The 72,089-nt window shown below is 38.4% G+C and overlaps 3 protein-coding genes across 3 annotated transcripts in view; all 3 read right to left on the minus strand.

The window, feature by feature from the left end:
* Positions 1-51: 51 nt before the first annotated feature.
* LOC149802435 (uncharacterized) lies at positions 52-5,832 on the minus strand. Its single transcript, XM_089951655.1, has 3 exons — positions 5,677-5,832; positions 1,772-2,059; positions 52-1,026 (listed from the first exon to the last, which is right to left on the minus strand). Exons 2-3 carry the CDS (start codon positions 1,983-1,985, stop codon positions 191-193), a joined length of 1,050 nt encoding a protein of 349 aa, XP_089807781.1. The 5' UTR covers positions 1,986-2,059; positions 5,677-5,832; the 3' UTR covers positions 52-190.
* A 17,747-nt stretch (positions 5,833-23,579) lies between these two features.
* On the minus strand, positions 23,580-39,887 carry LOC149802436 (PHD finger-like domain-containing protein 5A). The gene is made up of 4 exons (XM_089951657.1): positions 39,757-39,887; positions 36,019-36,042; positions 28,521-28,687; positions 23,580-24,123 (listed from the first exon to the last, which is right to left on the minus strand). The coding sequence occupies exons 1-4, from the start codon at positions 39,806-39,808 to the stop codon at positions 24,034-24,036; spliced, it is 333 nt and encodes a 110-aa protein (XP_089807783.1). The 5' UTR covers positions 39,809-39,887; the 3' UTR covers positions 23,580-24,033.
* A 31,455-nt stretch (positions 39,888-71,342) lies between these two features.
* Positions 71,343-72,089, minus strand: part of LOC149802437 (beta-1,3-galactosyltransferase 5-like) — a 4,971-nt gene continuing 4,224 nt past the window's right edge. The window contains exon 2 of the mRNA XM_089951658.1: positions 71,343-72,089. This exon is cut by the window's right edge and continues 1,848 nt beyond it. The gene's annotated coding sequence lies outside the window, so the exon portion shown is untranslated.

Below are 72,089 nucleotides of genomic sequence, written 5' to 3' on the forward strand. Positions count from 1 at the left end.
AGTTCTTTGGGTCTATGACCATTAGAGCTAATAAAAAACAAACACCTAACAAAAAGGTTCCCAGTTTTAATCAGCACACAAATCAAACCAAAAAAAACAGTTCATGGTAGGAGGGGAGCAAGATGAATAAATTACATGTGTAGTAGAACAATAAAATGAACATGCAGAAACTATGTACAAGTTAATGAGACTATTTTTTAAAGCCCTTTGCTTTGTAAATCTCTGCCATCAAGTCCTTCATATAAATGATTTCTCTCTGCAAAGATTCCACTTTTTCTTTCAAGTTTTTGTTCTTCTCCACCAATTTTGACTCGTCACTTTGCAATGCCTCTTTCTCTGCCCTCTTTTTTAAACGATACCGTGTAGCAGCATTTTTATTTTGCACCTTTTTCTTTTCTTTCCTACCAACATGGCCATTTTCAATACAATACGGTTCCTGTCTAGACCTTTTTGATTTTGACACTTTATATTCAAAGGACGACCCAGGAGAGACTACTGATTCAGTATCCATTTCCATGTATTCATCATTACATGAAGAGTCTCCAGTTCTTAGAAAATCTGAGGGAGAGGTTGGAGGGGACGATGAGAGAATAGAGTCTATATCCTCCGGACTGAGTGGTGAGATTAGAATTGAAATGCCCTCACTTCCATTTTCTACACCACAAGAATCCAGCACAAAGGCAACATTATCAGTACTTGCATCTGTCAAGCTGGTATCATCAATGGACAAGATGGAGAGTTCGGGTTGTTCGACCACAGCTACTGCCTCTGGAACAGGACTCGGCATTGGTGAGATGGACAACACGCATGGCTCTAGAGAAGGGGGGCTAGGTGTCACTGGTGAAGTTTTTGTGAGAAGGATTTTCAAGAGATTGGACTTGTGTCCATTTGCTTCAGGCTGCACTTCCTGAACAGGCTGCACAGTCTGTGGAGGGAGACTGGGGTTAGAGATTACATCACCACAAACGTCGTATGCCAAAAGGTCGCTCAGGTCAAGTGTTTCCATCCATTCCTGGCTCAGTGGATCTGAAAAATAAGGAAATTTAGCATCAACATGTACCACTACCCCACTGTTCTGGATTTTAAAAATATGCATATTCCCACATTCCGATTCTTGGAATTGGAATTCAAGTTTGACCAACTTTGATCCTGTTGTTACTTCTAACACCTATAAAAAAAAATCCAGAATCTGACAACCTGCCCGATTACAACAGTAATGTGATAAATGTATGACACGTTTGACATTATGTTAGAAAGCTTGTTTTTTTGCATTGTGCCCCGACGTATCAAATGCCCTCAAAAATTTAAAACATCTTGTTCAATGACATAACAATTAAACTATACAACTCTCACCTAATTTTAACCTAATAAACATGTAATCAACTAGTTTCTAATCCTCTATATCAGGCTAGTACATCATCATATCAAGTTGGTAACTTTGTTAACATGCCTAGCTACCTGTGCTCAACCGAAAAAGCATAAAATTTTACTGCAAAATTTTAATTACGTCATTATCTGCATGCTCATTAAATTTGTAGCTCTACAAAATCCAGATTGTCATTTTTTTTTATTTACCTCGTCACTTACTTTAATTACTAAATTACCATCTGCATGATCAACATGTGCGGAAATTTCATTCATTCAAGCAACTTCTCTCCATTAACACTCAATATAAAATATGAAGACACCCGAGGTAAGATTTTAATATTTGTGCAAGTGAAATGAAAAGAAGCATTCTACTAATTAATATAGAAAATGAAATTGTACCAACCAATATCTGCTGGAGACAAGAACGTGTCCAGAAGATCTGGGGTGTCTATCTCCAATGACTTGATCGACCCTTTGGGGCCGGACATCTTGAAACCCATCAGGCTCCCCTCGAGCCCCTCATCGTCCAAAATCCCCTCGAACAGGCCAAACCTGTCCAATGGATCTACCTGTGACAAGTAGTCCTGCACAGTCTCCGAACCATTGATGGAAAACATATTTGAAGTTGTGCGCTTTGTTAAAATTAATTATCTGTGTAAATTTTGCCGAAGCAAGGTAGGTATGTGGGAACCTGTAAAAAGAAAAGAAATGTTGCATCAAAATATCACAAGTCCAAAGTCTTTACACATTTTCCATTAAACAATATAAAAAACTGCCGAATCCATTTTGACAACCAAGACAGAAAATCAATAGTGGCAAATTTAATGTGATGTAAATTCGGACATTGAACAAGTTACAAGTCATGGGTGGCAAACTATTAAACCAATTGAAAAGATACCATCTATGAACATTAAGTTTTTTCTTTCATGCATTAAACCGAAATTGATTAAATGTGCAAGTGTAAACACTGTCCATTGGCAGGAATGAAGTTAATACTACTTTTGTAATTACACCCCACCCTGGACAGTTCAAAAAGATTTGTAGATTTTTATAAAAGCATGAAGAACAATCATTTTTTTTAAATGCATAAAACTGGGACATTCATCTATTCACCATTTCTAACTCTGATCATCATCACAGGCATTCTGCTTGCATTTCCAACCAAATGAAAATTTTTCCACTAGTTCAGCCTCTATATCTGGGGGAGGGGAAATGACTAGTAACCCCATGACACAACTGTCCCCAAACACTCTTGGTTACCCAGTACACATGTATACAATTAAAATCAAGCCCAACAAAACAAAAGACACTGATCAGTAAAATTCTAGTATAAAACAGAGCAACTTCTGTAGCCCCCCCCCCCCACTGGCATTCTCCAAATTAAAGCCCGTCAAGACTGTCCAATATACATTTTAGGAGGAATTGTAATTTTGTAATCTTGACTGAACTGATAGATTTTAGAATATAAACTGACAACCACATATCAGCGTTCATGCCACAAATTTAGAAAAAGATTTAAGACCTTTTCCAGACCAAAACCTAAAAATGTCCAGACCTAATGATGTGACAATTTTTTGACCGGCATAGCCAACATGATGCCTCTCCCACAATATCCAGACATTCTTTAAATATCGGGTCCACACGGGCACACAAAAGATTGGTCCAAGAATATCAAATGAAATAAAATCCAATGAAATTAATATGAATACTCACTAGCACAGAATTTAATTCATGAAATAATCCATGAAACTGGGTTAAAATATACAGATCAGGAGAGCTGAAATTCAACAACTTTTCAATGAACAGTTTTCAACGACTACTCATGGTACCGAGCTTTCTGCTTCAGTTACCAATTTAAATAAGAAACAAATACAAAACCAATACAGAAATAAATGCAATATGAAAGGTTAATGATATTTAAAAAGAAAGTCATTGTGACCCAGATGTTAACCATTGCCCTTTAGCTTCTATACCTTCTCCAGCTGCCAACACCAGTGGTTTCACTTCATAGATGCTGCCACGATTTTACCTTGGGGGGGATCTTTACTTGTTATTAAAATAACAAGGGAGTAGAACAAAATGGAGGGAGGGAGGAGGAAATGGCCACAGTTCACTATATACCGAACAGTACAATATCCATTCTGTATCTTTCCTCCAGCTACATTTTGTTCCTAATAATATCAAAATCTTTAAAAGATGTTAATTCTAGTTGTATACGCATTAAACTTGATTTTGACAAGTTAATCTCTTCATCAACAGCGTATGAATATTGTTCTATGCTGAAATGCCCCTACTGATGGGGCATATACTAACCTAGTTTAGCCAGCTGGATGAAGTTTGGAAACTGTTCCTCAAGTTTATTATGTACAATTACTTTAGCTCCAAATTAAGATTTTCAACAGAATTGCTCTGCTTACATTTCACTTTCTGAAGTCACTTGTTGTGACGGTGGTATTTTGATCAAATAAATATATTTACTTCACAATTTTTAGATTTACTGAATTGATCTGAACACTTAAAAGCCCATATGTAGTTATGATCAAGGTATTCTTAATCGTGTATTAAGGAGAACATTTTGAGATTTACCCTTATTACAGATGCATGTTTTTGTTTTGTTTTTCCACTCATAAGCCTCAAGATATTACACCAAAAACTGATAAAAATTTTTAATCAAAATTCTCTAGACTTGGGTTATTTGCAAACATGTTATAGAAATAAACACTTTTTACTATATGGCCTGTTTTACTCCAGAGATTTTTCTATTCATCAAGCCATCATGGACTTTTCTGCGTTGTACCAAACTGAAGTTATGGGCTCCAAAACATGGCATTTTTGTAAATTTTGTCTTCTGGACAAGTGCGTGCACATATGAAACCAGTGAAGAGAGCTACATGTACCATGTCTGCGTCTCTACGATGCATCCCTTCTTGAATACAGAACAGTGGTCGATGCAAAAGTTTTTACTTACCATTAACTCGATTCAACCTTAGGAATCCCATTCCATGCAAGAATAAGACATTGTCTTCTTCACTGCACATGCATCATATACCTGCATCTCTATTTTCAAAATAGGCAAACTATGCGGCACACACGTCAACGCCGAAATATGATTGGCTCAAAAGGTTATACTTGTTATCATAGGAGCACGAACTTGTCTCAGCAGTAAAACTTTGTGAAAATGCAATGTTTCAGAGCCCGTTACTTCAGTTTGGTACAACGCAGAAAAGTCACTGATGGCTTGAAGAATAAAAAAATATCTGGAGTAAAACAAGCCATATAGTATGGTCGTGTGCCTTTAATAACGGAAACAGCAGAAGGAAATTAAGGGTCATGGGTGGAACAAAGTATATGGAAGTTCCGTACCTTCTCTCTTATATGATAGAAAGGGTCCCATGTCATTAGGAGTCATGTGGGTGATCTAGGCTATTTTTGTCACTATGATTTTTTTCCTTTAGATTATTGTTTATTTTTCTCAATATAAAGCTCGCGTCGAGCACCTGTCTCTCAGACTACACAAATCAGCTCATAAGGTACTTGACCCACCATTTTTTATACAAGTTCTGTAATATTCAACTTTTCAACGAACGTCTACTTTGTAATATAAATACAGGGTATCAATTACAGTCATTGTATTATGTTTGTATTAGGTCAAGAGTTAAATATAATTTTTAAAAGTTATGCAGAGACAAAGCAAGCATTTCTAGTTTTTTATCTTTGCCCTGTGGATGGACATCTCGTGAGGAGGCTTGAAGTGATTACATTCATCAACATTCGAACCAATGATGATATCGACAGATAACATCCAAATCAAACTACCTGCAAAGCTACGATGAATAAACAGGTTTTTCACGAGATGCTTAAATGCCAAAGCAACAATCTGTTCCTGCTCAAACACTTAAATGTTGTGGCTTTTGTTTCAGTTATTTTTTTGTAAGTTACCGCAAAATTTAAAATATAAATAACACAAGAATTGAATAATATGTTTTAAACACGTTTATAATTTTCTACGATTACTGGTGAATAATGAAGCAAAAAAGGCGCGCTAAACAAAAATAAAGTGTACGTGTTCTTGCTTTTACATTTGTCTTCTGTAGCGAACTAAGAACTAAATATACAAGGCAAAAATGTAGTAAAATAAAAAAGAATTATTTTGCCCGCCTTTGTAAAAAACAATGCTCTGGCAACTAAGGGGGCAGATCAATGCACGTGGCACTTTCCAAAAATTAACAAAATTCTGCAATAAACTTGGACAAATTTACGCAAAAAAAAACAACATACAAAATGAAATAGAAGACACAATATACTTACGCCATTTTTTATATTTCTTTTGCCCGGGCTGAAGCCCTAAACGATTGACTGTTTTGCCAACTAGGCTGCCATATTGTCAGTTCGATGCTTGTCGCTCAACTAAAGGCATGTCCTGTATCTAGACACACAAAAAAAAACCTGCCTTGTCTTGTATTCATTCGCAATTGCATGAACATAAATAGAAAAGGTAGCTTTTAAAAAGACATTTACTCAATAAGAAATCTTAGAAGTGCAAAAGCAAATGGCCATATCAAGATTGATAAAAGTTATGATTTCAACAGAAACTTGCAATTTAAATATGGATCTATATTTCATAGTTGCAAACTTTAGGAGAGCATCGGTCAGAATTGCATCAGCCAAAATCTTGGCGGTTTTCCAAAGTAGGTGTGCTAGATAGTAACCTTCCTTATACATTGGGCGTTTGGGGGTTTTGATTGGCTACACGTGCCTCTCCTCAATATACGTCATCACTATGTTTAGAATCCACCTTGGGCGATTGCCAATGAACTATTATAATAAGGAACAGGCATACGTCATGCGACGTCAAGACATAGGAATGCTATTCACGATGAAATGTAAAACGTGATACACAAAATACATTTTTTTCCAGGTGCTTGGATGAGGCGTGGAGCGGTAGATGGCATAATTTTAAAAATCAGTTAGTTGAACAGTTAGACCGTTCACATGTTATGTTACTGGTTTCTTGTTTTATTGTAGGGTTTTGGTTTCTTTCTTTCTTTCTTTTTTTTTGGGGTGGGGCAACGGTCATGATATATATATATATATATATATATATATATATATATATATATATATATATATATATATATATATATATATATAACTTTTTATTTTAATGGTCAGTGCAGCTGTGTATGATTTTGAGTATTCGTTTAAATTACAAGTCATACAGTTCTATTCCAGTAATGAGTGTGCTCTTCTAGAATTTTAACACATATACCTTTAAATTGCGATTATTAAATTATTTTTTTTAGAACAGTTAATATTTAACTTAATCTGAGCACATGCACCTACATGACCATGTTGGCATATGCTTTAAATGAGATTCTTTAGTCCTATACGATAGAATAAACGATAACGGACATGAAGTGTTACTTCGTGAAGATGGTGGTGGTGGAGTAGTATAAGAGTGGGAGTTTTGCGGCCTCTGGCCTCTTTGGTGGTACTGCGAACCGTCCAATGCCGGATTACCCATTAAGCACACGAAACACATCGTGCTTAGGGCACCAGCCCGACAGGAGCAAGATTTGGTTGCATAGGATACCGATAGATACTACCCAGGCAACTCACATTGGCAGCTGCAGTTTCGATCAATAAACTAGTTCTCTGTGTGAATTTTTTTTTTCTTTTTACTCAGCTTCGAACCTTCGCAATCTGACTAAAATCAGATATCTACTGACCTACGGGAAGATCTGACAGCGACCGCTAGGCGGTCATATTATGGTGACCTTTGAATTAACCAGTGGAAATGCATCTTTCGGAAATTTGAAAGTAAATGAAATCTTTTGGCACACACTGATACTTCGCGCTGCGCCACAGTCGTTAAATAAGCGACTCTCCGCTCTGGCGATGTAATATCTAATTCTGGATATTATCCCTACGCCGACCAACTCTGAGATCACGTCTGTATGTTATGAGCAACAAATTAGCTCCAAGCACGTGACCCCATTACTTTGTTCATTTTCATGACTTACTGAAGTCAATCTAATACATCTCATTGGAAGTAATTTTAAGCTAAGCACAATTCCTTCAAAAAGTGTGTTAATATGTGATTTTGCAAAGCGAAATATTGCCGACGCTTATTGGAACATTTCCCTTATCAAATCTTCATTGTCGGAGGTGCATGGTTTTGTACGTTGTAAAGCTCTTGAAGTTGGGAGGTAAGTAAACATTACTTGTGGTTTGCAATCCCATAATGCCTAAATATAAATTTTCGGTTTGATTTTTAAAAAATAAAAAAGACATCCGAACTTGTGAAGTTTGACTGATGCTCACCTTCATCAGTCTTCTGTCCGTAAATGCATTATACGTTGTTGTTGTGTTTTTTTTTTCTTCTCTTTTTCTTCTAAATTCCTGATCACCGGTAGCTTGTTTCTTTCCAGTAAACTCCCTGAATACCATTTTAGTACCTTCCTTATCCATGTATTTATCACGTGTCGTTGATGCCATTTTCATCATGTACGCTTTCCAGTTGGTGGTCTGTTAAGAGTAATAAATACATGATTTTTGAAATCGCCTCACTAACTTCTTCGTTAAAGAACTGAGGTTGTGTTGGCAACTGCGTCTCGTACACAGGTGGTACATCTGGTATCCTGGCAATTGCCTCTCTAACGTATTGATCAAGTATACGGGTGCCCTTTGCTAGTACACCAACGGTTTATGAAATGTCACCAACGCCTTCTTTGACTTCTTCAGTCGCCTGTGGAAAACGCGTAATCGTCTACGCAGTTTCTCGTTTGGCTTTTGTGATATCCTTGGTACGTTTGGCTATTTGGACGGTTTAGGTGTTGCATGTGTAGAAAAATCAAAAACGGAAAAAAGTTATTTTTACCAATAGCATCTGTGAATTTTATTTCACGTAACGCCCTTGAATAATAGAGTATTTATTAGTTCAGTCATGTTTCACATTGTATATAATATCACGCAAAAACACGTACGCAAATCCACCTCGAGTTCAAACACATAATGGACGGGCAGAGATTACTGGAACTTGTACTCGATGTAGAGCAATGTAGTTTGCTTTTATTAAACCTTCCAGTTATATTTATGGAACTAAATGTTCCGGTTAATAAACAGTTGGCGGCGGCGGTGAATTACAAAGTTACCAGGGACCCATCAAACATCCGGGTGAAAAACGCCTTCCTGGATACAATTACTGTGGGTCTGGCACACGGTTAGATATATAACTTGATTCAAACAACCGTCCAAAGCCCGATGAAGCACTTACTAACCACGCTGATGCTTATAAAGCATCCAATAATATCTGTTTACGTCAATGCGCCGACGTGGATCTGGTTAATGACTTAAATGGGATTAATCCAACACTGGTAGAACAACTCGCAGGATGGGTAATCATAGGAGGAATGAAAGCCAAGATTGCACTTAGATGCACTCATTAAAACAAAAATGAAATTATTATACAGATAAACAAACAATTTACACACACAAATCCGTAAATTAATCAAAATATACTACAGTCTGCGTGGGAATTAGAGAGACGAAGCCGTCGTGGAACAGTTAGCAAGTGCGACAAAGGTCACTCGTGGGATTGTTCGAGCATGGTAGGCTAAACAAGAACTGTGGCAAATGTATTTACCAGCACCAATAAAGATTTCGCTGAGTTTGTTAGATGTTCAAACACCAAATGAAGTTCATTAGGCTGACTTGTTATTTCTTCCACAAGGTAAATTACACATATACAAGTATGTGCTAACCAGTGTTGATGTGGCCAGTAGAAAAAGAAGGTGAACCGTTGACGTAAAAAAGATTCTGTAAGTGTCGCAGATGCACACGAGCGTATTTATGAACGCGGGCCACGCACATGGCCACGATTGTTAAAAGTGGATCATGGCAAAGAATTTCTCGTATCTGTGGCAGTGATGGTGACCAAACACCATGTGTTAATACGTGTTGGACATGTCAATGTACAACGTGACCAAACTATTGTGGAACGATTTAATCGCACACTTGCAGAGCAGTTATTCGGTTATCAGGACGCGCAGTTATTGTTCATGAGGCCAAAGCGGATTCAGGATTGGGTAACACGACTGTCACTGGTCATAGCAGCATTGAACAGTGAATTCACGCGCACGCATGGCTGAATTAAAAGAAGGCAATACGATTCAACAAAAACCATTACTACTACTGATAAAATGATTTCACAGCCAGCACCATTACAAATGCATGGAGTCAAATTTGTTCAGTATTTATGTGCACTGGGAGAGTTAGAAGGTGGACAACAACGCCGTGCAAATGACCCAGTATCGTCCCTCGACGTATTCACGATTTTGGAACGGATTGATACTCCAAGACAACCAACACGTTACCGACTGAGGCCATCATCACCTGGCGGATCAAAGCCTCACAGCTGTGTTTTTGTGTGAGAGGAATTGCAGGTCGTTCCAGCAAATATCGATCTGCCACCAGGATTTGTGTTGACACGTTAACAAGTATCAGCCGCAACAGCACGATGACTGAAGACTTAAGTGTTTATTTCATTGGGGAGTAACCATTGCTTGGTAGCGGGGATAAACTCACTTCAGTGCATCGATATACAACTGTCTGAATGTACGGGTCCATCCAAGCGTGCCGACGAAATACAAGCATTCGATGGATTTTGGTTACACGCATACCCAATCGCATGTACAATTGCAGATTTCGCACTTGCAGTACATAGTTGTGTTTTGTCCGAAAACTTAATACCAGTTTGGTGCATTCAGTGTATTTGCGTCCGAACCCATCGACGATCGAGCCAATATTTCTTTGTTTCGGATCTGTGAATTTCATTGGATGCAGAGGCAAGCCGACGCATCCAATCAATGTTAAGTTGTTCAAATTTGATTACTGTTCCTACATGATCCAGACAAATGTAGCACACAACTTGAATGGACTGATAAATAAGCAATCTTCCATTGCCAGACGGTGTTTGTACAAATACATTTCACTCAAATAGACCTGTAATGGCTTCCCAGTGGTATATAGTCATACTTTCCATGTTAAACTTACAAAGTATCCTTTTTAGATCAATTACTTCCAACATTTTAGGCCGAGGTTGGTTGGCATTACAAACTAAGAGAGGCACTTGATAAAATCCAACAGATGTCGCAAGGACAAAGCGCCAACATATGTGTTCGATCCGCCAAGGTGTAGATAGGGTTGTCATATCGGAACCTTGGCTAGGGAAGATGACTGATACAGGGTTAACTATGAAGCGGGCATCGATAGCGTGTCTGGTGTCAGAAGATAATTGTATTAACCTCGTGTAAATGCCCAGGATATTTCGAATCAACTTCAAAGAAGTATCCATGGTTACTGTTGAAGTGATTTTGCGTGTTTTTTTAGATTAATGTGCACAGGAGAGATCAACTACAATTCACCAAAAGAAAATGATTACATCATTGCCGATCATAAAGGTTATTTGCACTAGATACATGATGTTACTGTTGGGGTCAGCGGGGTCATACTCGTTCACATTTGAATTGTTGGCAATGGCTTATCTGTGACTTGACATCGATATTCCGCCACTAAGTAATCTCCGGATAAAGAGATGCTGATCTGTGTTATTGAGTAATTCCAGCTCGATGTTCGTTTTGGGCAGCAAGGCATCCCTAGCCGTAATCAGTGATAAAATGTAATGCACTGGACCTAGCTTGTATACGTGCATTGCAGTATCACACAATTTCTCAAATATACCAGCGATCACGAACGCATTAGTGAGTAGATACAGATCGTGATAGTCGCCAAGGTTTTGCACTTGAATGCGGTCTAAACTTTGCGTGTTCGTAATCATTTTCTCAAATACCTTCATGTGACATCGAGGAATAAAACACTTCGATCGGTGGCAATTGATTTTCTTGATGTACTTGTATGGATACACACCTTTTTTGTGTCAGTAGTTCTGTATTGGTTGGACAGTATCGACGAATGCTTTTGAAGTTTTCCGCCGTCAGATATTTCGCTAACTTGTCCAAGGACAAATTCATAAACTTTTTTCATTTTTTTTATTGACATATAGGTAAATAATACATAAATATAATACATGTATCTAGGTATATTATTTCAAACACAACACAAGCAAGGGGGAGATAAAAGGAAATAATGTCATAAAGAAGAAACTAATGAATTGAAATTGAACTAGTTTGCATTAATAATTTCAATATATTAACATATATGAAAATATTAGCATTTGTACAAAAATAACAGTGAGAGCATGTGTATACAGTCATACTCATGTACAAAGAATAATATTCATATACGCATACACATATTTATATATACACACATACATATGCATATATCTGTTTACCTAAACTGTATACACGTAAGAGATCTCAGAGTCAACACTTCATTCAGTGATCACGTTATTCTACTTTCATAGCCACTACACTATTCCCTAAAAGAAACAAAAAAAATTTCATGATTCTTTTTGGTAAATAAGTTTTTTACTTTTGGATCTCCCTCGTCATACTTGTTAGCTTAAAATTTAACATGAAATATCAAATTAAAAGTTTGTTTGTTGGGTGGGTGGGTTGAAATTTCGATCTAAATATTATATAGTTTGCAAGTAATAATACTAGATTTGCAACATTTGAATAGCAAGACTCATTTAAATCTCCAAATAAAAAAAAGAATTTAAGAAATCTCGAAATTCACACCAATCTCAGTTATACAAAAATGTACAACCCAACCCCTCCCCCCCAAAAAATATTTCACAACAGTACAGTTGAGGAATAATTATTTCATCGTTTCCTCCTCACTATCAAAGAAAGAACATCGTTTATCGGCTACAAAACAAATTCTGAATAAATAAAATCCCCATTTGAAGTCAATAAGTTATGGTTAATTCTGAACTGGAGCCACCTTAATAATTTGGTACCCAAAGTAATTTTTATACGGAATCGAATATATCTTATTCCACCAATCTTTGTCTTTAGGAATTTTGATTTTTTTTAAAAAAAACGTTTCTTGAACTGTGAGACACAGTAATAATGACTTTATCAAACTATTGTATCTTTCTCTATGCTATGTTATTCCTGAATAGAACTTCATTATTCTTCGGGAATAAAGAGTGGTGATCTTTTTTCTCATTTTGAAAATTTAATATTTTTAATGATAGTCTGATTGCACTTATTGCACCATAGTATTGTGTAATCAGGGTTGAAAAATCATACAGATCACAAAACCCTTTATACGATATGTTTAAACCCTCCAGATGCAAGAAATGAAATATCAGTTTTACTCCTTTCGACAGCCACCATCGATACAAAACTGGTCTGTTTTTAATCGTTATATTTATATTTTTCCAGACACCCACCTGTGAAATTTCAAGGAAGTTTTTATCTTTTTCTATTTTCATAAATTCTTCCCATGCTAAAAGAAGATCCTTCCAAAACAAATGGTTAAAAATATTTTTGGATAATCTCGATATTTGCAAATCATTTAATTAAAAAAAAGTGTAAAATCGTATTTATTAAGAAAGAAGTCTATTATATTTTGCCATTCAGAATGATCAGTCACCAAACGCTTTACCCAAAATATTTTTAAAGATTTCATAAAAGATCAAGATTTTGTTATGCTCAATCCACCTTTTTCTAGTTTATTGATAAGTGCTATTCTACCTATTTTATCAAGTCCGTTATTCTACATAAATTAAGAAGAAAAATATGTTTCGATTCGTTTTAGAACACTTGTTATTGGATTTGGTAACATAAATAACAAAAATGTGTCAGTTAAGATAAGGTCATTTTAGAACAACAATTTTTTTCTCCCATGTATTGTTAATTTTCTTCGATTCCATTTCCCCAACAGTTTTTGTACATCTTAAATTTTGTTTTCAAAATTAATTTCCACCGTGTCGTCTGTATTCACGGATAGAGAGAAATTTGAAACCCTATTAAATCATACGTTTGAACACAGTCTGTTAACTCTTTAATTCTATAACGTTCGTTTTGTTGATATTGATTTTTTGATCCGACATTGATGCTGTTGCTGTTGTTGTTGTAGGGTTTAACGCCATTTTTCAGCACAAGATAGGCAATACATGGCGGCCAGTATTAATGGTGGAGGAAGAACCCGGGAAAACCACCGGAAAGAACCACCGACCCACAAGAAGCTACTGACAAGCTTTCTCACATACCCACCTTGGCTGAATCCGAGACTCGAACCCACGCAGACAGAGGTCAGATGGCAGTGATCCGTAACGGAGAGCGCTTTAGACCACTCGGCCACTCGGGGCCCCGACATTGATGCAAATACGACTAATATTCGTACCAAGGCATACAAACAGTTCTCCGATCCATCTAAAATGAGCAATTTGTCATCAGCATATTGTGCCAGTTTATTTTCATATCTATTGATGAATATGCCTTTAACATCATTACTGTTCCGAACCATAATTCCTAACATTTCTGCTACTAATAAAACCAATAAGAAGATAGTGGATCATTTTGACGATAACCATGTACAATAAAAAAAAATTATATTTAAAACTGCGATGCAAATCCATTTAGAATCACACATACTTTCACAGAAATTTAAGAAAGAAACCACTGCCTGTATATATTTCCAAGAGACACAGTCAAAATCGTTCTCAAAATCAACCTGTAAAATGATACTATTCATATGATTCTTTTTTGTAAAATATGTACATCATATCATATATCAGTCTGACTTCCTCATTTACCTACCTTTCATAAAGCCTTTTTCGACTTTCATGTATTAATTTTGGCAAACATTTTTTAAAATTCTGCTAGCTATTACTGATGAGGTTATTTTATAGAAAATATTTAAGAAAGTAATAGGTCTCCGATTTTTCATAACTTCTCTACATTTATTATTGGGATTTAATTCAACAATACTCTCAGTGGCTTTTCAGTTTTCATTTTGTTAATCCATGGAAATAAATTATTCGTTGATTTTACTAAACCTGTTGGTTGTTTTGCTTCTCACTGGTACATAGCTTAAGACCTTGAATCGCACACACTCACAAACATAAATTCAATTAAGAGTAAGAGCTGTACAAAATTGTATTGGACTCTGTGAGGTATTTTACCGTTAATCATTAATTATTTTATGATAATTGTAACTCTAATCCGTTCTGCTTCTGAATTAGAAACCATTCTCTTCACATGAATATAGCCCTGTGTGAATAGTCGACCAAGGATTTGAGCAATTCTAAATAGTGTATGTGCAATAGTATTCGTTGCTTATTTGTTGTTGTTGTTGTTGTTGTAGGGTTTAACGCCATTTTTCAGCACACGATAGGCTATGCATGGCGGCCAGTATTAATGGTGGAGGAAGAACCCGGGAAAACCCTGGGAAGAACCACCGACCCACGAGAAGCTACTTGCAAGCTTTCTCACATACCCACATTGGCCGAATCCTAGACTCGAACCCACGCAGACAGAGGTGAGATGGCAGTGATCCGTAACGAAGAGCGCTTTAGACCACTCGGCCACTTGGGGCCCCCTGCTTATTTGTAAATAAATAAATAAATAAATAAATTGTACTAATACGAAGATAATGTATTGCGATGATTATTCTGTATTAATACCAATATCATCTGCACATGGTTATCTACAAACAGAAGTCAATATGGTCCAACCGCTCCGGTGATCAAGTGGTTAGAGCGTCCGCTTCGGATGCGGGAGGTCGTGGGTTTGATCCCCGGTCGAGTCATACCAAAGACTTATAAAAATGGTACTAATAGCTGCCTTGCTTGGCGCTCAGCATGAAGAGGTTAGTGTTAGGACTGGTCGGACTGGTGTGTCTGGGTGGGACATCATGCTTTATGTCTTCGGCATGATGCCTCAGTGCTAGGCACGACTTTGAACTGCCACACTGCAGACATCGTAGTGATATGACTGAAAACTTGTTAAAGCTACGTTAAAAATCCAAATCACACAAATCAAACACAATATGGCCCTAACTTAAATGGGCTGAGAGAAACTGTACACTAAATAATTTCACTGGTAAGTAGTTACAAATATTAACATAGCGCGTAATGAAGAATGATTACAAATCCATCTGATTATTATTTCAAACCAAGAATCAGGAAAGATGAGGTTTAAAAATACTTCTAGCCTGTGCTACAGCGCTGTGATGTAGGTTACTCAGCAGTCATTATTTCTAAGGGGCTCGGCCAGTGAGCGGATTTCTTTTATTATTGCTCTAAGGGAAGTAATTTCGTTGTTCCAAATTGTTGGCCGTATCGGTTGTTTCCCAAAATCTCTCTCTCTCGCAGTTCGAGGATGTATGGCTATATTTTAAAATCAAGCAATTTCAGCAGTAACATGCTATAGCCATTCAACTGTGTCCAAGTATCCTTGGCAACCAAGCTTATGCTTAAGTTCACTGACAGACATTATGCTCTTGATCTCAGATATTTATAAAACGTACAAAATTGAATATTATTTCTGGCGGAGTATAAACCATAGCAAAATAACGTTAGAGGGATACAACAGTTGTTTTTATGTTGGTCAGGCGTTGCCATTTCGCTTTGTCCAGGTTTTGTCGTTTAATGTCCGACAGTTGATTTTAATAACATAGCTTGCATCAACAAGGAATATACTTGTTTTATTCAATAATTTCTGCTTAAATACCGTCATCTCCTATTTGCTCTACTTAAAATTTATCTTCCTGTTCTCCCCCATTTTATTTGATCCTCGTCAAGCATTGTCTCTAACATGAACAGCGTTTGGGGGTGGCAAGTGGGTCGACCGCCCCAGGCCCCGCTCTTGAGGGGGCCCTGCTCTTCAGGCCTAAGGTCGCCCTTATGAGTTTGTCAAGCTATATTCTCCGGTAAATTGGAAACGCTAATACAGGCCGCACGTAATGCACGCAAAGTTGTTAAGTCAACTTAGTCACGCAATTAACAGGTGGCAGCACAGATGCAGACATTTTCTCAACGCCACTAGCGGGCAACGGCTGTCAGATAACTTGGATCTCATTTTTTCAAATTTTCGCAGGGTTGCGCGGGAGCCGTTGGGCTAGGCTGGCGATGTCCCGTCTATCTCTAGTCTATGGTCATTCCTGTCCAGGTACCCGGATAGCCTATAGATACCAAAGCAACAGTGGCGTCGCTGGGGGGGGGGGGGGTGCGGACCGCACCAGGTGACACCATCTCAGAGGGGTGACACCAAAATGAAAAATTGCAAATTTTACAGAGCACACACTGCTCGGTCTAGTCGGATTTCATAAGCGGATAACCGATCATAGTTAAATACATGACTAGCAGGCACAGCAGTGGCGTCGCTAGGGGGATGCGGACTGTACTGGGTGACACCATCAGAGGGGGTGACACCAAAATGACATTACTAAGAATTCTGTATGGTCTGTTACAAAAGGAGGACCATGGGGGTGACACCATGAGCTACCGCACTGGGTGACACCAACCCGAGTGACGCCACTGCAAAGCAACTTAGTTCAGTCTGCTTCTTGAAACACTGCGTTCAACTAGTGTCTCAGTAGTGTTTGCAGTAGCATACCAATCGAGATACCGATACTCTGGCCCCACGCGGTCATGGTCGGCCCCAGGCCCCGCCTACTCCTAATGCCGCCTCTGGTCTTTAATGTGCAAATTTATTAGATAGTAACTTCAACACTTCATTATTTATATTTTATTTGGTCCAGTTTAACTCGGCTTGCATCTACAATGTTTTTTTTAATAATTTAAACTGTTGGATGGGTCTCATCAAGTCCAGGCAATGTGCCATTTCTTACATACAGCTAGCTGGCAATATTCCTCACACTAGATCATATGGTAATATGAAAATAGAATGGTTCTACCATTGTCTAGAAAAGTTCTCATATCCTTGTACAATAATTTATACTGCAAAAATTTACTGGTTTAATCTGGTTGACTGTTTCTGCATACCAATGCATAGACATCACTAACATATACTACAGCCCAGGGACACACAGATGTTTGAAAAAATATGTTTCCAAAGGTGTTCTCATATCCCTATCTGAGATTTATAATTGTTTGTACTTCCAAATACGTTTTCATATCCCTATGTGAGTTTTAAAATTGTACAAATATAATTGATCAAATTATTTCATTTTGTATGCAATTTGTAATACTCTTAATGTGAATGGTTTGCCTGGTAAATAGCATTACCAAATATAGAACTTAACCCATGACTTTGTAACCATTAAATAAATTGTTGAAATGTTTTACCATTGAAAATTTTGTCATATTTCATTAATTAGATCATCAATTAAAATATGGACCAGTTATACTATTAACTTAATTTTTAGTGACAAGAATACTTAAAAAGAATGGTACAAGTCTGATCTCAAAAAAGCAAAACCTTTTGTCAGATAAAAAGTTTTTAACAAGTTTTATTAAATTATAAGGTATCTCAAACAGTAATTAAGATATGAAGTAGAGTTTAACATTCATTTAGGCAATTGTTGTGAGTACACAGGGCCGTAGAGAGTGATAATGGATCCTTGGGTAAGAAACACCTGGGCCACTCCTAGTTCTTGTTCAAACAAAAATTTTCTTTTATAAAATTAAAAAGTGTTGTTCAGCCTGGGCCCCCTTACATGCTAGGGCCTGGGGGATATAGCCCTGGTTGCTACCCCTACACCCCACCCCCTCGTTGGCCTGTGAGTACACATAAATGACTTCCTCCAATAGGGCTATTTTTTTTAATGTATCATCTTGATTTTTGGATCAGGTTTGATGCTGAGCAGGATCTTTGCCTAAAAAGATAATGAATAGATCTAATGAGGTGATCTTGCATTGGCTTGACTGAACTTGTTACCACTCTGGAGCCAATATTTCTGATATAATTTGGACCTTGTAGTATAGATCTAATGAGGTGATCTTGCACTGGCTTGACCTTGTTACCACTCTGGAGCCAATATTTCTGATATAATTTGGACCTTGTAATATATTGTTGTTATTGTTGTTGTTGTTCTAGGGTTTAACGCCATTTTTCAGCACAAGATAGGCTATACATGGCGGCCAGTATAACTGGTGGAGGAAGAACCCTGGAAAACCCAGGGAAGAACCACCGACCCACGAGAAGCTACTGGCAGGCTTTCCCACGTACCCACGCTAACCGAGCCTTGGACTCGAACACACGCAGACAGAGGTGAGATGGCAGTGATCCGGAACGGTGAGCGCTTTAGACCACTCGGTCTATGTAATATATGCTCACATAATCAAGATTGTATAAATTCAATAATGACTGTGATCCATGCATGTTATTGAAGTGATCTTGCATTCGATTCGTTGAGCTCCTTTTATACTATTGAGGCATTATTTCCGATCCAATATTTATCAAACTTGAAATATATGCTTAAGGCATTACAATATAAAATTCCATAATGAGCAAGATTAATACATATTAAGGAGGTATTATGCATCTGATTAGTCATCTCGTTACTAACCTAGAAACCACATTTGATTGGCTGTCTTGCTACTCTCTGGAAACTAGATCTGATTGGCTATCCTTGCTACTCTCTAGAAACCACATCTGATTGGCTATCTTGCTAATCTAGAATCTACATCTGATTGGCTATCCTTGCTACTCTCTAGAAATCACATCCGATTAAAAAAAAATATTAGGCTTGGCTCATCAAGATGTCTAATGGATGTTATTTTCTGTGAGGTGGATACATATTCATGACGTAATCCAGCATCCGATTTAATTTTGTTTTCCTTTAACGCAAATCCATATTCGTAATGTGATCTTGCATCCAATTATTTCAGCTTCATAAAAATGTCCATGGGGAATTTTTACTTAACCGGACATCAGTCTGATTGTTAGTGAGATTTATGCATAATAATGAGGTGATCTTACCTCTGATAGCCCGAGTTTCTTACCACTCTTAAGTGTTCATCAATTTAGTTATATTGGTGCATTTACTCAATTAAATTAAATATTCATTGTTGTTCTAAAATTTAATACTAATATAGTTTAACCATACTCGATTCAATCTTGATTGTTGAATATCTGCACTTAAATGTCATGAAAAACTACAGACAATATTATTGATTGCTATGAATTTTACAATGGTGGTCAGGTAGAAAAAAAAGATATTGGGTGCAACAACAAAAATAACTGTGCAGTACATTAATTTCAACATGCACAGCTTTCACTGTGACACAGCAATCCGCAATATTTAATCTGATTTGTACTAGATCACACATTTTGGTTGACTTCACAATTAGGTGTTGTCTCATAACAGTGGTGTTTTCAAGATAGGTTTTACTGTACCATCAGTGTCTTAGTGGTGTATGATTATATTTCTCATCATAAAAACATGATAAAGATACCAATATTAAATGATTTTAGTTTTTTTTACAGAATTTATTTAAGAAAACATTTTTATGTATGATTTATAACAATATATTCTGTATGGGAATTCATTAGAACACTGGAAGATTGTTGAAAAATGTCTTCCTTATTATAGAGAAATGTGAACAATAATTGTCTACCCATTTAAAGTGGATAAATCATACACAAATATAAAAGTATACTTAGTCAGTTCTAGTATATGTAATGTTTCAAAGATCATTTAATGGTTAAAAAAGACATAATACACTTGTATGTTTGTGACTTGAGTGTTAACATGAAAGTTGTTTTGATAATGTGATGAAGGTTCGTGCTGCCATAAATATTTGCATAATTGTTTCATCAGAATACATCAGATTGTAGATAATAATGTCTTGATTTTAAGTCAGATTGGTAATGTCTTGATTTTAAGTCGGATTGGTAATGTCTTGATTTTAAGTCAGATTGGTAATGTGATGAGAGACAATGTATAAGAGTTGTCTAATTTTTGACATTCTAACTGAAAGTATTCAGAGGTTTCTACATATCCAAAGTGCAATACCTATTGTTAGAAACATGATTTAGGAATAAACCATTGTTTAAGCCAATGCATTTGGTTCTCAATTGTGCAGGCTGAACTTGCTCCACCCAGTCAGTAACAAAATAATACAAAGGAATTTTAAGCTTGCTCTGATTCAGGTAAGTTTAAAAAATTTGAATGGATGGGTTACTAATTATTTCAGTCAGTGACACATTCCCAGTTGAATTGTGGAAGGCAGAAATAATTTTTGATAAAGTGTTTTTTGACACAATGGAAGTCAAATAGTATTAGATGATCGAGTGGTGTAGGTACGATTGTTACCAAGAGGCTGAATTATATCTTGTGTGTAATGTGGAGCAAAACCATGGTACATTCTAACCAAATGAATTAATCTGTGCTTATAGCATCAATGATACAGGGTATTGCACTTTTCCTTGTGTTATAATGTTAGTCACACTTTTGGTAGCACTTGTTACTATTCTCACAGCCTCCAAATTTATTCTTTCCATTGATTCTTTTTCTTACATATTACAATTATCCCAGATACAATCAGCATAGTCAAAGATGGTAAGTATAACAGATTTACGCACTGTATCCAAGGAATAGTGATCCAGTCTATATTTAAAATTCTTAAACGTATTAACTTTCTTCCAAACTTTTTCAGATAAATGTTGGAATGACTTTAATTATGCACTATACATATTAATAATACATTTTTCATTAGAAATAGTCTTAAGTAGACTATGGTAAGATACGGAAAATTAATACAAGATGACAGATCATGATAGTTTAACTTGGGTTGTGTTTGAAAATTACAACATAAAGTTAGTGCAATGTTACAGAGTTTTGTAAGCTAGGTGCAAGTCCACTTGGGCCTCTTGCTATTTTTGTACAATACTGTTACAATATTGTTTATGGCTGCTAATTCCTAGTCACAAATCTAAGGAGTCAATAAATTCAGATTCCTGAACAATTCACATGACTGTGTCACTTAACTGATTTCTTTAAATTCAGCCAGAGGAAGCCATGATACTACAAGTACAATCACTACGGAATTGATGTCAAATCATGTTGCAAATACATACATATATATTTACATACATATATACCAAGTGTTCATTTTAAGCCTTGCCTTTGCTCCATCAATTCTTTTTTCAATCCTTGGTGCAATAAAGCTGTCTTTATTGTGCCCATTCAGCAATAAAGCTGTCTTTACAATGTCTGCAGAAAATAAAGATAAAAGATTGCTGTAGTTGATTTTATCAAACCGAGTTTTCACCAAGCTGACTTACAGAGCAGTGTTCACAAAGTCAACTTACTAAACAGTGTTCACCAATTTGACTTATTAAACAGTGTTCACCAACTGACTTACTAAACAGTGTTCACAAACTGACTTACTAAACAGTATTCATCAAGCTGACTTACTAAGCAATGTTCACCAAGCTGACTTACGTACTGAGCAGTGTTCACCAAACTGACTTACTATACTGTATTTATCAAGCTGACTTACTAAGCAGTGTTCACCAAATGACTTACAAAACAGTGGTCATCAAGCTAACTTACTAAATAGCGTTCATTGAACTGACTTGCTAAACAATGTTCATCCAACTGGCTTACCAAACAGTGTTCATCCAACTGCCTTACTAAACGGAGTTCATCCAAATAGCTTACTAAACACTGTTCACAGAGCTGAATTACTTACGTACAGAGCAGTGTTCACCAAGTTGACTTACTAAACAATGTTCACCGACTTACTAAAACAGTGTTCACCAACTGACTTACTAAACAGTATTCATCAAGCTGACTTACTAACCAATGTTCACCAAGCTAACTTACATACAGAACAGTGTTCACCAAGCTGACTTACTAAACAGTGTTCACCAAATGGCTTACTAAACTGTATTCATTGAGCTGACTTACTAAGCAGTGTTCACCAAATGACTTACAAAACAGTGGTCATCAAGCTAACTTGCTAAATAGTGTTCATTGAACTGACTTGCTAAACAATGTTCATCCAACTGGCTTACCAAACAATGTTCATCCAACTGGCTTACTAAACAGTGTTCACCGAGCTGAATTACTTAACAGTGTTCACCAATATGACTTACTAAACAGTATTCATCAAGCTGACTTACCAAGCAATGTTCACCAATGACTTACGTACAGAGCAGTGTTCACCAAGTTGACTTACTAAACAGTGTTCACCAAATGACTTACTAAACAGTGTTCATCAAGCTGGCTTATTAAACAGTGTTCATCAAGCTGGCTTATTAAACTGTAATCAAGTTGACTTATTAAACAGTGTTCATCAAACTGGCTTACTAAACTGTAATCAAGCTGACTTACTAAGTTCACCCAGCTGACTTTCAAGACAATTTCCAGAACCTGAGTTATTAAACAGTGTTCAATAAGATTTACTAAATATTAGTGCTGTTGTTAATGTGGATTTATCAAACTTAAGTGTTCACCAAGCTGTCTTTCTAAACAGAGTGTTCATAAAGATGACTTACAAACATAGTGCAGTTGTTGTACATACACAAAAGAAATGAAAGACGATGAATTTCATTGGATGACAGAAGTGTTTTGCTGATTCTGATTGGTTTGGGTACTAATCAAATTTCAATAATTTAACTAACCTAATGATGAGATGAGTTAAGCAAAAATCTTTTTGCCTTTATGTCCATAACAAAGTAGTGAGAAGTAAAGTGAAGGCTCGAGTGTACAAATAAAAGGTTTTGAGGGGATTAAACAAGCAAAGAATGAAAGGATTGTAGCTGCAAAGGTTGCTTATGAAATGCTTTCAAATTTTAACATACATACATACATCCATACATATACACACACACATACCTACAATCATACACAGATGCATACATACATACACACACACATATACAGGGCCCTGGGTGGCCGAGTGGCCTAAAGTGCTTGCCTTTATCATTCGCTGCAGTCTCACTTCTGTCTGAGTGGGTTCATGTCTCAGGATCAGACTATAAAGGTATGTGAGAATGCTTGCCATTAGCTTCCTGTGTGTCGATAGTTCTTCCTGATGTTTGTCCAGGTTCTTCCTCCACCATGCCACTATGTAATGCCTATCGTGCTGACAAATGGTGTTCAGCAGACAGAAATATACATACACACATACAAATACTCTACAAAGTTGTATTAAAAAACTAAACACAATGATTTTTTTTCAGAAGTTTATTGTGTGGTTGTATCAGATTGACAAGTGATCTTTTTCTTGTATTTTAATCATCCTAATTTCGACAAAGTTCATTTTAAACAATCAAACAAATTGTTAACCAAACATAGAAAAAATAAACCACAATACAGACTGCAGTATTTGCTATTTATTCTAAAATAAGTATCATTTTCTTGTTCTTCTTTATTTTTAGTATTTACATTGTTTCCATAAAAACTGCTATTTTACCTAAACTTTAAAACACCCAAATATATATACCTTTGTGCTTGCATATATGCAATGATTAATATATATACACAATCTTTTAATTAATGATAAAAGATCTTACAAGGAATTTCTATTACAGCTAGCTGTTCAAACTTTCTCCATTTTAATCTTATTTCTTGTAATGGTATCTTATTTTTTCCCCATGGGTCGTTGAAAGTCGTAACAAGATACCTTTTGCCAACATTAACATTAAACACCAAGGAATCAAAAACATGGATGAAATAGCGGTTATATTAAAACAAACCAAGTATGAAATAGTATTCACAAAAATGATATTAATGATGATATTATTGCTACCAAAGATTATCTACACATGAATTTCATCTTTTCTTAAAACCATACTTTTTTCTTTCATAAAATAAGTCTGTCTTTGCACTTCCCAGGTTAACAATTTTTGGGCATCCATCCCTCTGAAAAAAAATAAAATAAAGACTGAGACTTCTCATCCACAATAAACTCTAAATCGACATGTATTTTAATTATTTTCAAATGTGTCAGGTGTGAAAGACAAGCTAATAACCTTTTTTTTGGTGTATGGATGGGAAGGCACAGAAGGTATTTCTATGCCAGTTAAAGCCATGGTTTATCAAACAAAAAAGTATGTTTGCTTGTTTATATAGGGAGCTTCCATTTGCATTAAAACACCAATAAGTTGACATACAAGACAGAAACAGAAAAAAATCTGGAGGGATCAGAGCCTTCAAGTCTTTCTTTCACATTCTTGCCAGTGTTCAGTTGTTGGATTTTGAATGTTATATACCTATACCTTCTGTCATCTTTTATCTTATAACTTAAAATGTATGTGTCTTATATATGTGTTTGTGAATCATCCAAATCTGATGAGACAGTCAACCTCAGGCGTAACTGCTCCATATTTTTTTCAAAATTAAATTATAAACAGAGTTTGATTGTGGGCCTCACCACTGGTAGAAAATACTCCTTATCTTTTAAAAAATCTTAATGTCCCTCGACTCATGTGTCCATATGTATGTGTGTGTACCCAGGCTCGGCCAGGTGCATGCATGCTTGAATGTATATTAATTCTTCTTGTGCATGAACTTCGTATTGATACACATGTCAAACATTCTGGACATTTTTATGCTGCTAATTTCCCTGCTTAATGGTTCAGTGTAATACATGTATTAATATAAAAGTGATGTACATCTTGGAAGTTTTATTTATATCTCAACATGCTTACAACAAATGTTACCATGCCAACTTAAAATTAAATGCAATGTGACCCCATTCTTTTGAAGTGAAATGGTTTGGGAATACAAACTTCATAAAGAGAAAGTGCCGTGGTGTATATCGAAATATTTACAATGGAACTTCCTTACTTTCCACATCATTTAATATCAAATTTAACATTTCTAGGAAGTAAATGCAATAATATGGCATGATTTTCTTCAAAAACAAAATCTAGAGCCATTTGCTCTATCAAAAACCCTCAATCATGGACAAAGGTCAATTAAATACACATAAAACTTCCTCTTGTTGTATCTGAAGAAGACCTGATAAAATTTTCAGTGACACACAAATCATTGCAATTCTTAGGGTAATATTGGGATCTGGTATAGCTGGAGACAATTAGTAACAAAGTAACAAATCAAGGGTGTAATCAGCACATAAACATGCAAGTACATGAACCTAACAGCCAATCCAAAATAACTTTGTCCTACATATCCAACGAACTACTGATATGAAATTCTATCTACTTCAGATATGCTTGAATTCATTTGGAAACAACAATAAGATTTTCTCTTCTACACTCATTTTAAGTGAAAATGAAAATGAGCTGGCCATGACAAGTTGAAGTAGCAGTTTCAATGGCACTAAAGTTTAAATTACTTACTTATTTATTTGCTTATGACATTTTGTATTCTCATTATTCAAACTGTTAAAACGAAGTCATATGAACAATGTTCTTTGGGGTATCAAAACCAAGTCCAATATGGAAATCATTTTTTTCCATACCAGGGCTGAGCTACCTGGAACAAACTGCCTCTGGAACTTAGAGACTGATTTCATTCAAGAGTTATCTAAAACTCTCACTGCATGAGTAGTTAAGTAATGTTTCCCTACCATTATTTTTCAAATGCCTTTGCTTGTAATTCTGGTCTTTGTTTTTGTAATCCTGTCTATCTGTCCTTAAATAGTAAGTAATACTTCAAAGAGCTTTTAAAGACTATGCACTGTAATGAGTCCTTCTTCTTTTTCTTCTTATTATTACTGTTATTAAGGCTAATAGACATAATTTTGCGTCATGAGGTAGAACCTTTCTTCCAATGCCTATAACGTTATCATAGACCTATGCAGGTGGTATTAGACAAAAGAAAAAGAATGTAGCTTTACAATGAGCCATGTAATGTACAGACATATTAACCACATTGAAAAAGTAAATTTGAAAAGAAAAATCAATTATGATACTCATTTTGCTATAATCAAAACATTGCTCTTCCAGGACTGGAATTTATGTCTGTATTTAAGACTTCCTATGTTGGATCTAAAACAAACATGATTACCATCATGATCACACTTTTCCTAATCATAGGGGAATACCGGATTCTGCAGTAAAAGGGGACAAAAAGGCAAAATCATGCATTCAATCAGCAAAATAAAACACACCCCAAAAGTCAGATTTCACCCATTTGCTCAAGTGATAGCCTAATAGTAATCCAAAAAATCTTTCTGATCCAGGCGTAATAGAAGACTTTATTTTTTCCTCCATTTAAAGTGAAAATGAAAATGAGTTCCAAGTCTTCATGAGTTAACCAGCCCCCTCCCCCTTTATGTGGCTTTCTCTGCAGCCTGTACTTTAACCAGTCCCACTATAACATGTCTTCCTGTCCAGACCTTCCATATAGCATGTTCCATCTAATATTATAATGCTTCTTAATACTGGCCACCTTTATAAAACCATCAAGAAATGCTGTCCTAAGTGTTGAATTTAAAAATGTTGTCATGTACATGGCAAACTTGAACTTACATGATAGTGCATGCAAACGAGAACTTACATCATTCTCCATGATAGTGCATGGCAAATGTGAACTTACATCTTTCTCCACGATAGTGCATGGCAAACATGAACTTACATCTTTCTCCATGATAGTGCATGGCAAATGTGAACTTACATCTTTCTCCATGATAGTGCATGGCAAACATGAACTTACATCTTTCTCAATGATAGTGCATGGCAAATGTGAACTTACATCTTTCTCCATGATAGTGCATGGCAAACATGAACTTACATCTTTCTCCATGATAGTGCATGGCAAATGTGAACTTACATCTTTCTCCATGATAGTGCATGGCAAACATGAACTTACATCTTTCTCCATGATATTGCATGGCAAATGTGAACTTACATCTTTCTCCATGATAGTGCATGGCAAACATGAACTTACATCTTTCTCAATGACAGTGCATGGCAAACATGAACTTACATCTTTCTCAATGACAGTGCATGGCAAACATGAACTTACATCTTTCTCAATGACAGTGCATGGCAAACATGAACTTACATCTTTCTCAATGATAGTGCATGGCAAATGTGAACTTAATCTTTCTCCATGATATTGCATGGCAAACATGAACTTAAATCTTCCTCCATGATAGTGCATGACAAACATGAACTTACATCTTTCTCCATGATAGTGCATGGCAAATGTGAACTTACATTTTTCTCCATGATAGTGCATGGCAAATGTGAACTTACATCTTTCTCCATGATAGTGCACAGCAAACATGAACTTACATCTTTCTCCATGATAGTGCATGGCAAATGTGAACTTACATTTTTCTCCATGATAGTGCATGGCAAATGTGAACTTACATCTTTCTCCATGATAGTGCATGGCAAATGTGAACTTACATCTTTCTCCATGATATTGCATGGCAAACATGAACTTAAATCTTCCTCCATGATAGTGCATGACAAACATGAACTTACATCTTTCTCCATGATAGTGCATGGCAAATGTGAACTTACATCTTTCTCCATGATATTGCATGGCAAACATGAACTTAAATCTTCCTCCATGATAGTGCATGACAAACATGAACTTACATCTTTCTCCATGATAGTGCATGGCAAATGTGAACTTACATTTTTCTCCATGATAGTGCATGGCAAATGTGAACTTACATCTTTCTCCATGATAATGCATAGCAAACATGAACTTACATCTTTCTCCATGATAGTGCATGGCAAATGTGAACTTACATCTTTCTCCATGATAGTGCATAGCAAATGTGAACTTACATCTTTCTCCATGATAGTGCATGGCAAATGTGAACTTACATCTTTCTCCATGATAGTGCATAGCAAACATGAACTTACATCTTTCTCCATGATAGTGCATGGCAAATGTGAACTTACATTTTTCTCCATGATAGTGCATAGCAGATGTGAACTTACATCTTTCTCCATGATAGTGCATAGCAAACATGAACTTACATCTTTCTCCATGATAGTGCATGGCAAATGTGAACTTACATCTTTCTCCATGATAGTGCATAGCAAACATGAACTTACATCTTTCTCCATGATAGTGCATGGCAAATGTGAACTTACATTTTTCTCCATGATAGTGCATAGCAAATGTGAACTTACATCTTTCTCCATGATAGTGCATAGCAAACATGAACTTACATCTTTCTCCATGATAGTGCATGGCAAATGTGAACTTACATCTTTCTCCATGATAGTGCATGGCAAATGTGAACTTACATCTTTCTCCATGATATTGCATGGCAAACATGAACTTAAATCTTCCTCCATGATAGTGCATGACAAACATGAACTTACATCTTTCTCCATGATAGTGCACTCCTTGCAGTAGTAAGCATCTGACACCCCAGGTCCTCCACAGATCACACAACGCCCCTGGTATGACCCATAGTTGCACTCATCACATATCCGCACCAATGTGCAGGGACGCACATACGAGTCGCAAATTACACATTTACCATCACCTAAAAGAAGAATGATTACATCAGACACCTCTCAAACACATCTTGCATCAGACACCAGTCATAAATTTATATTAGACTATACACACCAATTATATTTCAAATAATACCTGCAGGGATTTCCTTAAAGCCAAAGGCCCAGGTCCTTGACACAACAATACACATGTTTTTCACCCATGGTCCCTTGGATGCAGCATATTGTGATAAGATTCCTAGGAGATTTTATTGAAATATCTAGTAAAATGTACTTTATAAAAGACTTTGTACACCCATTAAGACCTTTACAAGCAATGTAAGTCAACACATACACTTATATTAAAACAGGTGTCTAATAAACACTAATCTCATCGTGGAACTCCCAGCAGTGCAATGCCTAACTGCATGCAGGGATTATCAAGGTGTTTTGAAAGTTATGTGCTTTTCCTATAGATCAAAATAAGACATTTACCTCTATTTTTATTAAAGTATATGTTTTTAAAATTATCTTTTTCTAAGTCACTGTAGTCTAACTGGATTAGTGAGTGGTAAATTTTTACTCTGATGAGATAGTTTTAACTGTAAAAATTAAACATGTCAGCATTAAACCTAAATGAAGATTGAGTGTCATTAATTAACTAATCATCATTAATTAAGTTCAGCTTGATAGTCTTATATACATGTATTTCTGATTATTCATATTAGGATTACTTTTGTGTATAAATCATAGTGATGAATGAATGAATCTGCTTTAAATGCATGTACATAGTTTATCTGGAAAACATCCAGTAACTAGCTCCCATGATATGTGAGAGAAGTTGTGGATGCAACTTCAGAACATGGCTCCTTTGGGCTTGTGATAGTGATTATTAGGTATTTAATTCACAATAATGTGTATTTTGAGTTTCACTTTGTATTCTATGGACTGTGGTGTCCAGGGTAAGACCCTTGAGTGGATAAACAGCTTCTTAGATGGAAGAAACCAACAGGTTGAGCTAGAAGACCAGAAATCTTCATCAGCCCACGTCACTTCAGGCGTTCCGCAACAAAGAGTCATGGGTCCTCTGCTACAATTCTTGCTCTAAATCAAAGATCTGCCATTGAGAGTCGATTCCCAAGTTAGCCTTTATGCTGATCACAGCTTGCTGTACATAGTAACTGACTCAGACCAGGTTGCAGAACTGTTACAAGTAGATTTAGACCAACTACAACGATAGAAAAAAAATGGCAAATGGAGTTCAACCCTGACAAATGAGGTCATCTGAATCACCAACAAGAGATGAATCATCCCAGCCATATACACCATCCATGGTCAAAAAACGACTATGATATCCAAATATTTGGGAGTCACCTTCAATATTAACCGTATCATGGAATAGCTACAGTGACTCTGTGTGTGTGATTTGGATTCTGAACGTAGCTTTAACAATTTTTCAGCCATATTGCTACAATGTCTGTAGTGTGACAGTTTGTAGTGATGTTCTAGCACTGGGGCATCATGCCCACCCAGTCACATTATCCTGACACCTGGCTGTCCAGTCCTAACACTAACCTCTTAATACTAAGCGCCAAGCGAGGCTGCTGTTAGTACCATTTTTGCAAGTCTTTGGTATGACTTGGCCAGGGATTGAACCCAGTTCCTCCCGCATCTGAGGCGGATGTTCTAACCACTAGGCCACCAGAGTGGTCTGTTGCAAAGAAGGCAAATAACATAAATAGCATTCCTTCATAGAAATCTGTATACATACCCTGAACAAGTAAAGGCTATGTGCTATAATATCTTAGTACGCCAACAGTTGGTGTATGCATCAACTGTTTGGGACCCATCTACCAAAACAAACATTGCCACAACTTGAAGCAGTACAGCGAAGGGCAGCACTGTTTACTATTGGTGATTATCGATGGACCAGTTGTGTCTTTACCACCCTCCAAGAACTGGGATGGGAAGAACGTCAAGCTTGATGCAAAGAAGCAAAAGCTTTTATGATGTACCAGTATGTACACCAGTTAGATGACGTGCCAGCAGCACCATACCTCCAAAAGACTGGATCATACACTAGAGGACATTCATGCAGATTTCTTGTCCCCTTCACCAGAGTCAACACATACAAAGACTCCTTCTTCCCATCAGGAATCCGCCTGTATTACTCCCTATTAGTCACCCTAGTCAACGCCAATTCCATCAATGCTTTCAGAGCAGGGGTAGGCATGGGGATCGCTTAGTTCGAGATCAGCAATGTTTTTAACCTGTGTTTAGCTGTACTTGGACCTCCCATCACAAGTACATAGTTCACACCATGTGCGAGTACTGTATATACTTGCGTATAAGGCATATAATTTAGGAAAAATAAAGGACTGGAAGAAGGTAGGGGTAGGCTTATCTGCAGGCCAATGTCTAAACTCAACAGTTTTTAAGTCTTTTTGTTAACTACTCTAATGATGGCTATAAATCTTGGGACATGAAAAAATGATTTTTTCATATCTTAAGACATATGCATGTAAAAAAAAATCATTTTTGGTGTCCTGACAATTTTTAAACTGTTATAAAGTACCGTGATTGATTTTGTTATTATTTGCATGTGCATATTTTCTGATTTCTCCAGCATAGCTGTTTAATTTATGCTGAATCCCGCGCTCACATGTTACTTATTTTCACTGATATAAGTGATCCTACAAACTGAGGTAATATTTATGAAAAGGCACGCACATTTAATTATACAAGGCACATAATACAGGCCAGTTAATCATTAAAACCTTGAAATGGGCTTGTGTTAAGAGGGAATTTTGACAGGCAACTAAACCAGTCCATGGATGTGTAATTGCCTTTCATTCCATAATATTAGTGCGATTTCCATAGGTTTGTAAAACAAAGTGTAAGGCATACCTGTCAACTTTTCAAAAGCCAAGTAGGGAGACTGAGTAACAAAATAGGAAGATTGGGACCTAAAATCAGGAGGTTTTTCGTGGCATTTCAAAGCCTAGTTTTCACTAAATACTGACTGATCGTCAGGGTCCAATGTGCATGAAATTTGCAATGGACCTCACATTTCTTCCTGAGATGCACCTTAGTTTCACCAAGAATGTGCCCTGTTTTCATATTCTGGTCAGCTGTGGCCAAACTACACAAAAGCTAAAGGTTAACACAACTACTTTGTGAAAACGATTAACCCTCCACCATAATTCAAAGAAACCATGTTCTACACTACTGTGCATTATGCAAGCACCAGCAATTGATTGGCAAATAAAAGATTCCCAATTCTGTTGAACTAAAGCTACCCAAATAGGCAGCCTCACAATACCGTATATGTGGCAACTATTTCCCCTCTCATTGTATATCCAATCTTATTTCCTTATTGTCAGCTCGTAAGGCATTTAGTACTATTTACTATAAAAAATGTACTCTGAATTATTTTTTGAGAACATATATGCTGCATGGTATGTATTTTCATTCCTTCTTTTAATTTAGTGATAGTAATTAATGTTTGTATATATGGTATAAACTGCCAGGTGTTCACTTGTGTAAGTTTCTTTGGTAGGAATGGCGCTATAGCATATGGAGTTATAGATTCATAGTGATCAATCTTGGTTTTGACATTAATTGTTGACAATTTTATTGTTGTGGTTTATTTTCTGAAATCTGTATTGTTGTAGAGGTAAAAAAATATAATTTACTGAATAATGTTTAAATTTAGCATTCTATTTAGTGAAGAAGTGAATTCTTTCATATAAAGTAATTATTTCATCACACCAATATTCACAGGTGTTACAACAGAACATGGTTTCCATGGATTGCATACGATATATCTATTTATGTTGGACTTTTCTGGGGAGAAATGAAAATCGAAGACATAATATAACAATTTGGAGTTCTCTGAAAATTTCGGGAGATATTATGAAATCGGGGGGTCTTAGCATAATTTTCAAAGCATTATTTCTGAAACTTCATTATTGTATTTTGGAGATATCATTATAGTTTACCACAGTGGTACCCATGATTAGACTCCAAGGTATGTACTTCATTCAGCATGTGTTCAAACCTACAATGTACATGCGGTGGCACCATTATGTAAATAACGTTCAGCAGCTTAATTACAAGCGTTGAGCTAGGTATTTACAATTTCAAGGCAAAATAAAAATGTAATTACTGGTGCACTGATATAAAATTTCCAATGCAATAATGCATAAACAAACAATAACTGAGTCAAAAGGGAGAAGTAGTGTTACAGCAACACTAGAATGCTCAATTCTTGTCATCGATTGAAAAAGTTATACACAAATCTAAATGAGGCATAAGCAATAAGAAAACAGAAAATTAAATAAACTACTTTTCAAACAAGTTTATACCATTTCTTTTTAATAATCATACATGCCAACCCCGAGATAAGTATACTTGTTACTTTTGTTAATATAAGTTTGCCTAAAAATAAATGCATTTAGAACTTACTGCGTACATCTTGTGATGTCTCGGAGTTGTGGGTTGGCTTATATGTGGGACATGCACCTTTTAGATTTTTATAACTATTCAGTTTGGGGGTCAGCTCATACGTGAACAGGCTTATATGCGAGTATATACAGTATGTTCCTGAGGAACCCAGCACATTATTGGAAAAAGAAATAAACTGCTTGTTGAATTTTACTAAACTTCTTGGCTTCTCTTCTTTCTGTTACTTAGTTTAAGACTATGGAGATGCAATGCCAGGCAATCATAAGCTTGCATGACTTGTGGCTGTTCTCGTACAAACACATGCATCTCATTTCCTTAAATTTTTAAGACTCTTTTCAATTTTAATTTCAATATCCTCATGGGAGAAGTAAAGACTGCAATAAAGACACTAATGAAAGAGCAGTCAGCTGGGGTAGATAATATACCAGCAGAACTTATTCAGGTGGGAGGAACCTCCCTGATATATGTCCAACAACCTGTAGCAAAATCTGGCAAACAGGAGAATGGTCCACCCCATGAACCCAGTCTCTGATCATCACTCTCCCTAAGAAAAGAAATCTGCAACTGTGTTAGGGCTATCAATCAATCAGCCTCATCAGTCACCCAAGCAAAATTATGCTTAAGATCATTCACAACAGAATGAAACCCCTAGCATCAATGCTGAGGAACAGGCAGGTTTCAGAGCAGGATGTAGCACTGTAGAACAGATGTTCAACCGTAGAATCCTAAGTGAAAAAATATCTGCAGCATCAACTGGACCTCTTACATGTCTTCAGTGACTTCAAGAAAGCTCCCGACAAGATATTACATGCAGCCTTGTGGGCTAACATGCAGATATGAACATAACTGCAAAACTAATCAGCACCATACAAAACCTGTATTCCTCTCACCCATTCTCTTCAACATCTACCAGGAAAGGATCATGTTTGATGCATTGGAAGACCATGAGGGCAGGGTCAGTGTTGGAGGCTGAAAAATTACCAACTTGCACTTTGCTTATGATATTGATGGCTTCACAGGAGGTGAACAAGAACTGGAACCTTAGTGAACCATCTCAACTAAGCATCACTAAGGTATGGGATGGAGATCACAGCTGTAAAGACCAAGCTAATGACAAAAACCCAAAAGATTATAAGAGTGAATGGACAGAAGCTGGTCACACTGACAAGCTTCAAGACCTAAGGTTCTTTACAGGACTGCACAGACAACAACTGCACTGGCTAGGCTGAAGCCTATTTGGAAGGACAGCAACATCAAGCTTATGATCTTCTGCATCATGTCTATATTCCTGTACGCATGTGAGACATGGACCCTGACAGAAGCACTAATGAGGAGGTGAGCATTAAAATCCAAAGTGCAAGTGGATAACTGGTTTGAACAAAATTTAAGATATACCATATTGGTCACATGTCACACTCATCTGGCCTGTCAAAGAAAATCCTAGAGGTCACAGTGAGAGGAAAGAGAAAATGAGACAGACTGAGGAAAAGATGGGAAGATAACATCAAAGAGTGGGCAGGCATGGACTTGGCAAAGTCCAGTGCTCAAAGAAAAACCTTTTTAGACACAGGCCCAGGGCTAGTGACTAAAAAAATCACAAGCCTGACTCAAATTTCATAAGCCCAAAAACAAAATCAAATTAAACTGATTTGTCTTTATTTGGATGTAAAAAAATAATTGTGTAAAGCAATGCTGAGGTCAGCTATTATTTAAATACTCTAACAATGTCCTTCTTAATAAGTGGATGTTCATTAGCATCTGATGATTAAGATTAATTTAATATTTTCTGTTTACACTTTTAACATTGTACATAGGTGCTGTTTAATGTTTGATCAGTTTTTCATTACACAAGTATAAAGCCCAAAGCAAAGGAAATCTAAATTATTTTTCATCAAACTTTAACTTAAAACAGTTTGAACAGCACAACAGCAGTTAAAAAAGAGAGTAAAAAATACTTACTCAAGTGGTTTTGCTGAAATCATTTTAGTTGGGCTTTCCTTTGTATCTCAACTCCACCAAAAGATGGTTGATTTTGATTCAACAATTCAAAAGCCAACATGACCACATCTGATCCCTGTATTACTTAAAATACTTCTAAAAATTATCTGCCATTTGCCCTAAACTCTCAAGAACAGAAGAATAAAGTAATCGTAATAAAGCTAACCTCAGTCTGGTTATGCAGTTAAGGATCAATGCACCAGTTACGTATCAATGCACCAGTTGCAACAATTACTGGAACAGTTCCAGTACCCACTAAACTGGTTCTGGTTGGTTTCCAGCACACAAAAATCCAAAATGGCATTTTAGAATCACACGTGTTACAGTCATGTATGCACTAGTTAAAGTAACCCAGGCAATCTGTTCCCCATTCGTAAATTACGTACTTCGCTTTGAACACAAGCTTTGCAACTTTCAAAAGAAGTATGATGAGTAGATAATCTTCATAAGGGTATGGGGCATACATATTAATAATGTACCTGAAAATCAATTTCAGCATTTCATCAGCGCATTGAAGCTTTCTTAGCATATTAGATTTCTTTCAACAAGCCGGACATGCATATCACATAGAATATAGGAGGGGTGCTAATTAGAAATTACAGGGGCTCCAGCATCAGGCTATCAGATTTTTAAGCACCGAAGCTCCAAAGAGCAGTCGAGAACAGGGCAAAATGGAGAGAGATTTGTCGCAAAGTCATCCGTGACACCTCTATGACAAGCCAGGTTACAGGAAAAATTAAAGAAAATGATCAGCATAATTTTAACAATTTTAAAGAACTTCATGTTAAGATGCTTTCTATCAAATCTGGCCAAATTTTCTAAATTAAGTTTTTTGAAAGGAGGATATAACTAGCATTTGTGAATGGATGACAGTCAACATAAAAAATATCAAAAATATTAAGAATTTAACACTTACATTTTTCACAGAGTCTTCCTATGGCTGAAAAAGACACAAAAGTATTTATGATGATATCTGTCAAATGCTCCTTCATATGTGAATAATGTATCAGAATACACAACATGATAAAATATCATGTCCTTAAGATAAATGGTTTTTTGTTGTTGTAAGATACAACTACTTGCATTAATTTTAGAAAGTGGCAGTGATTTCAAGAGAAGCCTGAACCAAAGACTTGATGTATATTGGTAAAGGAATTGCAAACAATCTTAGAATTTTGGAAAAACTTCAGTTTAAATAATTCAAAATACATTGCCTCATTGACGCAACTCACATAGCTCATGGACACACTCTGAGCAAATTCTTAATGGCAAATTCAATGATAACATGCTTTAACAATTTTAGGCACAGTAAAGCAAGTGGTGTGATCCCATTCAAAACAGTTTTTGTCACACGCTATGATGCAAGATGGCTCATGCCTACAGTTGGGAAGAAGTTCTATTACAAACAAACAGAGATGTGACAATGTTGTCATTTAAAAAAACAACATGGGAGCACACCGGCAGGATAAAAAAAGGCAAACAAGTACAATAAATTGGAGGCAATTATGTAACTTTGTATATATTTTCTGTATGGTACATCATATAGTTCATTTCAATTCATGCATAATACCTATTTTTCACATACAAATATGTTCTTTCATACACATAAAAGACAGTAGAAACACAGTTGTCAATTCAGATTTAATTTAGTTAAATTTACATCCTGCTAAATTATTTTTTTAAAGAAATGTCATTTGTACAAGCTAAGAATAAAACTTTTTGTGTGTTACTCCTCTATCCCATTCATAGGTGAACATCCACACAGGAGATAAATGAAAATGTGTACAGCTTCTTGAACAAAAGATATTTCTTTGATTCCCCCTTCACTAGTAATAGTTCAGTCTAATATCAACTTTCTAGAAAAAGAGTAATGCTGAACTGCCATTGTAAAAGTCCACAGCGATCAATTATTTTTGTCTGGAATTTTTGTATGACAATTAAAGATCACTCAAAACTCACGACTGAATAAAAGCTGTTATAACTATATTATGAAACTTGAAAAATAAACTGTCTTTATGTCAGCAAATGTGCTTACATAACCCATGTGACTTTTTTTATGAGAGTACTTTTACAGATGATGGTGAAAATGGTTTAACGATCAATTAGCCACTCACATTCTAGAATTTTCAAGGGAAGGCTTCACCATTTAATCTGCTGCTGTACAGTTGTTTTTCGCCATGGCCATTGATAGAACAAAACAATAAACAACTAATTGGTCTAGAATTTGGTATGTCAGGGATATGATCAGCAACACAAGCACCAGCAAGAAATCATACTCTTTCGTGAAAAGTTCAAGTGTGATGGTTCCAGTGTCTCCCCTCTGAGGAAGGATGGCATAATCCATTCAAGTGCATCTGACAAATCAGAAATCCTGAACACCCATTTCTAGTCAGTTCCTAGTGATATACTCCTCATTAGAAAGTTTCCAGATGTTGTTCTTGCCTTGGGTTGATGTAGTCCTACATACCTGACACTGATATTTATGTTTTGGGCATCAGGGTCTTACAGCCTAACTAATGACACTGTGTAGTGTGTTTTGATGTCGACTAACATTGTTACGAAAGTCACATTTTCAGGAATATTTCACACAACTGACAACTAAAATAATGACGCTTTTCTACAAAGTCATAATGTTTTAGTCAGACTTTACTTACTCTGATGTCTTTTCTCTAATAAATTGAAATTCTCACAAAAGACATGACCTGTTTTCAAGTTTCATTGGACTACATTTCAGTTGGCTGGGAAGCGATGAAAGCCGAAATTGGGGGAAGTTGAAGTATTATTCTTTAACTAAATGAATAAAAAATATATTATACCTATTGGAACTGGAAGCAACGGTTCATTTCATTCAAGAAACAGATCCCTAACATGAACCTACTTGAAGTTACTTCGGCATACCTATACTACCATCGCATTGCAACAAATTCAAATGTATGTCAATGGAATGTGAAAATTTGTCCATTTGCTAGTGTCATATTCTCATTCCACCCGGATAAAGACAGCACAGTAAGTATATTAATCACACATAAATTAGTGGAAGAGTGTCGATGTAGGCTGACAAGTGTGTGAGATGTTCCTAAAACTCTGATTACTCATTCTCATGTCAACGACATCAGAATACACTATACAAGGCAGTTATTTGGATAGTAAGACATAGCACCTAAACAAAATCAGCATGTGCTATGTCTTACATGTAGGACTAGGGCTGATGCTGCTTTCCACGCATACATCAGCAATTTAAAAATAAGGTAAGTAACAGATGAATACATAGGTGTTCTGTTCTGACAGAAATGATTACTAAGAAGTGAATGCTCTGAAGGATTTAAAGCCATGGGACAAAAGATGGTTTTTAGTTACCATCTGCATACCAAGTAGTACTAATATTAGTACCCTTACTCGTACCTCGTGGACAGGGTACTAACATGAGCATATACGTGTTAATGGAGCAAGCCGGGTGTGATTCACACCCGGCGTTTCTTTAGCCTAATAATAAAACTTTAAACATATTCCTTGCATGTAATCCAATAAATTGAGTAGTCCTCTTATTTAATACCGGAAGTATCGAAAATCATTGTAGAAATAGTTGTAAAATCTCGTTTACCTTTTTTAGCCGATATTTTCATTTAGATCGTCCACCATATTATTTCAAATAATGATTACTTCAGTTCTCAGCCTCTTTTGTTTGTGAGCCATATAAGGACATTGGCGCCTTTTTGGAAATGTGAACAAATCGTAGTAAAATTTTGGTGCCGTTTGGGTCAGAAATTCTGCGCATTAAAAGTAAATACGGTTTACCGGCAGCTTTTAAATTCCACCAAGAAGCGATTATTCGCACTTAATTAATAATTTTATAGCGTAGAAAATCCAAAATATGGTCTGGCAAGACTTACGTTGAAAAGGGGTCACGGCGGGAGTCTCGCGTTATCTGTCATGGCGGACAGGATAAGGTTAGAGTAACCATGCCAATTTATTTTATCGCGTAAGGGCTTAATAAATTCAAAATAAGCCAAATTTCTTCCACAGTATGATTATACTTATGTATTTGATTTCAACACTGTTTGTTTTTCTGACTTTAGTGACGAATTTTTTTGCTCCATTACATGATATGGGATCAGTTCGTAGCCTCAACCACAACAAATCAAATTGAGGCTACGACATCGTAGCTACATACCAAGGTCATTCAAAATAAATTTATTAATTAGTAGCGAGCCTCCAATAGTAAGAACTGATGGGAAGGTTAAAACAGCGTAAAACTTCAGTATGGAATACGGCTCTACAACTTTGGTCTCCGCTGTCAGAAAAAGAAAAAGCGGATACCTACTTGTTGGTCTACTTAGCTCCAGACCAGGTATGTTTTTAACCTGTTTTTAGCTACACTTGGACCTCCCATCACAAGTACATAGTTCACACCATGTGCGAGTATGTTCCAGAGGAACCCTGCACATTACTGGAAGAAGAAGAAACCGTCCGATTTCACAACAGTATCGAAAACTAGTTATTGTAAAAGAAATTGGAACGACAATAGTATAGTAGAATACAATATGCGAAAAACTTGTCCTACATTCTTAACCAAACTATTATTTTTGGTCTCTACGAATCATCGCATCAACAAAATAGACGTCCAGCCCGCCCACCCTTATTTGCTGTTTCTTACCAACACCAGGTTGTTTGCGACAAAATATCAAGTCTGGATGATGCTTGGCCATGATCGAGTCTGGTTTACAAATTTGAATCTTATCGTACTGGTCTAAAATGTACGGTATCACTTCTCTCTAAACCAGTCTCGGACCATACACTACATTTGGTCCCACTCTATATAGACTGGTTTAACAACAGTTATTTGCGACGGGGTGGGTTCTAGACTAGAGCTTTCCCTTAAAAGCGACCTGTGCCTGACATGTTGCCACGCTTTCAAACCTCTGTTTTTGTAATTATTTGTTAATTTATATCACATGTGAATTAAATATGAACACTGCCTGTGCACGCGCATTGGATACTTCGGAAACCTAAAGGATCTACATTGTCTACGAAACTAAGCAGTGGCTAACAAACTCTAAATAGCCCTAACTAATCAAAAGTTCTGTTAACAAGCATGTTGTCTGCAATAATTTTTAATAGAATTATCAATAAATCAAACTGATAAGTAATGTTGTACAATGTACGTTAAATGCAATTTTCGTCAAGTTCTTAATTTATTCCTAAATAACCTTGTCACGTTCGATTTGAAAATCATATAGATACATAGTTTTAAAAAGAGAATTATCATAAAAGTCCTACCAAGCAAAGATGTGGAAATAGATCAGCTTATCTGGAACGGTTACTTATTGCGTCAAGGACAGCCATAGGCATGATAGTTTACACGTGTATCGATACTGTGAACGTTTACAGGCAGCAAACGAAAACTAAACTCAGTAGCTTACACGTTACAGGCTTACTCGGTACAAGGTTATCAAAACATAAAAATAAAAGAAACATTAAACTCGTGGGCCTGAAACAACTGTTCTGTGATGGGAAATGAACTTGGCGGGCTAACTTAATTTATTTAAATACATGTTGGCAGTAGACTAGTTGAGAGTAGACAAGATGGGATTAAATCTAACCAATGCTGTACTACATTCATTTTAAAGTCCACTACCTATTCATGTATTATCCTGGTACCCAGTCGTTTACTGCGCTCGCTTCCTCGCTACACATATTTCTTCCCTGTCACTGTACCAGTTTTCAAACTTACTGATACTTATCACCAATGTTATTGACAGAAATGATTACACTTTTATCGTGCTATATGTTATGTCTAGTACTATCGATAGGGTCCCTTATTTAAAGTGAGAACATATGGTACAAGTTACCCACCCTTGCAATGGCCTCATATATTTTTTTTTAAATCAGACAGAAATACTGAATACCGTTATGTTCATGCCTATCATACTTGAAGTCGGTTGAGTTCCACAGAAGTCAGTAATACGTTAGCATCTATTTTTTTCTTTGAACAACCGGTAATGCCGATAAAATATTAAATGTCAAGAGATTATCATCCGAAGATAGCCCCCCCCCAACCCCGTTTATCAGCTAAGTATAAGTACATATATTAAAAACATTGGAGCAGTGTACAAAATCTCAATGTGATGGATGGGTGGGTGGGTGGATGGCGGGGACGTCATTTCAACTTTTTTCGGCGTGGGGTGGGGGGAACTGGACGTTCTTGTTAAATTTCGTACATAGGCAACATCAATTTTACATTTTGCAGCACATGCGAATTCTGGAGGGGGGGGGGGCATTTGCCTCCTGCCCCACCCCACCCCCATGACGTCCCTGGTGGATGAGTGGATTGATTGATAGTACGAAAAGTATAAATAATACAGCAAAAACAGAAAGTAAAAAAAATGAAAGGTGAGAAATAACGTACATTTATAAACGATCATACATAATTTAATGCATATATGGTGAATATTCACCATGAGAAGTAAGGAAAATTAGTTGGGTATATCCTCCGATCATAGTTCACTTTCAACATTTTTTTAAAAAAATCTGTAACATTATACCAGTGAGATTAACATTTATGTGAACACAGCTGTCACGGTTGCAAAGGTAATCAAACTGTACTTTTTACAAAATTCATTATCAAATACAGTTATTGTTTCCTTCATATAAAAGTACTGGAGTGGTTATCCATTGCGATGATATAAATGCTACCAAATTACTGAATTCAAGTGATTATTTTCTCTGGAAATACAAAAAACGCTCTGATAAAATTCTTGGATTAAGATATTCACTGGAATTTATAGTGAAATCAGACCTGGAATTATATCCATGTGATTCAACAAAAGACTGTTGGCACATCAACACACTAGGAGCTATAACAGATATGTCATCGCCTTCAATTTTTGTATTTAGTCTGGAGTTTTACTGAATTTTAATAAGGACTTTAGATTACTAGGACTTGTGTCTGTATTTCTGGGATTATTTTGGGATTTTAATTTGCAATACCGTAAGTTTTTTTTTCTCTCCTCGTTTTCTCTTTGTATTCTTGGGAAATAAATTAATTGTTCATTTTACAAAGATTATTGTCTTTAACTCCTTTTTATTACTTATTTTAAGAGCATTTCATATCCAGTTATAACGAAAGTCCCCAATTTGTACATACAATATTAAAAAAACAACAAAAGTAGCGATTGTTAGGGACCCTGCTGGCAACACTCAGGTTATAAATTACAAACTGATGAACTAAATGACAAAGTCTGTGCCTTTTTTTATATCCTTGATGCGGTTCGTTTTTAAAATTGGTATGGATGTACAAACGAACAGAGGTTAGTTTTCTGCACATGTCGTGAAGCACCGGAAACGGCTTCCAACCGTTTTCCTACAACGTACACTTACATCACATGTGTTACGTATATTTGATTTAATTTATATTTGATTTAGTTTAATGGTTTGTAAGTTTTAAAATCTTTTATTTTTAATTTCATTACATGTAAAAAAAAATGTAATTTTTTTAAACTAGGAATTTGATATTTTCCAGAAATTAGTTTGACCTTAGAGTTAATCGTAAACACCGAACTTTGTATATTATGCTGCCTAGTTCCCGACCTTACAAAGCAATGAGACTAGTAAACAACCTTTTATTTTTATCTTATTCCTCGAGTAAAATGAGTGGTTTTTGTCAAGGTCATACTGGGACTACGTGCTTTTAGACGTAAATACTTCTCGAACGTTCTGGAGAGTTGACCCTCATTCGGAAATCTGTTTTGCGTTTCAAGTTACAGTAGAACCTTTGTTTATAGAGATATTTCTCAGTTGGGGCATTCTCTTTACACTGGAAAGTGTGTATTTGTGACCAGTTTGGGAATTACATTTTTCTTCTTCTCTGAATTATCTGGATTCTAAAAGATTAATTCATTTTCCTGGAAATATTTTAGTGATCATAATTATTGGACAAAAACATATTTAAATTTTATTCTGAAATTTAAACACCGGAATATTATTGACTATGGATTAATAATAACAATAAAAAAAAAAAATGTACACGACACCACACCATACTGACTGCAGTATACGTCATCGTCTTCCATTTTGGATTCTTCGTCGACACTCGAACTTGAATTCATTAGAACATTTCATTATTAGGACTTCTAAAATTTAAGTCGTGTATTATTCTTGGATTATTTTTGGATTTGATTCTTAATACCGTAAGATCTTATTTTTTCATTTTTTACAGTGTTTTTCCAGGGAAATAAATTATTTGTGAAATTTTCAAAGCTTGTTGTTTTCACTCTGTCTTTTATTACTGTTTATTTGAGCATAAACACAGTAACATAAGAACCTGTCGTAGGAAAATGAAAAAGATAATTTCATTTACATATTTGCTACCTGTACTAGTTTCTCTCTGGATCTTCCACAAGTTCCAGTGATACAAATTATAAATTTGCTTGAACTGAATACATCTCTTTCAAAAATAAACTCGGAGACCTTCTTAACAATTATAATAGCATATTCCATTCAAGTTAGCATTCCATATACTAGTTGTTATTGCCCTCAACCTCCCCAAGTTAGCATTCCATATACTAGTTGTCATTGCCCCCCTCCCCCTCCAAGTTTATTATTTTAGATGGATATTGGCATTAGCTAACATAGAGAACTTGAAACTCAGCCCCATTTACCTCATGAAATACAAAATATGTTTAAATTGAAATTAAACTAACATATACAATGTGTTTTCTTTGTTAGTCAACGGCCTCTTTCTATGCGATTTCGCACATTTAAAGATCCTACTGCTACTACTTTGGATTCAAGTCGCGTGCACCATTTGGTATGTGCCACTAGTTAATTTGTACACATTTATGTACTATTTGATTTTTGCGGTTTACCGCTGTTAGTACAATGCCTCCCAAGGAAGCAACAGAGAGCAGGGCTCCAAAAAGACTCCCCTAATGCTTCCAAGGCTGCCACCAAGTATACTTATCGATAAATAATATTTCAAACCTATGCCCAGTTTCCTAATTTGCCGGGCGTTCCCTAACTTAATGCCAAACATGTGAAAGTCTATATAATGTTCGTGTACTATGCGTACTTGTATTTTCACCCAAAAAATTTAACCAATCATTTTGGCTTAAAAGTAGCCAGAAAATCTTTTGATCTCCATTAGGGTCGCGATTTCATTAGTTATTCAGCAGTTTACCAATCAATATCTTTTCAGGGCCAGAGTTTTCGCCTAAAAGGGCTTTCGGGGGTCCGAATGAAAGCCCTACCCTACATTCTGGCAATCTCTTCACCCCGGTTCCAACTGGAATCTTCTTTGGTCGTCGGTCGTACATCTGGGCTGCATTTTTGGGGTCAGCTCCATTCTTCGGTCTTCACGGTGTCATTCTCCGTATTTCCAAAGAGTAATTCCTACCGGTGAAGCCATCGGAATTCACGCTGGCCCTTCCATGCAGCCATCTCTTCGGTCGGTCCTTCCAACCACACCCCTGGTATAGCCTCCAGTTGTATTTTCAAAGTGGCTCTCCCCAGTACAGGCTGATGGTTTTCCAACCGTTAGAATTGGCAATAAAGTTCTAGCTTAAGTTTTTTTTAGGTGGGTTGGTAAGCTTTCTGCTAACTGCTATGCTATCCACGGCATACAAATAGTCCTTATAGGGCTGATGCCTTTTATTCCACTTTATCCTTTGTAAGTCTTTGGCTGCACGTGGGAGCACGTTCTTTCTGCTTCAAACTGTCACCCTTTGTACTGTTTTGCCTCTTCGAAGCCACCACCGATGTTCATTCGCCGACGGGGGCCCCGAGTGGCCGAGTGGTCTAAAGCGCTCTCCGTTACGGATCACTGCCAGCTCACCTCTGTCTGCGCCGGTTCGAGTCTCGGATTCAGCCAATCTGGGTATGTGAGAAAGCTTGCCAGTAGCTTCTCGTGGGTCGGTGATTCTTTCCGGGGTTTTCCCGGGTTCTTCCTCCACCATTATTACTGGCCGCCATGTACAGCCTATCTTGTGCTGATAAATGGCGTTAAACCCCACAACAACAACAACACACGCCGACGTCTCAGTCCAGAATGCTAAAGATCCTAATTTGGTTCCATATCAGTAGTGAAAGGGGTCACTTTAGCGACAATGGGAATTAGCATTACAGACCCCCCCTGGGTCACTTTAGCGACAATGGAAATTTAACATGGAGAAAAATCGTGGGTCACTTTAGCGACAAGGGAAATTAACATGGGAATAAATCGTGGGTCTGTCTAGCGACAAGGGAAATTAACATGGGGAAAAATTGTTGGGTCACTCTAGCGACAAGGGAAATTGAATATGGGATTTTTAAAAAAAAAAAAAAAAATTTAAATTTAAATTTAAAAAAAGGGGTAGACAATTGAAAAGTCATTCTCTTTTCGAGAAATATGGGTGGCCCTGAAAAGAGCCTTTGGGTTTATGTTAATGTATTCATTAACATAAAGGGCACCGCATTGGTCTTCTTCTTGTCCTTAGGCTGCGTTTCACTGTTGGCCCGTAAATCAGCACTCTTTTGAGGCATCCTTGTCTTTCTACGTAGATCCTACGTATCCACAGACTGGTGTTTGTCCTGTGGACAACGGTCCACTTGGATCGGACATACATGAGCATGTCCGTCCTAAACATCATGGAAGACACAAGGGTGGATGACTCAACTGTGGTCCACATCTTGAAGCGACGAGAACATGTGAATCAATGCAGTGAACTGCGCTTATTTATAGGTAGAGGTAGGATTGAAACGGATTGAGTTCATTTATCAATCCAAACACGCGTTACAAAATTCAGTCAGCTCGCATCCAATCCGAAGAGAACAGTCTGTGACGTCACGTGGTCTATATAGATTCGTTAGCGCTTGTGTGCAGTCAATCTATGCGACAGTGATTCAACATGACGGAAACTCAGAAAACGATCCATTGGGGTGCACCAGCAGGGGAGACTGCCCAAGGGAACCCGGACTTACTTTCAGAAGAGGTGAATTGGGATTTTGTGGATTTTCTCTCCTCGCAAGAATTTGTTCCGGAACCTTCGTTACCTTCTTCATTACCGCAAGTGGAGAATTTTAGACAGAGACAGAAAGAAGAATTGGAGAAATTTATACAACGACAAAAGGAAGCGGAACAAGCTTTTCTCCTACAGCAACAGCAGCAAGAAGAAGAGGTAAGAAAAAAACAACAGCAACAACAGCAAGAAGAAGTAGCAGCAAAGAAACAAGAGGGTGAAAATCAAACCGTCACGGTACTGTTGGACATTTTAGCGGAGTTAAGAAGTCTGAAACAAATGTATCAGACTTCTTTATTACGACCGAAGAGAATACGACCTTCCCGAGCTAAACACGTTAACCCTGTGACTAAGCCTACCGTACCACCCTTAGTGATTTCAACCCAATCATCATCATCATCAACATTACGCAGTCCAGAAGTAGGCCTTGGCCGTGGCAAAGGCTTAAGGCAGTTAAAGTTGATTGTTTAAACTCACCCCTACACCATAAAGAAAAAAAGGCCCTTTTCAAGGCCAGCCACATTTCTCGAAAAGAGATAGCCTTTCAATTTGCCAATAACTAAAAAAAAAAACCCACCCATTTTATCCTTATAGTACGTGTCTGTGTATGAGTGCGTGAGTGTCCGTTCTTATTTTAAAATCATAACTCAAAGATACTTACCTTATATCATTAATTTATTCTTTTCTCCATTGTTACAATCCAATTCACAATTCACAACAGAACACTTTAATGGAAAGTTCATTGACTTCTTCTTTCTCCTTATTTAGTCTCTCTGTTTTTTAAATTTCTTCACCGTCACACTCTTTTCCTCTTCTTCCTCCTCACTTTCTTCCTTCTTCTTTTCTTCTCCTGTTTCTTTTTCTTCACCTGTCTGCTTTCTTCCTCTGAAAAATCCCTCTCTTCTTCCGAAGAATCCCTCTCTTCTTCTGAAGAATTCCTCTTTTCTTCTGACTCCTCTTGTTTCTTTTTTGGGCAATCTGGAGACCAATGTCCTTTTTCTTTACAATAATAACAGGTATCTTGACTTTTGTCTTTTTTAGTCCCTGTTTTTGTTCTTTTTTGACGGTCTGGACACTCTGAAGACCAATGCCCTTTCTTCTGACAGATATAGCAAGTATCTTGACTTTTATCTCGAAAGGAAGGAGAGTAGTCCGTAGGCTGGTCTGAAGAGAATTTTCTAATGACCCCTCGCAAAGCTCTGACGAAACGTTCGATTTGGTTAGTCTCTTCCATCGTTGTGCTCGGCTTGAGAGTGAAATGAATAGTGAAACGACAAGACACACACCCTTTTATATACGCTGGTCTGCCATGACTATAAATTAGTCTATGATGTTTAAACTTGAGTCATTTGACGTTTTGCACTCAAGATGAAACGATCCTATTCATTCGAGAAGAAAGAAGAAGAAAGTAAGAGGCAGAAACGTGATCTATCGCCTCGTACCAGGGTCGAAATCTTGGCACAAATTCATGCCAGTGACTTTGAAGAGGACATGAGTGAACCAGAATTTGAAACCTCTAAACCAAGTTCACCACTCTTAGTCAACCCTGAAAAGTACTATTCCATTCGAGAAACGGAAAAGCGCTCCTCTAGAAAATTTAGAACCACGGCTTACACCTACACGGTGAAGTTTAAAGATTTCAAGTCGGACGTACCATTGGAGAAAACAGAAGGGTTTATCACTGAGATGTGGGATTCTTTGCTCACCTCACTCAAGCGACAATGTCAACACAAAGAAGACGATCGCTTGACACTATCCATAGATCACGACAGCTTGAAATCCCCTGTTTGGATTGAGTTTAGCAGACCCGCAGAACTGACCCCTTCCAAAGTCATGGACAAGATACAACACGTACAACAATCCAATGACCAGTTTGACATCACCGATGGTAAAGCCACACTGAAAATGGCTCACGTCTCTCTTCCTCAAGGGACAGGACGCAAAAAGGTCTTATTGGTGAACGACCTTCGCAGCACCAAAAAGAGTCTCGTCCAAATTAACAACTCTCAAGACCAGATGTGCTTAGCCCGAGCCATCGTGGTGGGACGAACCTATGTCAACAAGAACGACACGGTAGAATGGAAAAGAGCCTGGAAAACTATTCAACGATCCGATCGAGCCAAACAACGAAACGAAGCAGAACTCCTGTTGCAACAAGCTGGCCTGTCCAAAGACACACCCTGTAGCATTCCTGAAATGCAAAAATTGCAAGATGTCCTAGCTCCACGCTACACCTTGAAAGTGCACCCTCAAGAAATGCGTGGACCTCTGTTGTTTCGAGGTCAAGATTTTAAGGACGGAAAATACATTCATGTTTATTATCACGATGACCATTTCGATACCATTACCACTATCACCGGATTCCTGGGATATGTTTATTATTGTGAGAAATGTGATTATGGTTATAACAATCGAGAGCAACATAAGCATTGTGGATGGAAATGCCCAGGATGTTTGGCCTCTCCACCCTGTCTGACCGAAGAACCAGTGCCGTGTTCAACTTGTCTGCGCACGTTTGTAAGCCCTACCTGTTACCAACAACATCTGAAGACGCAAGGTTCACAGCAGAAATGTGCTTGTCAACTCCTGAGATTGTGCCCTACCTGTGGACAAGGCCTACGTGCCAATAATACCAAGGCACACGTATGTTCAGGAAAGAAAAAATGTCACATTTGTCACCACATCGTGGACTTGGAACACCAATGCTACGTGCAAAAATACCAACCCCCACCAGAGAAAGAGGATTGTCACAAGAAGAAAGGCAATTTCATCTTTTTCGATTTCGAATGCATGCAAGAGACTGGCATTCACATTCCTAATTTCTGCGTGGCTCATCGAGCGTGCGAGAAGTGCATTCAAGAACCTATCTTCAGTCATTGCCCTCACTGCAGCAAGATTCCCGGAGGGCGTGAAAAAATCTTTCGAGGACCGAACACGTTAGCCGATTTTGCCCAATGGGTCTTAGATCCCATCGACAAGACGTGGAGCCAAGAGGACATCGAACGTTACCGAGATTGTCATCGTCATGCCACAGTGATGGCTCACAATTTCTCCGGATACGATGGACAGTTTCTTCTCAGATACTATACGGAACAAGGCACCGAACGTCCTAAAGTGACTTTGAACGGAGCCAAAATCATTTTCATGCAAGTGGGACAAGTACAGTTTAAAGATTCGATGAGTTACTTGGCCATGCCTTTGAGTCGAATGCCTAAAACGTTTGGAATGACAGAAATGGCTAAAGGGTACTTTCCACACTTTTTCAATACGGAAGCCAATCAACATGCCGTTCTACCCCATTTGCCTGAGGCTCACTATTACGACCCCGACAACATGCGTACCGAACAACGAGAAGCTTTCTACGCTTGGTACCAGGCTCACGCCACGGACCCTTTCGACTTTCAGGAAGAAATGCTAAAGTATTGTCGTTCCGACGTGGACATCTTACGGCGTTGCTGTGGAAAATTTCGAGAACTGTTCATGGAACACGGAGGGGTCGATCCTTTGAAAGAAGCTTGCACCATTGCCAAAGCGTGTTCCTTAGTGTATCGACAACGATTCATGCCTGAAAACACCGTGGCTGTCATCAGTCCTCAAACGACCCACTTTGTCAAACGTCAGTACTCGGTCAAAGCCCTACGTTGGTTACATTACTTGTGCGACAAGGAAGACAAGTGGATTCAGCATGCCCGCAATGGAGGGGGCGAAAAGACCATCGGAACGTATTCGGTCGATGGCTGGGACTTAGAAAACCCCAAGATCGTGTACGAGTTTAACGGTTGCTTATCTCACGGATGTCCCGTCTGTTACCCTGACCGTGGCACTAAAAATCAGTTTTTGCAACGAACCATGGAAGACTTGTACCAGGACACTTGTCAGCGACGCCTAAAGTTAGAACAGCAAGGATACCAAGTGGTGGAAATGTGGGAACACGAGTACGATCACCGTATGAAAACCGATCCCGAGTTTAAACGCCTCGTGGAAAGTTACCAGTTCATGGACCCGCTGAACCCGAGGGATAGTTTGTACGGAGGTAGGACCAATGCTACCTGTTTGCTGTACCAAGCCGACGAAGAGAAAGGAGAAGAAATCAAATACTTGGACGTGTGTTCGCTGTATCCCTACGTGTGCAAATATTGTCGCTTTCCTACAGGGCACCCGCAATTGTTAACGGAACACATCGACCTGAAAAACATTCGACAATACGAAGGCTTGATCAAGTGTAAAGTTTTGCCTCCCACGAACCTATACCATCCCGTCTTACCTCACCATTGTCAAGGCAAACTGATGTTTCCCTTGTGCCGTACTTGTGCTGAAACGTGTAACCAAGATCAGCCTTGCCATCACAGCCAGGAAGAACGTGCCTTGACGGGAACCTGGGTCAGCGTAGAATTGTTCAAAGCTCTAGACATGGGATACGAACTGTTAGAAGTGTACGAAATTTGCCACTTTCCCAAGACACAACAGTACCACAAGGGTGACCCTACTCAGAAAGGCATTTTCGCCGACTACGTGGATGCCTTTTTGAAACTGAAACAAGAAGCCAGCGGCTATCCGTCCTGGTGTCACACTCCCGACGACCAAATACAATTCAAAGAGAAATACTATGAACAAGAAGGCATCTCTTTAGACCACATCGAGAAAAACGAAGGCAGGCGATCGTTTGCCAAAGTGATGTTAAATTGCTTGTGGGGTAAAATGGCACAACGACCGTATTTACCCAAGACGGAATATTTGACAGAACCTTTCCGCTACTTCCAGATGATTCACGACAAAACCAAATACATGAAACACGTGGACGTCGTTCGAGAGGATTTGATCTTGGTCAATTACGAAGAAGATCTGGACTTTGTACAAGACGACCCTTTTGGAAATGTCATCATTGCGGCTTACGTGACAGCCCATGCTCGCTTAAAATTGTACGAAGCTTTAGAACTGTTAGAAGAACGTGTCCTGTACTTTGACACGGACAGTTGCATTTACATCCATCACCCGATTCAACATCACCCTGACATCGAAGGAGACCGTTTAGGAGCCTGGACAGACGAGCATCCCGACGACAAGATTATATGTTTCGTCAGTGGCGGTCACAAAAATTACGGCTACGAATACCGTGACAAACAAGGAGAAGTGCACACGACGTGCAAAGTGAAAGGACTGACTCTGAATTATCGTACCAGTCGAGTGGTCAACTTTGGGGTATTGAAAGAAGCCTTGCAATCGGGAGAGGATGAAAACTTTAAAGTGACCACCTATCAACCGAACAAGATTGTACGTTTACCCACTCATCACATCGTCAGTCGGCCCTTGGAAAAAGTCTATCAAATCGTGTACCAGAAGCGATTGCGACTTCCCAATCATTTCACCTTACCGTATGGACACGTTGGTATAAAACATTGGTTGTAAGAGGATAGTCACCTGCTAGAAGGATGACTTCGCCACGGCAAGAATCGAGTGAGAAACCCGATGAGAACTCCAAGTTCAAACCCTACCATTTTCCAGTCTTCTTACCTGACTATTGTGATTGTGCCCGTCGATTGGACACGTTTCAGAAATGGCCTACAGATAGGGAAGGATTACCTTCTTCGCATGTTTTAGCTAGAACAAGATTTGTCTACTTGGGACCTGAGTCAGGATTGGGATACGAGGTACAGTGTTTCGCTTGCGGAGTGAAGTTACGAATGGATCTATGTATCTATAAAGATTCAGCTATTCTGGAACATACTCGATGGTCTCCGCACTGCCCTTACCTTTCTATGGCCTTTGCGCCCATCACACTACGGTACAATGTTGACGGTACCTTAGAGACGGTACCTTCCAGAACAAGACATAAAAAACGTAAAAAAGGAAAGATGTACAAGCTGGAGACTGCATTGCGACTAGTATAAAAAGGGGCTATGGTCAAGATCGATAGTTCATTGTGACTACCAAGACTGAGCGAACAAGATGAATACTTTCAGAGAAACACAGAACAAGTTGTTTAGAAAGGCACAATTCAAGTGTGAGGCTTCTGAAGTGGAATGCGATTGTGAGCCTTGCGATGGGTACGATGCTGTACGTTGTGACCTTAGCGATGCCGTAAAGCATCATGGGAACTTTGTTCTCACGACCCCTATCATGGAAAGTGATGCTGTGCGTGTCAAACCTGAGGGATGCGAAAGTGATGCCGCTCGTCCTCTTGGACATTTTACTGGGGTTCGTTTTAAAGGGGAATGTTCACCTTCACGTCTACCCCCCTACGGATGTCATCCAGCCCTGAGCAAACTCCTGTCCATGTCACTCAACCCTCATCGAAACGAACCTGTGAAAGACGAATATTCGTTTCCTGTGCGTTTGTCGGAATACTGCGACTTTGAAAATCGTCTTCAATCGTTCAAAGGAAAATGGCCTAAGTATCTGGGAGGACCGACCCCCGAAGAATTAGCCAGAGCCGGATTTTTCTACTTGGGCGAAGGAGATAAAGTCAAGTGCTTCAGTTGCGGTGTGTCACTTCACCACTGGGAACCGCAAGATTCGGCCTACGTAGAACATGCTCGATGGTCACCGAATTGTCATTACTTACCCTTAGTGGGACCGAGACATTGAAGTAACTTACCATAATCTGTTCATGGATACTTTACAAGAGAACATTCGTGCTTTGCCTGTGGAGTTGAGAGAACGCATTTACCGAGAGCTGGTCAAAATACAAGTGAAACGTAAAGAACAATTGCATCCGTTACGTCACCGGTGTTTGAACCACTGGTACCTGAAGGCTATACAAGGACTGATTCAATTGAAAGTGTTCCATTGGACAGACATTGATCAACGATCCGCTGGTTTTAAAAAGGATTGGTTTGTTATGGACGATTCTATCTACTACATCATTGTAAACTTACTGCATCGAATTCCAGAGGGAGAGTTAACGAATTACCAACATCTTGAACACAATGTCAACTTAGTGAAAGAGGAAACTTCTGAACGAATTGTAATGTGTAGATTAGTGACTAAACGATTTAAATTCGACACTGAAGTAAAACCATGTTTGTGCAAAGAGTACATTTCTTGTGTCAGACCATAGAGGATTTAGTATGACCTATTCATGGATACTTTGCTATAGAACATTCGTGTTTTGCCTGTGGAGTTGAGAGAATGCCTTTACCGAGAACTGATCAAAATACAAGTGAAACGCAAACGCAAAGTTATTCAACCGTTTTTAAATTATGCTTTGTTCCAAAGTACAAGAAGACTGATTATGAGTGGATATTACATTAGGCACAAAGTTAAACGAGGCTATTGGCCACCACCCAACGATTCCAAAAACAGTGTATATACTTATGGATACTTTACAAGAGAACATTTTGGGCTTGCCTGAGGAGTTGAGAGAAAGGATTTACCGAGAGCTGTATTGCTTCCGAAACAAAGAGACTATAAAATCAGGCTGCCATGCCACGGCTTATGTCACATGTGATTGAACAGATTCCGTGGAAGGAACTCAATGGCCATATTCAAACCGTGGATCATTACCATCGATTATTACAAGAACTGTATCCATTCAATTTGGGACGACAAGTGGTGTGTGTCTTAGTAACTTGTTTTCTGGGATTTCGTTTACCAGCCGATTCCTTGTGGACTCTTTACGATCAGTACTTACCACCTCAATGGCCTTAAATGGTCACGAAAAACTTCTTTTGCTCAAAGCCTTGCGGTTTCATCTAATTACTTCTCGACCTCTACGGGAAAAAAAGATTCGTCAACTTTTAGCTACCCAAGACGTGTATGACGATGTGTGTGTAGCTTGTGATTTACATCCCCACTGGACAGATGTCCGTGCCTGGAAAGAATGGGATTTTGAGGCTTGGACCCAAGAAGTGGCAGAAGAACCCGTCACCCAGGACGGGATTGTCGTGGACAGGCCTGAAAGACCCTTTTGGGAGGACACTTGTGTGACCTTACCCCCTACTATAGAACTGGTTAGAACATTACCCAAAACATGTTGTTGTACAGACACTTGTGTTTATTCCACGTTAATGGTTATCATGTGCCTTTTATCCTTGTACTTAAGCCTTTGGCTTTTATGTATTTTTGTCTTTCGTGTTCATGTTTGAAAAAACATTACATAAACGTGTTCTGAAAAAGTATATAAACTCTTGTCTTGTTTGTTTTCGTGTCACAAGTGACATTCCTCACACAATGGCTACCTCTGCTGTCTCTGCTCCCTCTTCCTCTACTGTCAAAGTCATCGACGAACACTTAGATCGTGCCAGTTGGGAGGCTTTGTATCTTCGCCATCCCTTTAACATGCTCATTGCTGGACCTAGCGGTTCAGGCAAAACCGAATTCGTCAAACGTTTGATCGAACATAAACATCATTTGATCGATCGGCCACCTCAACGGATCGTGTGGTGTTACAAAGAGTGGCAATCGGCGTACAGCCTCTTGCGAGAAAGTCAAGGCGATTCCATCGTGTTTGTGGAAGGCATTCCTAAAGAAGACGACGGCATCGTCTCTGACTCTCGTCAAACCCATTTGGTCATTTTCGACGACATGTTAGGAGAAGACGAAGAAGAAATTAAACTGTGGTTCACGCGCAAAGGGCATCATCGTAATGCCAGTGTCGTTTACATCACCCAAAATTTGTTTCAACAAAGTAAAGCCCATCGCACCATCAGTCTCAATGCGCATTACGTGGTCTTGTTTAAAAGCCCTCGAGATAAATCGCAAGTGCAAGTCTTAGCCAAACAGTTAGGAACGCCTTGGCTGACTCAGGCGTACGACGATGCCACTCAAACGCCACACGCCTATTTACTCGTCGATTTGAAACCTACGACCCCCGAGGATTTGCGATTTCGTACCCACTTGTTTCACCACTGGTGCCAATACGGAGGGCCTGTCCTGTACACGTCTCCGTCCTCGACTTAATTTCACTCCACATAAAAAAATCTATAAAAACCTCAGACCCTTTTTCGTCTGTCTCACACAGTGTGAACATGACGTCCCTTCAGTCGCATCTTCCCGTCAAATTGATTCGTGCCTTGTACGGCATCAGTCGAGAAAAAAATCCACAAATACGAGCTCGTGTCTTAGAAGCTAGTCTCAAAGAAGTCTTACGATGGTTCACGGTGACGGCACGTCAATTACTCCAAGGAATCATTCAGATTCTTCATCAAACCAAACGCTTTTTCGATCGAAACAAAGTCGCTTTGGTCCAACTGGCCGATCCCCGCATCGACAGTCAAACCAAAAAACAAATCATTTTGAAACCTGGAGGGAGCGGTACTCTAGGAGGGGTCATCATTCGCCCACTCTTAAGATGGGATCCTAATGCCCCCAAAGTTATACCCAAGAAAAAAGTCCAACGAAGCTCCAAGAAGAAGAAAAAGACCAGGTCCCCAAGAAGAACTTCTCCAGCGGCGGGACCCTCCTCTGACCAGACACCACCCCGGAAAAAGAAAAGAAGCCCCCAGAAAAAGAAACAGAGAAAAAGTCCCCAGAAAAAGAAAAGTCCACAGAAGAAAACTAGTCGCAAGAGAGGCACTTCTTCTTCGGCCAGGACGCAACCTTACACTCGCAAACCACGACCTGCCACGGCGGTGACTACGTCTCCGGCATCCTCACGTTCATCCACTTCTCCGTTGACACCAAGAACTGAAGAGTACTTGGAGACGTTGATCACACCAAGAACTTCTCCGGTCATGACCCCAAAAAGAACTTCCCCAGTGGCAGGACCCTCCAATTTAGTGGCAGTGGCTGCTGCTCACAAAGTACCTTCTCCCAAAATCAAAGTCCAAGAAAGATCGGGCATGTTACAAAGTTTACTGGATTTGTCCAAACAAGAACTGGCTCGATTTAGTCCGTTGCGTACCCCTGCACGACGTGTCATGCCTGTCCTCAAACTAATACGACGTAAAGACAATCAGTGGCGACGCGTTCCAGTATAAAAAAGACCTGTGACCAAGTCGGGGGTATCAGTGTTTTTTGGTGCTCCTGAACACTCAAAAATGTCACCCTCCAGAAAACCCCAAGGAAAGAAAAAGAAAGGACTGCCTCCTCGTTTAGTTAAACATGGGGACATGTTATCTGTCCTGTCCAAAGCTTCTCCACCTCTACGAAAAAAACTCAAAGAGGTCATCGATACCGTGTGCGAATGTTGTTTGAACGTCTTGAAAGGCACGATCCCTTTGTCCAAACACCAGAAACAATGCTTAGGCAAACATCGTCACGTTCTTCGCCAAATGGTTCAAAAGAAAATTCCCATTCGTCAAAAGAAGAAGATGTTGGTCCAACGTGGAGGCATTTTGCCTCTCTTGTTAGGTCCCATACTGAAAGGAGTCTTGGGAACCATGTTGGGAGGACTGGTGGAAGCAAGATAAAAAGGCCCTCGGAAGTCCCAAGATCTCAGAATCGACCCCTGACAACCCCATGGAAGGACGAAAACTGGCTTTAGTGCCTTACAAACGATGGATGGAATACCATCGGTGGCAAGAACAACGTACCCCGCATTTACCTCCCAATCCCAATTTGAGCGAGATGTCCCAGTTACAACACGAATTGCAGTCCTTAATGGATCGCCAAGATTTGTCCGAAACAGAAAAATCGCAAAAGTACGGTCAACTCTTGCAACGACTGCAACTCTTTCACCAGAAAGCTTTAGACGAAACAGCTCTACCCACTCTGAAAGATTTTAAGACCTTGATGAAAAGTCCAGCACCATCACCAGTACCAGTACCAGTACCACCACTACCAGTGACCAAGACAGAAAAAGGAGGAGAAGAAGAAGGGTTTCAAACTCCACCAGAAAAAGTACGCAAGTTAACAACACCACCTACCTCCAGAATTGGATGGATTAAAAAGATGATGTCCACCCCTTCTTCCTCACAAGAGAAAAAGAAAGTGAAGACAGAAGTGAAACAAGAACCGATATCCCCCGCTCAGACATCCTCCTCTTCAACACCTATTGCCGGTCGCACACGCAAAGCATTGCAATCCCAAAAAATACCCCAAGAGAAAAAGAGTAGCATCCTCCAAGAGTGGGTGTCTTATTAACACACAAACACACAAAAAAATGGAAAAAGTCTTAGCCAGCATTTACTACGATCCCTCGCATCCTGCAGGTTACGCAGGAATTCAAAAATTGTATCGTGCTGCCAAAACTCGATTGAAAAGTCTCCGTTTACCTCAAGTGCAACGATGGTTACAAGAACAAGCTACCTACACTTTACACAAACCCATTCGACGCAAGTTTGCCAGAAGTCGCACCCGAGTGGAAGGCATCGATCATCAATGGCAAGCCGATTTAGCCGATGTCTCTCATTTGGCCAGCTACAATCGTGGCTACAAATATTTGTTTTGTGTCATCGACGTCTTTTCCAAATTTGCCTGGGTCGTGCCCTTGCCTTCCAAATCGAGCAGCGAGTTAGTGCGAGCCCTGCAACGGGTGTTGAAACAAAGCGGTCGTCACCCTCTTCGATGGCAAACGGACAAAGGCACCGAATTTCTGAACCAAGCTTTCCAAAAAGAACTAAAGAAACGTGACATTCATTTTTTTTACCACCGAGAATCCGGAAACCAAAGCCAGCATCGTGGAACGTTTTCAACGCACTTTGAAAGAACGCATGTGGAAATATTTTACGCATCACCACACTCTGAAGTACATCGACATCTTACCGCACCTGGTGCAAGCGTACAACCAATCTTACCATCGAAGCATCGGACGTGCCCCGCAAGACGTGACTCCCGACAACGAAGTGTTGGTGTTTGAGCGCCTGTTTGGTACGTCCCCGACGAGGGCTGTCCCCAAGAAAAGTGGAGACTTGGCTGTAGGAGATTGGGTGCGCATTGGCAAAACCAAACGCACTTTCGACAAAGGTTACTTACCTAACTGGACGACCGAATTGTTTCGCGTCACTGGACGAGTGCATGGCCGTCATCCTACCGTCTATAAATTGAAAGACATGAACGGAGAAGTGCTCAAAGGAACGTTTTATTTGCCCGAGTTACAACGTGTCACCAAAAAAGAAGACGACGTGTACGACATCGAAAGCATTCTCGAACGCAGAACCCGTAAAGTGGGCAAACGACCTGTCAAAGAAGTCAAAGTACGTTGGAAAGGATACCCACCCAGTTTTGATTCTTGGATCGACGCTTCGCAAGTCATCGACTATAAAAAGAAGTGACCATCATGCCTTTTCACACAAACGCGGCTACGTCGACCACTCCTCCTTCACCTAGTTCTTCTGTGCAAGATTTACAAAAACAACCCTTGTGGGTGTGGTGTGGAGAACGTGTGCCTAAAACGCAAATCGTCTTTTTCTGCCAAATCTTCGTGGTGTATTGTGTCATCGGGGCAGCCATCGCCAATTTGAGTTTGCAACAAGGAGACAAACAATTGTGGACCATTGTATTGAGCAGTTGCATCGGTTACCTGCTTCCCAATCCCTCCCTGAAATTCTCCTCGAATGGGAACCACGGGAACCTTGTGTCCAGTGCCAGTGCCAGTCACCACTCCAATAACAACAACCACAACCAGAACCCCATTTTGGGCGGAGACACGCCTTTGACGTCCAGTAACCCCTCGGACAGCCACAGAACTCTAGAATTATGAGTCACCAAAACCAATTTTACTTAACCTTACCCAGTGACAGTTCCATGGAGGTGTTTCCCCACAACACGTTGTGCTGTTACACCGCCAAATTACCTCAGGCCATCCCCTTAGATCACGAGGCCCATTGGGAAGTGGCTTTAGTGGAAATCATTCACCCGACCCAAGTCCTCAATGTCCTTCCCAATCAAAATTTTTTTGATGTGGAAGTTCATGACGAGCAACTGCAACAGTGGATAGATAGCAATGTCAAATATGACAAGAAAACCCGTACACAAAAGTACACCACCTATCACTTGTTTATTCCCCCAGGCTATTATTTTAGTGGTCAACATTTGGTCAGCACCATAGCCTCTAGGTTTAATGTCGTGTTTCAGAGAGCTTTGGAGCATGTCAACAAAAATGTCACCATGGAGTACCACAAAGCAGCTCGTCGCTTCTTGATGAAATTTGAATGGAGTAAAATCATGTCCATTTTATTTTGTCCTGAATTGTTTGACATGTTGGGCGGAGACATGAACCTGAGAATGAGCATGATGAAGAAAAGCGAATTACCCATCGTTTACGACAACGAGTCTTTTAGCAAGTTATTTCGTGCCCCGGTAGAACTGAACCAAGGACTGAATTTGATGTTCGTGTACTCCGATGTGGTGGAGTACAACGTGGTGGGACACACCTCCGTACCGTTACTGCGTGTTATTCCTTTCAAAGTAGATTCTGCCACGAACGCTGACGAGGAAGGTGGAAACACTTACCACGTCCACCGCGAATTTGTCCATCCTCACTATTTGCCTGTCAGCAAGTCGTATTTGGACACGGTCAACATTGCTATAAAAGGAGATTTGGGACAAAATATTCCATTCACCAAAGGGAAAGTCACGGTGAAACTCCATTTTCGAAAACGGTTCTCTCACGACTCGTAAGTAAGTCATGTATCCAGTGTACCGAGGGGTTGCTCGACAGCGAGGACACGGTTTAGGAGATATGTTAAAATCGGCCTTTCGTTCGGTGGCCCCGGTGTTGAAACCGATGGTGACACGCGGATCGCACGCCTTGAAAGATGCGGAGCTGACGCAAGGCAAAGAATTTCTCCAAAATGTCATCATGGACAAACAAAACCCTAAAGAAGCCTTCATGAGGGCAGGCAAAAATGTCTTGCTGCAAACGGGCAAAGACATTTTAGGCCGACGAGACACACCTATAAATGCTCTGTACGCTACCGAGTCAGGCATTCAGCAAGGACAAGGCAGAAAGAGACGACGAAGAAAACACCCTTTCACCAGACTTCAAGCGAGAAAGGCCAAGAAAAAAAGAACCGTTCGAGACTTAGACGTTTTCGATTATTGAGAAAGAACAAAAAAAATGATGCACCGAGAGTCTTGCGCTTGTTCCAAGTCGGAACTGGATCTGTTTGCCATGCCCCCCACCATGATGACCATGCAAGAATCCCAGTGGGTGGAATTTCACCCCGTCTCCTCTTTGACGGATTCCGCTCCCATCGAGTTTGAAATCAGACGACAGCCCGAAGATTACATCGATCTGAATAGCAGTTACTTGTACCTGAAAGTCAAAATTCTAGATAAGACTGGAGGTGCTATAGACGATGAAGCAGTAGCTCCCGTCAACAATTTCATGCATTCCTTGTTCAGTGGAGTGGACTTGTACTTGAATAACAAACTGGTCAGTAGCAGCATGGACACTTACCCTTATCGTGCCTACCTGGAAAATCTCTTGACGTACGGAATAGATGCCAAGAACACTCATCTCAATGCCTGTGTGGTATGGGAAGCTGACGAACCTACCAAGTTTGAAATATTGGAAACTGATGAAAAGAAAGACAACAATGATGGATTTGTAGAACGAAGAAAGAAAATCACGGGAGTCGACAGAAGTTTAGAACTGATGGATCGTTTGCATTTGGACATGTGGTTGCAAGAAAAGTATTTGCTGAACGGGGTGGATGTCCGCCTGAGACTGAATCGTAGCAGTGCCGCTTTCCATTTATTGGCTGATAGTGACGGTTACAAAACCAAAATCCAAGAAGCCAGACTCTACGTACGCCGTGTGGAAGTGTTACCTAAAGTGGGAAACGACATCAGTCAAACGTTGAGCAGAACGACCGCCAAGTATCCCATACGACGCGTGGAAGTGAAAACCTTCACCATTCCCAAGGGACAGCGATCCATGATCGAAGATCATCTGTTCCAAGGACAGTTACCCAAACGTTTGATCGTTGGTATCGTCGAGAATACAGCCTTCAACGGAGCTGCCGAAAAAAATCCTTTCTACTTTCAACACTTTGGCGTGTCCAAAATCGAAGTCAGTCGCGATGGCAAAACCTTGTGTACCCGACCGTTTGAACCTGACTTTACCAAGAAGAATTACTTGAGATCGTACTTGTCCCTGTACGAAGCCACCGGACAGTTAGGAACCAATACCAGTCACGGCATTACGTACGAGGATTATGCAGGAGGCTACGCTTTGTGGGCTTTTGATTTCACTCCAGACCAAGGCAGCGACGAGGGACATTTCCACCCTATAAAATCCGGCCAGATTCGTGTGGAAATTCAGTTTAAAGACCGAGACCCTGATGAAACGGTGAACGTCATCCTGTATGCAGAATTCGATAATACGATAGAAATCAACAGTTTGAGAGAAGTCATTCTAGATTACTAGAAACCATGGAAGACTGTTGTCCCTCTTTACCTAGTGGAGAAACTTTGGACATGAAATGTGAGGAGACTGTGGAAGAAGAAGTGATCATGATGAAGTCGAGATGGCCAGAACAAGAAGCCCATTTAGTCTCCTGTTTTGCCAAACACTTGGTCGAAAAAATGACGGAATTGATCAAGAAAAATTGCTATGGATGTCAAAACGATCATCCCAGTCAAATTCAACACGATAAATGCCTGATGTTGAGTCAAGAAGAAAAATTGGACGAGTATCTGGACGAAGCTTGGAGTCTCATCTCAGACGAAGACGTGTTGCACCAGTGGTATAAAGACTTGCGTGAACATTCTTGTCCACCATTAACCACTCAAGAGATCCATCGTATCGAAGCTCTCCTGAATCAGAGTGAGGAGACGAAACGAAGAAACGGTTACTTGTCAGACATTTTCAAGCAAAAAGTCAGGATCGAATTGACGACTTATTATTACCTGTGAAGAAAAAAAAACACACAAATGGATACCTGGGAACTTTATTACCTTTTGAACCACAGTTCGTATACGGTTTCTTGGAATCCTGTCGTCTGTGCTAAAGATGAACTCCCTCATCGCAAACCTAAAGACCATCAAGCTTACGTGATCAACACGGACGACAGTCATCTCCCAGGAACCCAATGGGTAGCCGTCTACTTTCCTCAAGAAGGATGTGTGGAATATTTCGATTCGTACGGATTGCCCCCTTTGGAAGACGATATCATTGACTTTATGAGAAGAAATGCTCAGACCACCCGATTCAATAATGTGAAATTACAAGGCACAGATTCCTTGGTGTGTGGACAATATTGTGTGTATTTTCTGCATCATGGCAGCCTGGGCTATTCCTTAGAACATTTAGTGACTCATTTTGATCCTCGTTCTTCTTCAAGAAATGATGTGAAAGTAGATCGATGGTTTTGTGACCATTATGCTTATCTTTTGTCTCAAGCTAGGAAACGTAGTGTCCATCAATGGCCTAATGACTTCCAACAGTGGAAATCACAATTTTATTCACAACGTTGTCAGCCCTGTTTAAAGTAGACTGTAAATCGAAAAAAAAATGTTTGTAATTTGAAACAATTGCTTGATGTTATATTGTTGGATTATTGTTAAAAATGTTAGAGTTGTTGTTTAGTGTTAAGTGATTATTGAATAAAAAATGTTGTGTTTTGAAAAAAAAATGCCTTTGTGGTTTGTTTAGCTATAAAAATGTTGGATTCATGCTCTTTCATTTCTTACTATCCCTCTCATGACACTCATTGAACGTTGCGACTCGAAAACCGTGTGGGGGATGTTTCCCTTCACATCCGCGCTTTAACTTTAAGAACCGGGTTGTTTCCAGTCTAACCATCCATTGTCGACTCATCCTCCTACGAAGATGTGCTCCAAACTAGCTAAGCTCAACGAAGCCTACGTGAATTTGCATAGGGTCAGACACAGTCTGATACCGAAGCCAGAAGAAATAGAGAATGTGAGAATGTTAAAAGTCACTGAAGACCTGATAGAAGAGCTCTTCAGAGAAGAAGTGAACAGGAAGAAAGAAGAATGGACAGAGAAGTACAGACTTCAGAGACAGCAGCAACAGCAGCAACAGCAACAACAACAACAGCAGCAGCAGCAGCAACCTGAAGCTGACAGAGGCTTTGTCGATTGTCGTATCAACACCAAAGAGTTCTTCTTCTCTTTCCGAAGAAGCAGACCTATTGCCAGAAAGTCTATCCTCAGAGGACATCGCATTCTTAGAAACTAAAAAAGATTGCCATAGCAAACAAAAAAGAGCCCTTTTCAGGGCTACCCCAATACTCTAGAAAAGAAATAACGATCGATTTGCCAATGTGTGTAGGTTGAGTAGTGTGAATATAAACACTAACTCTTTTTTCAAAAAATGTGAGGGTATGTGTTTGTGTGTTTGTGTGTTTGTGTTTGTAAGTGCTCAGGTACGTTGGTATGGATAGTAGATTAAAATGATGTCTTTTTTTTTGGTGTTTGAGGTGTAGATTTGGGGTTAGATTGGATTGCTTTGCGTATGTAAATAGTCTATTGAAGTGATTAATGAAAAAAAAGTGAGTGAGTGTTTCTTTTAGGTCCGTGCGTTGTTTTTTTGGTCATGATCTAGGTAAGATCAATTTTATGTTTTTTAGGGGGATGTTTTCCTTCACGTCCGCGCTTTCACTATAAATTGAAACTCGTTCGGCAGTCTAGCTACCCTTGTTGATTGATCAACACCAAAAATGAACACGAGACTGACGAAACTGTTGGAACTTCATGTGCATCTGGAATATGCCAGGCGCCTGTTGAATGAACTGGCCGCGGAAGCCATTGTGGAAGACGGAAGGATGAAAGAGGAGGAGGAAAGAAGAAACAAAGAAGAGGAGGAGAGAAAATACAAAGAAGAGGAGGAGAGAAGAAACAAAGAAGAGGAGGAGGAAAAGGAGAGAAGAAGAAGAAGAAATTTCAGAGTCCCAGAGAGCGAAAATTGGGATTCTGAAGCCATATATCCTGCCTCTGCTCTCTCCCCCCAAAAGGTAAAAAGTAACTGGGGGACAAGATGTGTATGCGGCGCCAGGCCTGGAAGGTGCCACCATTAACCAGGTGTCCATGAAGTTCCAAAAAAAACAGCCCTTTTCAGGGCTACCCCAATACTCTAGAAAAGAAATAACCATCCATTTGCCAATGTGTGTAGGTAGAGTAGTGTGAATATAAACACTAACTCTTTTTTCAGAGTGGGAGTGTATGTGTTTGTGTTTGTGTTTGTAACTGCTCATGTAAGTTTGTGTGAATGGTAGATTATGGGTTTCTTTATTGTTTCTTAGCATATGTGGAGAGTATAGTTTGGGTTTTATTATATGAACTGAGAAAGTAGGGGGATGTTTTCCTTCACGTCCGCGCGTTGTTTGGTCATGATCTAGGTAAGATCAATTTTGTTTTAGGGGGATGTTTTCCTTCACGTCCGCGCTTTCACTATAAGAACCCACCACGTTCCTCGTTGGAACCATTCTACGGAAGAACCCAAGAAAATGATGATTGAACTATTTAATGAGCTAAAGGATAGTTGGTACTGGATGACAGATGCAGCCTATGTGGTGGAAAGGCTAGAAAAGGAGTGGATGCATGAAGTTACTAAGGACTTTGTCAAAAGTCAAGTGAGGAGTCTAAAACTTGCCAGGGATCTGATTGTGGACATGATTGAAGAGGAAGTTAAAAAGTTAAGAGGCTTCATAAAACTTGACTGTGTGAAAGTAGGTAAACTGAAAGAGGCCCTTGATTATGCTATTGAAGTGAGGTGTTTTTTAAAAGATATTTTGGAGTTGACTGAGTGGTCCTATGTGAAATGGGGTTTAAACCAAATGATGAAAGCAGAGGAGATGATGAGGAAAGTGATGAGAGAACAAGTCAAGATAATAAAAGACATTTGGACTGTAGAAAGAAAAGAAAAAGAAAAGAAAAAGAAAAAGGAAGACTTTGAGAGGCTAAATCAGAATTGGATGAAAGTCCAGGAAAAGTTTAGAGCCTTGGGCCATCCAGACTGGATGCCAGAAAAGGAGAAAAAGAAGACAGGAATAGTGACAAAAGTGAGAAGATGGTTGAAGAAGTGGAAGTGTTAGAAGAAGAAGAAGAAGAAGAAACCCAAAGGCCCTTTTCAGGGCCACGCATATTTCTCGAAAAGAGAATGACTTTTCAATTGCCTACCCCTTTTTTTAAATTTAAATTTAAATTTTATTTAAAAAAAAAAATCCCATATTCAATTTCCCTTGTCGCTAGAGTGACCCAACAATTTTTCCCCATGTTAATTTCCCTTGTCGCTAGACAGACCCACGATTTATTCCCATGTTAATTTCCCTTGTCGCTAAAGTGACCCACGTTTTTTCTCCATGTTAAATTTCCATTGTCGCTAAAGTGACCCGGGGGGGGGGGTCTGTAATGCTAATTCCCATTGTCGCTAAAGTGACCCCTTTCACTACTCATATCTGCCCAAAGCCAGCCTGGGTCAACTGTGATTGCATGTTGGTAGGAAATGGGTTTAGTTACCATTTTCTCGACATGACATAGCCCGTAATGTCTTAAAACTGCCATTAAAAGCCAACTGACCAACATATCCAAGTATATGGTCCATTCTAACATATTATCCAATATCGCAGTATTTTGACACAATTGTAGTGGCAGAAGGTTTAGTGTGTATGGCAACCATTTTCTGGATTACACTAGATACGTCCCACCAACGTAGAATTTGAGAAGTAATTGACTGGGCGGAATTAACGAATGAGATCCAAGGATAGGACGACTGTTCTTATCTATAATCTTAATGAACTTCCATTCAATTTAATATTCTCCATCATGGCCATCATTGTTTTGTAGTAGACAGACATGTCTGAAACGGTAACACACGGGCCTTTCAGTAATTAATTTCGTTCTGTCTGATTACCCCATTTTTTCACCTGTATATCCCTAATCTAAAATTTTCTTTATCACACTTTACCAACGAGCTTTTGCATTTTATCTACTCCTTTGTATCACGCTATAATATAACTCTCTGTGTGTGTGTGTGTGTGTGTGTGTGTGTGTGTGTGTGTGTGAGGTGGCCTAGTAGTATGCATCTTCAATTATCATCATTTCATGAAATGATTCACGTGTTTTTATTTATTTATTTATTTATTTATTTATTTATTTATTTATTTATTTATTATTATTATTATTATTATTATTGTCAGTTATTTAAAGACCTGATTCATTGTAGGTGTAAGAACAACGATTATACACGACTTGCAAATATTAATTACACTGGTCAACAGTGAAATCATTACTGACTTGAAAAGGCCCTAATCTGTAGTATTTTGGTGTGCCGAACACGAATATAACCGTGAAAAATTTGTATTGGCTCTCGTTTTGAAGATATTCATATACCTCATTTTCTATGTTTCACTGTGTAAATTTCTCCAGTAGGACTGCAGCAACATCCGGAATAATGATGTAACATTGCATAATACCATCATGCTCACATCATCCACAGTTGATTGCATCATTTTCTGATGCAATGCAATACTAATGCCATGCGGCTGCTGAAGTAAGTTGACGTCAGCAGTGTACTATTCATGTGTAGGCCTATTATACTAATGCCAGGCGGCTGCTGAAGCTGACGTAAGCAGTGTACTATATAAAGCCCAATCAGATAGGTTCAGCATTTAAAATATTTTAGACGTTGTGCGAGACAGTTCAAGCTACTGTTACATAAAACTTATTATTTTATCCATTTACGTACAATAAAGAACAGTAATGCCTCGAAAGTGTGTTAATACCGCGGACAATTTTTGCTATATTTGTGGGGAAGTGACATTTGCCAACCAGAAGAAAAGTATCAATTCTCAAGTGAAGAAGGCATATCATCTTTACTTCGGATGCAAGGTTGGTGACCAAGACAAGCCTTGGGCTCCGCATATATGCTGTGCTACATGTACAACACAGCTTTCACAGTGGTTGAATTGCAAAAGGTCATCAATGCCGTTTGCAGTCCCAATGGTGTGGAGAGAGCCAAGCAACCACCTAAATGACTGTTACTTCTGCTTGGTTCCTCCTCTTTCCGGCGGAATAACGAAGCGAAAGAAGTCGAGAATAGTCTACCCAAACATTCCGTCTGCATTGAGACCAGTTCCACATGGTGAGGGACTTCCTATTCCAGAACCTCCAGCAGAATATTCTCTTGATTCATCTGACGAAGACAAAGGTGAGTCGACCTGTTCTTCTCCCGGTCCATCAGCATGCAGTGATCCAGATTTTCACTGTGGTGCATCATCAACCCCACACAGAATAACACAGGAAGAACTAAATGACCTGATTCGTGATTTGGACTTATCAAAGAACAAGGCAGAATTGCTAGGATCAAGACTCCAACAATGGAATCTTCTAGAAGAAGATGTCACAATTACTGCATATCGAAAGCGCCACCAGCAATTGGAGCCTTTCTTCAGAAAGGAAAGTAATCTGATATTCTGTTCCGATATTGAGGGCCTCATGAATGCTTTAAAAATCACTCATGACCCACAAGAATGGAGACTATTTGTGGACTCTTCGAAACTGAGTCTCAAGGCTGTGCTTTTGCACAATGGAAACATTCTTCCATCTATTCCAGTAGCGTATGCTGTCCACATGAAAGAGACATACGATAACTTAAGGCAGCTACTGAATTCCATTGAGTATAACAAGTACAGCTGGCACCTCTGTGGTGATTTGAAGGTAGTTGCCCTTTTAATGGGACTGCAGCAAGGATATACAAAATACATGCGTTTCTTATGCGAGTGGGATAGCCGAGCAAGGGAAATGCACTACATGAGGAAGGAATGGACTCACAGGCAGAATGTAGCCATTGGAGAGAAGAATATCCAACACCCAGCTCTGGTTGAGGCTCAGAAAATCTTGCTACCACCCCTTCCCATCAAACTAGGTTTGATGAAGAACTTCGTGAAAGCCATTGACCGGACTTTGCCAGCATTCCGATACCTGCATGAAAAATTCCCTCGACTCAGCGAAGCAAAGATTAAAGAGGGAGTTTTTGTGGGTCCTCAGATTCGAGAGCTTTTCAAAGATGACCGGTTCAACAACTTGCTGGAAGGTGACGCGAAACAAGCATGGAATGCTTTTCGCCTAGTTTCTACAAACTTCCTCGGAAATGTTAGGGCAGAAAACTATAAGGAACTAGTAGAAGACATGTTGATGAAGTATAAGAAACTTGGCTGCAATATGTCTCTAAAGATTCACTTCCTTCATTCCCATTTGGATTTCTTTCCTAGCAACTGTGGTATTGTTAGTGATGAACACGGCGAACGTTTTCATCAAGATATCGCAACAATGGAACAAAGATAGCAGGGAAAATGGTCCACTACAATGCTGGCTGACTACTGCTGGACACTCCTCAGAGATGCTCCCGAACAGCTGTACAAGAGACAGGCGAAGAAATCTAAGATGTAGTCAATGACTTGATTTTTTATAGGTAGGCTATTACAGTTGACCTTTTACTATTGGAATGCATTTCGTTATGTAAACATTAATTTCTTGCAGATTACAAAAAAACTAGAGCCAATTTTGCAATTTGACTGTCATATTCGTGTTCAGCACATAAAAATTGATAAGAATTGACTAATTTTATTTCAGTAACATGACTTTTGTAAAAATTTGTTGTCCAGTGTTATTTGTCGGAACACTAGTGGCCGAATTTGAATACTGGGGACCGACTTTGAACACCTTTGTTTCGTCTTCACATTAAAAAAATCCTCCAGTATTCCTGAAGAAGTCTGAAAGCAGGAAACCGTGTACATACTTTGTAAAATCGCTCACGGGTCTCCATGTTTGAAATGACGTTGTTTGTTTTTTTTTTTTTTTTTTTTTTTTTTTTTTTTTTTTTTTTGCTTGATTGATTGATTGACGATTGCAGTTTTTTGTTGGTTAAAGTCTCAATATGAAAACAAAAACGTTGGTATCAGACTAGAAAGAGAGAGAAGATAAGTTGATTTAAAAACCATAAAGCGTTTAAAACTCGTCTGGCAATTTTGCTTAAGAATATGCAACTGAAGCTGAAGCAGCACAGGGCAGAGATATTTAGAGTGTACAAGTCCAGTTGGAATTTCATCTAGATGTTCGGAAAGGAATCAATTTCAGAATGATATAAGGAGAAACAACACAATAATATGCTGACCAGCACTTCTGATAACAACGCTCTAGTGTTCAGGTGTGATAAAATTATTTAAAAAATATCATAATTTCTTGATAGGATTTTGACCCTAAGTTAACTTAAATTATTCCACGCCTAGCCCTGCGACACTTGAAGGGGAATCATGTGCAAAAGACCGTTATATGCGGATGCTTTCTGTCTTCTTTAGGGGATGGAGTGCAGATAAAGTTCTTTATAATATAATATACATACATACCCCAGTCAAGAATGTTAGCTGCATCTTCACAAAATATATACTATTCCACCTTGTTTCTGAAATATTACACGCAGTGTGGAAGAGGTTCTTTTAGATGTAGAGATCTCAAATGGGTAAGAATGTACTACTGAATTTATGAAACGAGTTGAATAATGTCCAGCTTTTTGCGAGTCTTGGCGAGCAAAAGCTGGGCATTATTCATGGAGTTTCATAAATTTAATATTAAATCATTACCCATTTGTGATTCATTTTATCACATAGTTTGTATTTCAGTACAAATTATTTGGATAGAAAAATTATTTAGATAGAAAGAAGAATTAATAATTTCATTAATTCTGTTAGACGTTGCACCTTTCTTTTGTTTGCGTAAAAATAGTCCCAAACAAAACTGAACTAGTGTTAACGTTTAAAAGCAGATTATACTTTTCTTACAATCTATAAGTCAAAGAAAACGAGTCCTTCCGAATGAACAGAACACTTTACACACAGACAAAATCATTTTTCAACACAGAATGTCCAATGCTCGTGATGTCACATTGTTTGATGCAGTATCGGCTAGAATGCAGTAGAGACGGTCCATATTTACGTAACCTGTCACTTTCACCGCTAAACATTACACTGTTGCAATATTCATGTGAAATAATGTTTCCTGGATGCAGAAATTCCATATTTACCGTAATATATTTAAGACCGAATATTTGCAGTATTTAACTTGGAACAGCAGACGACATAATATGTAAACACATTTCGTTTGGAGTCAGAATTGCATCACATATTTGCCACGTAAATTGCAGTGGTTGGATAGATTTCTGTCAGTTTGAAGCACGGTTTATATCCACGTTCTTCTGTGAACACAGGTGAGTTTATTTGTTTATGTAAGTTCACATTTAAACTACGCTTGTATATAGGGTGGAATTCACCGACCCCCTCCAACCCCAACTTAAACATTCGCTATGAACTGAGCAATACCCTTAGTTTTACCTGTTGTTGCTCTTCTTCTTGTCTTATGGTTTTATCCATTTTTCATGTTATGATAAGCAATACATGACATAACAAGTCCCTGCGGTTGTAAATTAGTCATATTCAGACAGACGAGACCATCCCCCCCCCCAATTCCTTTAGTGAATCGAATAAAAAAACGGCGGCCAAAATGTCCATTGACAACAAAACATTCGAGAAGGCTGGGTTAAAAAAGTTTTCTCACGATCGCAGCCAATCAGTAATGAGAATACTGAACAGTAATTTCATGGGCTTATTTGGACCAATCAGAATAACATAAAGTGATATGTTCACATATTATAATATCAAAACTATGAAACTGCACACACTATAGGCAAAGTGTGCCGACTAAGTGATTAAGTATAGTATTGATAACCCTTTTTCTGCAATCTATGCTCCTGCCTTTTTAATAAAATACAATATTGACGCTGACTATCTGATTGCATTTCGTAGAAGCGTTTCTTGATCATTTTGCATATGTTAATATTCGTTTTTTCAATATACTCATCCATATTAGCATCTAAACACGAAGTTTGAATGTTTAATCAACTTTTAGACTTATCAAATAAATATGTTTATATTATGAAGTCCCAGATATTATGCTCGAAGCAGATTCTCGCATTCTGACGTAACTCTGTATGCAGTGCTTAAGTGTGTTTCAGTGTCTTTTCTCAACACATTTTACTGAAAATGCGCTGAATCTAGGACGATAACAGATGCTACATGTCAGATATAATTTTTAAAAAGGCGATATATTAAAGATTGTGCAAATTGGAGCCCAAATCCTACCAATTATTAATTGTATGAATGCGACCAAATATTATGCAAGGACATTGACGGGTATGAAAGTTCGTGTTACAACCTAATTAACTGTACAAACGTGACCAAACATTGTACAAGAACATTGAGGGTGGGAAAGCTTGTGAGTGTTACAAAATAAATCAGGATCAATTTCTTCTAAAGTTAAAGTAATTTGTGTACCTTAAGATATTGTACTTTTTTTTTGTCGTGGTAAAATTCACGTCAGAATTTTCTAACTGACAAAATAAAATTAATAAGAATAATGTATTTTAATAAAGAGCTCATATTACTTTCTGTCAAAATCTTATAATTTATGAACATTTTGTCGGTAATTCGAAATGGAAGACCGTATTTCCTGCCTTCCAGCTAAAATGTCCAAATGATGCACGTTCAGCTTTTGTTGGACATAACGCATTATCACATGAGCTGTAACAAAATTAGCATTTTAGATGAATTACAACCATGGTTTCCTACGTTGTTTTTAAATGTCCACATCAAAGAAAGAATTTTGCAAATAATAATTGCATCATTTAATTTGTACTATATATTAAAATGTACAGCCAGATAAATAAATTAATGTGAAAATTACCTTTAGAATAATATTTTATATGTTATAAGATTATAACAAAAAATTCCGTAAAGGCCTCTTTCTTTTTACTAAACATGATAATCATAAATAAAACCGGCTATTTTAAATTACATTTGACAGAATTATTTTCTGACAAATGGCATTTATTTTTTATGTAAAAAAATATATCAAAGAAATCTTTCTTTCAAATATCTGCACCCGGCAACATTATAGCAAATGCAAATAATGAGATGGCACAGTACAGTAATAAATGTAAATACTCCCTAATTTCACCTAAAACTAGTCTATTGAAATAGCACTTACAATATATATATATATATATATATATATATATATATATATATATATATATATATATATATATATATATATACACATACATACATACATACATACATACATGTATGTGTGT

Source organism: Sinohyriopsis cumingii, chromosome 3 (assembly GCF_028554795.1).
Source record: "Sinohyriopsis cumingii isolate HCF-2022 chromosome 3, ASM2855479v2, whole genome shotgun sequence".
Lineage (NCBI taxonomy): Eukaryota > Metazoa > Mollusca > Bivalvia > Unionida > Unionidae > Sinohyriopsis > Sinohyriopsis cumingii.

Bases quoted from the DNA above. Each gene is read 5' to 3' on its own strand.
- LOC149802435 (XM_089951655.1), bottom strand. From the start codon at position 1,985: ATGTTTTCCATCAATGGTTCGGAGACTGTGCAGGACTACTTGTCACAG. The intron at 1,027-1,771 runs GTTGGTACAATT...CTTATTTTTCAG, and splicing joins CTTGTCTCCAGCAGATATTG to ATCCACTGAGCCAGGAATGG.
- LOC149802436 (XM_089951657.1), bottom strand. From the start codon at position 39,808: ATGGCCAAGCATCATCCAGACTTGATATTTTGTCGCAAACAACCTGGT. The intron at 36,043-39,756 runs GTAAGAAACAGC...TGTCTTTTTCAG, and splicing joins TCGCAAACAACCTGGTGTTG to CCATAGGAAGACTCTGTGAA. The intron at 24,124-28,520 runs GTAAGTTCATGT...ATTTTTTTTCAG, and splicing joins GCACTATCATGGAGAAAGAT to AGGGATGGATGCCCAAAAAT.